Source organism: Panicum virgatum, chromosome 8N, assembly GCF_016808335.1.
Source record: "Panicum virgatum strain AP13 chromosome 8N, P.virgatum_v5, whole genome shotgun sequence".
NCBI lineage: Eukaryota > Viridiplantae > Streptophyta > Magnoliopsida > Poales > Poaceae > Panicum > Panicum virgatum.
Window position 1 is genome coordinate 20,430,932 of NC_053152.1, and position 72,089 is coordinate 20,503,020.

Sequence of the window (72,089 nt, forward strand, 5' to 3'; positions counted from 1 at the left end):
TGGGTGATCGCCACCACCGAAGCCAACGAGCGCCTCGCCTTGCCAACTGAGGGACCCGCCACCGACCGAGCATCTGGAGGGCCAAGCCATCCCTGCAGCCGGAATTCGGCTCCGTGCTGGGCAAAATCAGGTCGCTGGCAGAGAGCGGCCTCACTCGTGGCACGTGCTCGGAGATTTCCTGAAGCGCCGGATCGCCCCCCTGAAGCAGCGGCCGCGCCCTGCTTGGAGCTTCACCGGCCTCAATGACTGCAGCAGGACCCACCGCGGAGAGGGGAGTGCCATGACCCAGGAAGCCTTGGAGGTCCTAGTGCAGGCGGTGATAGGGGACGCCTTCATCCGGAGAACCTGATCCTTCCCCAGGGTATTGTCCCCCTCTGCGAGGACTCTGCGAGGGTGGCTGTGCTGGCTACCCTGCCAACTCTTAACGACGGGGGGCTGGCCCCACGCCAGACCGGAGGCGACCCGAACCGTGGGCTCCGGATCCCTGGCACGTCCAGGGATCAAGCTACGCCGAGCTCCGCAGGGGTCGGGCCCACTATGAAGGGTAAGCAGGCCGTGGCCAGTAGCGCCGCCACAGTCGGTCCCAGCCAGGTACGAAGCAGCTCCGGTGTGTCGGGGGATGCGAGCCGACGCAGGTTGTAGCGGGGCGACGGGACCCTAGTTGGGGAGCCCGCCGCGAAGCGCCAGAGGACCGCTGAGGGCGCGGGCCAGGGCAGTTCCGGCCCACCGGCCCTCGCGGGTCCTCCGGGGCGACCGCGCCGCCACCTCACCGCCGAGAGACAGCTCCCGTCGGCAGCAGCAGCGACGCGACAGCCACAGGAGCAACTGCAGCAGCAACAACAGGAGCAGCAACAGGAGCAGCAGCAGCAGGACCAGTCCCGGGTTGCGCCTCCGTCGCCATCACGGGAACAACGGCAGCAACAGAAGCAGTCTTCGGGCCTCCGTGGTCGCTGGATACCTGGTGCTCCTGGGTTAGTGCCATTCTGCTCACTCCGCTTGTTCTGGGTGCTCTGTTCTTTACTGAAGGCTTCTCTTCTTTGTTGCCCGGGCTCGACGCCCAAGCAGTTCTTCCACCGCCACTGGTCCGTCAGCGGGGGTCCAGGCGTCAGTTGCCTCGGCGGCGACGGTGGGTGCGACGACAGGTGCAGTGTGCGCAGGTGCAGCGGCTTCCGCAAGACTGGTGGCGCCCGACACGATGACGGCTGGTGCGCCGACGTCAAGCGCTGCTGCGCCCGACGCGGTGGCAGCTGAGATGCTGGTGCCGGGCACTGCCACACCTGATGCAGCGGCGGAGGTGCCGGTGCTGGGCGCAGCCGCACCGTTGCGGCGGCGGCGGAGGCGCCGGTGCTGGGCGCAGCCGCACCCGACGCGGTGGCGGCGGAGGCGCCGGTGCTGGGCACAGCCGCACCCGACACGGCGGCGGTGGAGGCGCCGGAGACAAGCGCTGCAGCAGCGAGCGCAACGGCTACTGAGGCTCCGATGTCTACACCGGAAGCTCCCACCTCCAGCTCCGGTCCTGTTGCAGAGGAGGAGTTGGGGGTGGTTTTTGGCAGGCAACTCCTGCAGCTTCAACCCCCGGAGGAGGAAGCGACTCCCTCCCCCAGGTGCTAGTCCAGGTCCGGCGGTCGATAGAGGAGGCAACCTCCTCGCCGAGGCGGCCTTCTGGCGGGAGTGGGCTACTCTGGAGAGCGAGCGCCAGCGCCTCTCCGACTGGCACACCCGCCTGGAAGCGCACACAAAGGCAGAAGCCTCCCATGCTGCGGAAGTCCGGTCCAAACTCAAGGACAACCAAGAGGCCAACCGGGTCAACCTTCGGAAGGTTCTTGACCGGGAGTTCGCTGTATCGAGCCGGGAGAAAAACGTGGCGCAGCGGGAGGAAACCTTCGCCCTGGAGGTTGTTAGCTTCGCGGCTCAGCGGTCCGACCTGCAGACTCGCAGCCATGGTCTCGAGGCCAGGAAGCAGGAGCTCGACGATCTCTCTACGACTCTGCAGGGATGGTGCGAGCAACTGCAGGAGAGAGCCAGCAAGCTGGCTGTTGCCGAGGCGGATCTGGAGGAGGACCGTAAGTCCCTCGATAAGCGGGAGTCCCACGCCTCCAACATGGAGAAGGAACTCTGGCGCCAGCGGGACTCCCTCAAGAAGCTGAAAGAGTGGGCGGAGAAGAGGAAGGCCGAGCTCGAGGAGAGGTCCGCGAGGTGGAGGTGGCCAAGGCGGCTCTAGACACCCGGGTACAGGAGGCAGTCCAGGAGACGGTCCGGAAGCTCCAGGAGGACTAGTGCGCGGTGGCCCAGCGAATCGCTGACTGGGCGACCGAAGCGAGCTTAGCACTGGTGCCGCTTGGAATGAGCCCAATCCAAGTGGCGGAGCCGCCAGCTTTGATAGCTGACGCCCTCCCAGTGCTGAACTCCGCCTCGGATAGGCTCTGGCGTCTGGAGCCGGTCCTTGCTGGCCAGCTTGAAGCCGAGGGCCGGGAGCTGATCCGGATGGTGGCAGAGCACATCCTGACCTGCCTCCATAGCCACGACCCGGCTATCTCACTTACGCCCGTGGTCGATGGTCCTATAGCGGAGACGGAGGCCGCCGCTCGGGACAGCGTGCGGGAGGTCGTTGACTTCATCGCCACCTACTTCAAGCGGGAGCCTGCAGAGCCTTGAGCTGGGCATTGTACCTTTGTATCTTTTGCGTTATGTAACAAACATTGTACTAGTTGAAATTTTGGAATAGAAGAAACTTCAACTTAGCTTTTTGTCAATTGCTGGTTTGCGGTATACAGCACCCCGGCGCCCTGGCCCCCTGGTGGATAGGTTCTGGTGTTTGGACCTATCTGCCACTCGAGCCGTAGAAGACACTCCGGACCCCCATATGAGGTTGGGCAAGCGTCCTTGGGCATAGTTTGCAAGCCGAGTGAGCGTGTTATTCTGTTCCCTGTGTAGCAGAAAGAACTACAGACAGAAGAATCAAACTCGCTTGTATGAAAGCAATGATACTGCAACTTAGCTGTTTGATGCATGCAGGATCAATCTGGTTTGTGGCTCAAACAAATGCCCCGGGCCCCCTGGGAGACAGACTCAGTTGTTTTAAGTCTGTCTACCATCGAAACTGGACCTCGATCTGCATGAAACCTTAAAGCAGGGGACCCCCTGGTAGGTAGGCTCAATGGTTTGAGACTGGCTACCACCAGTCAAGGCTTAACCTGTGTACCACTTCAAAGTTACAACTTAGTAGCAGGCCCGCGGGACCTATTCTGGACCGGCCCCCAGGCTACTATGAGGTCCGGAGCTCCAGATGCATAGGTCCAGGTAGTTCAGTGTTTGTTACGGAGCGGTGGAGTGTGTAGGCTTAGGGTGCGGAACCAGGATAAGGCGTTACACATGGCTCCGGACCACTCCAGGAAACAACACGACTTTCCTGGACCAGGCTCTAACGCTCCAGACCCTTCCTAGCAGTGGGTGAGGTCACTCTGCCGCAGCCGCTCCTTTGAGACATGGAGCTGGACCTGCCGTATAGGACTTAGGAAGCCAATTCTTTAGCTAGAAAAGGTTCGAGCCCCTAATTACCCGGCTCCAGGTACTAGAGCACTTGTTACAGGGCGGTGGAGTGTGTAGGCTTTGGGTACGGAACCGGCTGAGCGGCTACACAGTACTCCGAACCACCCCAGGAAACAAGCACCCCCTCTCCAGAGCAGGTCCTTAGGGGCCCGACCCCTCTCTAGCAGCAAGAGGATTCGGATCAGTACGACAGTCCAGCAAATCAATACAGATCTTAGTTGTAGCGACAGAGTGGAAGTCCGCGCGGGGGTTAGAATGATCGAGAAACAGAATGCGAAATTAAATTTTGACTCAAAGACAGAACTGGGAAAATCTTTCCTTTGCAACTTGATGTACATGGCTTGCGCGATGGATGCCAGAGGCCGGGTTTACAAGGTCGGACCTCTACTGCTCTGAGCCGCGCGTTAGTCGACGGTGCGATGGATGCCAGAGGTCGGGTTTATGAGGGTGGACCCCAACCGCTCTGGGCCGCACGCTAACTCTATCTTATTACAAAGGAAAAGTTTATTTCCCTGCTCTGCCTAGGTGTAAAACTTACGCATATGCTCTATGTTCCATGGGTTGGGCAGTGGCACTCCATCTTCTGTGGCGAGGTGAACACATCCGGGCCGGCATACCTCTGTGACCTTGAAGGGCCCCTCCCAGCGTGCATTTCGGATTGCTGCTCGCCACCTTCGTTCGTCAACGAAGTCCATGTCGTCACGCCGCAGCTGCTCCTGCATGGATTCGTCAAAAGCCTGGACCCTTGGTGAGCCCAGGTGAATTTCTGGGGGAAGGCACGCTTCAGTCCCGTAGACCAGGAAGAATGGAGTCTCCCCGGTGGCACGGCTGGGTGTGGTCCGGTTGCCCCATAGCACGCACGGAAGCTCATCGACCCATTTGGCACCATGCTTCTTCAAGCAGTTGTAGGTGCGGGTCTTGAGTCCCCTGAGGATCTCTGCATTCGCTCTCTCAACCTGTCCATTGCTGCAGGGATGTGCCGGACGCAAAGCATAGCTGGATGCCGATGTCCTCGCAGTACTCTTGGAAGAGTCTGCTTATGAATTGGGTCCCGTTGTCCGCGATGATGCGGTTTGGGACGCCAAATCTGCACACAATGGACTTGAGGAATGCGACTGCTAACTTTTTAGTGATATTCACCACAGGGGTAACCTCCGGCCACTTCGTGAACTTGTCGATGGCGACGTAGAGGAAACGGTACCCACCGGCGGCCCGGGGGAAAGGCCCCAGGATATCCACACCCCACACGACAAATGGCCATGAGGGCGAAATCATTTGCAGAGCTTGAGCCAGTGTGTGTACTTGCTTTGCATGGAACTGGCATGCTTTGCAGGACATTACCAGCTCAACCGCATCTTGGAGTGCTGTTGGCCAGTAGAAACCATGCCGAAAGGCCTTGCCAACAAGCGTGCGAGATGAGGAATGACTTCCACACTCGCCTCCATGGATCTCCGCGAGCAACTCGCGGCCCTCTTCCTGGGAAATGCATAGCATGAGGACACCATTGGCGCCATGGAGGTAGAGATCCCCTTCTACCACCGCGTAGCGTTTAGCCAATCGGACTATGTGCTCAGCGGACACATCATCATCAGGGAGATGTTATCTTTTAGGTAGCCCCGGATCTCGGAGATCCATGGATCGGGAGCTCCCTGAGCAGGTGGGGGGTAGGCTTATGAGGTCTCCGAGGATCCTCAATAGAGCACACAGCCCAGGTCGGGCACCATAGGTGGAATGCACACCGGGACGCTAGCTTCGAGGTGCTAGCTTGATCCCCTTCACCCAGCTCGGCAGGCTGGACGGGTAGGTCTCCGCAGCCGTCTTTCGAAGACGCCCTCGGGCATGGATGCCCAGGTAGATGCTCTCGCGAAGAGATCATCTGCTGCTGAGTTGAGTTCGTGGGGGAACATGTTGCAGTTCCAAGGCGTCGAAGTCCCTCTCGAGCTTCCTCACGTGGATGAGTATGCCGCGAGCTGGGGATTGTTGCAGCTACAATCCCCCTCGGACCTGCTTGATGATTAGCTAAGAATCCCCCTTCACCAGAAGCTAACCGGACCCCCAGAGAGAGGCTTGTGTCAGACCAAAGATCAGGGCTTCGTATTCCGCCATGTTGTTGGTGGCCTTGAATTCACGGTGCACCATGTACTTCAGTTGATCTCTGTTGGGTCGATGAGGACCACACCAACTCCGGCCCACATCTCCGCGGGCGGACCCATCGAAGAGAAGAGTGTCCAGTGGGGCTCGGTGAAGACTGGTGTCTTGATTTCTGGCTCCGGGGGTCCGGCACTGCAGTCCGGACCCCCAGAATTGCTTGGGGAAGGAGTCCACTCTGCTATAAAATCAGCCAGGGTCCTGGCTCTGATTGCATGGCGAGGCTGGAAGTCCAGCTGGAACTCAGCCAGCTCTGCTGCCTACACTTGGCGATGTTGCCCGTGGCGGTTGGAGTTTGTGTAAGATCGCTCTTAGTGGGTAAGAGGTCACTACGGACAACTCGATGTGCCTGAAAGTAGTGGCGTAGTTTCCTAGACGCAATAAGTATCGCATAGATAAGCTTATGCGTCTCAAGATACCTGGCCTTTACCCATCGTGAAGGACTTCGCTGACGTAGTAGAACTGGCTTTTGGACGGTCCGGACCCTGGTGACCGGGTCCGGCTCGCCCGTGTCCGCTTTGTCAGGTCCTTGGGCCCCCAGCGGTTCTGGGTTCCCACTGGAACGAGGCTCCTCCGGAACCTCCTTGGCCGGGTTCCGGAGCTTCAGGCAGAGGTGAGGCTGACGGGCCCCTGTGTCCGGGGTCCGGCTCACCATCCTTGGCTGGGGAGACCCTGGTGTCCCCCTGGCGAGCTTGCTCCGTCCTCTCGGCGACCAAGCACCATGCTGACCGCCTCCGCAGACGTAGAAAGATACAGAAACAACGTCTCACTCCCGGCTCCGGAGCCACCAATACTGGCAGTGAGGTGAGATGCTGCTTCAGTTCCTAGAAGGCTTGTTCAGCCTCTTCGGTCCAAGAAAATGGACCCGACCTCCTCAATAGTTTGAAGAAGGGGAGGGCCCTCTCAGCTAGCCTCGATATGAAGCGGCTGAGAGTGGCGAGAGATCCAGTAAGCTTCTGGACATCCTTGACGCAGTCAGGAGGCCTCATTGCTTCGATCCGCCTTGATCTTGGCTGGGTTTGCCTCGATGCCTCGATGTGAGACCAGGAAACCCAGCAGCTTCCCCGCCGAGACGCCGAAGATACACTTCTCGGGATTCAGCTTCGTGCGCGTGGCGCGTAGCTGGTCGAAGACGAGGGACATGGCCCTCAACTAGTGTTGACCCCTACCTTAGTCTTGACCACAATGTCATCGATATACACCTCAACAATATCTCTAATTAGATTACAGAAAGTTTTGTTCATAGCTCGTACAAACCATAAACGGTATGACAATGTAGCAATAAGCCCATCCACTGTTACAAAGTAGTATGCTTCTATCCTCTCTAGACATCTGAATCTGGTGGAAACGACAACCGGATTGGCCAACACTCGGGGTGGTGGACCTCCTCGATGAACCCAGCATGTAGGAGCTTGCGGACCTCTTCACAGATGAAGTTCTGCCGCTCCGCGGACTGCTTCCGAGGCTTCTGGCGCACCTGCGTGGCGTCAGGGTAGATCCTCAGATTGTGCTCAATCACTTTCCTGGGGGATCCCGGGCATCTGTGACGGTTCTCAGGCGAACACGTCCATATTTGCCCGGAGGAAAGCGATGAGCGCGTCTTCCTATTTCTCCTCCAGGTTCCCCCGCGATGCGGGTGGTCCTGGTGGAGTCTGCTCCGATCTACACACCATCTTCATGGGAACATCGTCCGGATCAGACGGCTGAACCCTAGGTGCCTTTGCAGGTGCCCTGGGTTGCGAGGGGGATGGGTCCTCCTCGGAACGTGCAGCCTCTGCCGCCAGAGCATGTAGCCTCTCAACTGTAGCGACGGCAGCGGTGCGGTCACCCCGCACGGTGAGGACACCAGCAGGGGAAGGCATCTTGAAGACCAAGTATCCGTAATGGGCAATGGCCATGAAGCGATAGAGAGCCGGCCGACCAATGATGGCGTTGAACGGGTGGTTCACCTCCGCAACATCGAACTGAACGCTCTCTGTGCGGAAGTTCTCCTCGGTCCCCGAACGTGACCGGCAGTGTGATGCTCCCTAGAGGGAACACCGGGTGTGGGCCCACTCTGGAGAATGGGCGAGAGGGAGTGAGCTTGGACTCCGGGATCTGTAGCTGCTTGAATGATACATAGCTGATGACGTTGAGGCCGGCTCCACCATCGATCAGCACATGGTAAAGCCTCACGTTGGATATGACAGGGGCGGTGACTAGAGGTAGTACGCCGGCCCCAGCCATATTCTCCGGGCAGTCGGATGGCCCAAAAGAGATGGTGGTGTTCATCCACCTCTGGTGCGGCGCCGCCTTCGGGACCCCCGGCTTCGCCGAAAGGACTTCTCGGCGAAGAATCTTCACGTCCCGCCGAGAGACAAGCTCCCAGCTTCCACTGTACATTACATACAGCTTCTTGCGTCATCGCCGCTGTCGGAGTCGGAGTTGTCATCGTGGTACACGCCCTTCAGCTCCCGAGCGGGGGATTGGTACCCCAGCTCCTTCTCCGCGGCCGCAGCCCCGCTGTCGGAGGCCTTCTCCTTGCCGGGCCACTGGCGAGGAGGAGGGTGAGCCGTCCTTGGAGGACTGCTCATATCGCCCACTGACCCGCTTCGCGAGCTTCTGGATCTCGCGGCTGTCAGCGGCAATGTGGCGAGCGGTGGGATGCACCGGGCATGATCCTCCACTGCCACCCCTGCGGGCGTGGACGCTTGCCATGCGCGTTCTGGCCCCCAGCTGCTGCCGCTTGCAGCTGGTGCCCGCAATAGCAGGTGCCTCTATGGCGACGGCTGGTCCGCTAGGCTGCGACTCCCCGCGACTCCGGTTCTTATTCTTCTTCTTCTTGCCACCGCCCTGAGCGGTAGCCGCGGAGCCACCAGCCTTGGCATCTCCATCTTGAGGGCTGAGTGCCAAGCGCGGCCCTCAGCGGCCCTGGCACACTTGTCTGCCAGGGAGAAAAGCATGGTAACGCTTTCCACCTCGTGCGTCGCGAGCTTCTCGAGCATCTTCTCGTCACGTACCCCCTGTCGGAAAGCAGTGATATTAGATGCATCGGAGATACGAGGAATGGTACCCGGAGCGTCTCCCCGGGTTTTCTACCTCACAGCATGGAGGTGAGCCTCCACACCATGCTGCTGGTATGCACTGGCGAAGTTTTGCAGTGAACCTCGCACAGAGCTCCTCCCAGGACTGGATCATCCCTGAAGTAAGGTTCATGAGCCAAGTCCGGGCTGGCCCAGTCAAGGCTACATGAAAGTAGCTCGCCATGACGGCGCCGTTACCACCAGCTGTCGTGATGGCGGTAACGTACACCTGCAGGAATTCCGATGGGTTAGTGGTACCGTCGTACTTCTCCGGCAGGTGCGGGCGGAACTTGGATGGCCATGCCACTGCGCGGAGGTGATCTGCAAGCACTGCGCAGCCCACTCCAGCCACCGGAGCACCCGACTGTATCCGGGTGTTCACCGGAGGCTTGGGTGCCACCACGTCCAAGTCGGGGTTGAGGTTGCGGCCCTCAATGTTGAGACGGCGCTCTCGCGCCCTCTCGACGGAGATGCGGGTTGTCCTCTCCCGCATGCCTGCGGTTAAGCTCCGCCCGCAGGTCTTCTGTCCGTGCACCCCTTACTGTGGGGGAGCGCACGGACGCCGACGCACCGCCTTGGCGCCGGTGGTAGGGCACCACCGCATTGCCAGGCGGAGGTTGTTGCCCAGTCCTTGGGGAACTGGGGGAGGCCTGAGCCAGATGGAGGACACAGTCAACGTCATCCCGCCACTGCCTCAGGGCGTCTAGCGAGGCTGCAGTAGCCGGAGGGTTGCGAAGCAACTCCCTAGCCGCCGCCAGCGCTCCGCCGCTCGCAGCTTGTGAGGGGGCCCTTGACGGGCGCCCTGACTCCTGCCGACGAGCAGCGCGCGCCGCCGCCGATGGTGGCTGTTCCACAGGCACGGTTGCCCCTGGAGCAGGAACGCGAGAGGCATGTGGCGTGGAGGACGCCACAACCCTCTGTCATCTCCATGTCGTCCACCCGAACCATGGAGACGAGCAAGAGATGAACCGAAACCAGCTAATGCCCCCACTTGGCGCGCCAAATGTCGTGGTGTGGCAAACCACAACCGGGTGGCAGAATGAACCCGCCTAAGCCCAGAGGGTGTGTACTCGGGGGTTAGCTAGCGACCAGTTCGATCTCGCTCAAGAACACGAAGAACACCAAGGGTTTTGAGTGTTCGGGCCACCGGAGCGTAATACCCTACGTCCACTATGTGTTGTATTGCCTTGCCTCGAGAGAGTCTGTGAGAGCTTGGGCGAGCCTGAGTGTGTGATCTAGAGAGCTTGTCCTGTACAGTGAGCGCTTCCCTTTTATATCTCAAGAGAGGCGTATACATGGCTGCTTGGGTCCCCGACAGGTGGGTCCAACAATGTAGTATAAAATAACGTACTGTTCATAAATTATGGCATCGCAGGCAAAGGAGATCTTTCTCCCGGATATCCTTGCCTGCTCCTCGAGTCCCCCGTTTAGCATGTCCAGGCACCGTCTTGTCAGAACGGCGCCAAGCGTAGCTAGCGGCATCGCCTGCCACATAGCTGAATAGGCTGCATAGCTTGCGGCGTAGGCGGCATGATGGAAAAGCGTCGTGCCGTTGTTTCCAATTAATGCAGCAGACGGCTCTGCGCGGGTGCGGCGCAGGCGGTTGCAATGTGTACCTTGGTAATACGCGGTGCACAGTGAGGTCTGGCAAAGGCTGCCCCGCGTGCCGTGGTGGCAGAGCACGCCTCATCCCACCGCATTGAATGCGGTGGGTGGGCGAGTCTTCCAGCGGAAAGTGCGCGTTCGAGCCCGCGCTACGTGCCCCAGGGACACGTGTCCGGGGCCTCGGCTGTCAGCTTCAGAGCTTCCCTTCCTCAGGGACACATGGCGTCTCCGGACCTACCCCAAGCGGGGAACAGGTCCGGGGCCGTTGGCCTGGTGAGGTAAGAGCCTGACTGTAGCGAAAATGGCCTCTCATGCCATATTTCAATATAATGTTTTGGCGATTGATGACACACACAACACTTGGACTAATGTGATTGTTAAGATGACTATTCTCAGGCTTTTAGGTTCAAGTGATGACAAAGAGAAGAGAGGCGTAGCAAGGCCCACCCCTACGGGGGTTCCGCGCCCTGAAACCTCTTCGGTCCAAAGGACAAGAATCGAAGAGACTGTGAAGAAAAATTCCAAGAGCTCAACCACCTATCGTCCTCGGAGATTATCACCACCTCCCATGTGTCTCATGGCACTAGGTAATAACGATGTAAGTGATGACTCCTCCTCAAATGATGAATCCGATGTTGAAACCAATGAAATGTGTGAGATGATGACTCTTCTCCATAATCAACAAGAATATCTCATTAAACAAAATAAAGAAATCAAAGCTCTCAAGGCTAACGAAAAACTTCATGCTTCATTTGTCTCAAGATATGAGAACTTGCTAAACAAATTCAATTTGTTAGACAATGAGCATAAAGAACTTAAAATGAAATATGAGAGTCTTGAGTCTAAAAGTGAATCATCATCGGATAAATCATTTCCTTGCAATATTCCTTGTGCTATCTCTTTTGACAAGGTAGATGCGTCTACCTCTTGTGATCTAACCCCTTGCAATGAGAATGTGATTATAGAAACTTGTGATGATCTCATTGCTAAGGAAAATGATGAGCTTAAACAAGAGATAGAAAGGCTAATGATGGACTTGAGGCGGCTCAAAGGAAAGAACACTCAAGAGCAAGTCCAACCTTCTCAAGATAACACCTCCGCGGGCGTGAAGAAGCTTGAGAAGGGAGAAACCGTGACTTGTTTCAAGTGTCACAAAGAAGGCCACAAGTCCTACCAATGCAAGGAGAAAGAGGGCAAAGCAAAGGGCAAAGAAAATAGCAAGCCCAAGAACTTGAACAAGAACAAGAAGGCTAAGGAGATCAAGAAAAACACATCTCCATACTTGAAGGCGTCCTACATGTACACCAAGCCCACCCACAAGAACAAGCAAAAGAGCAACCACTACATACTTGAAAAGAAGAAGAATGGCAAGGTGGTGGCTCATGTCATGGGGTGGAGAACATATGGATGGAACCAACCTATTTGGGTGCCCAAGGATATTATTCATACCATGGATGGCTCTCAAAAGGTTTGGGTTCCTAAGACTTAGGCACCAAACGTGTGAAGAAATTCAATACACCAAACGTGTGAAGAGACTGTGAAGAAATTCAATACACCGGTTGAACCGACGTTAAGGAAAATACACACGCCGGTGTAATTGTCCAGAAGCTGGAAACTGAAGGTACACTCACCGGATTAACCGACGTTGAAGAAAATGCATACGTCGGTGCATTGCCAAACGAAGACCGATGAAAATACATACACCGGTTGAACCGACGATGCATCGGTCAATTGCATCGGTTCAGTTGTCCAGAGAGGTGGTTTTTGGAGGAACGTGAAGAAGTTACAATCACCGGTTAAACCGACGCTAATTTTACATACACCGGTTGATTGCATCGGTTAAACCGGCGATACACCGGTTAATTGCTAACGGCTAGTTTTTCAAGTAGCAGTTTACATACACCGGTTAAACCGACGATGGCTTTGGAGGTACGTCGGATTAACCGGCGTTAAGCATTTTTCTGGCAGCTTTTCTCCAACGGCTATATTTGCTTGTGCTGCCTATATATACCCCCAAGGCCGGGTCATTTGTGAGTGCTGGAGTTCAAGGAAGTATACAAGAGCTAAAGATCATCTCCAACCACCATAGAGCTTCATTGTACATCATATAGGCTTAAGCACACTTGTGAGAGTGCTTAGTGCTTGTTTAGGCTTAGTTCTTGAGAGAACTAGCTTGAGAGAAAGTCTTGCTGCGGCAAGCAACTTGTGTACTCGTCGTGTGACCCTCCGACTTGGTGTGGAGTGGCAACGACACTTTGTGCGGGGAAGGAGGCCCCTACTTGGTGTTAAAGCTCCAAGATAGTGAAGACGGTGCCGTGGTGACGCTTCGAGATAGACGGTGGCGGTGACCTCGTCTTTGTGACTTGGCGTCACTTAGCCTTTGCTTGTTAGGAGCCTTGGAGGCGTGGCAAGACGGTGATCAAGCGAAGAGACTCGGCATCCCACTTGTTCTTTGTGAGCAAGTGGCCGTGGACGTAGGGAGGGACTTTGGTGTCCTAACCGAACCACGTTAAATCGTGTGTCTTGGTGTCTTCACGGGAGTTTGCATATCCTCTCCCTTACCGCTTTACTTACCGCATTACGTTTCCGCATTTACTCTTTCTTGCTTACCTTTACTTTCCTAGTTAGTTTGATTAGGATTGGCTATAGGTTGCAAGTCTTTTGGGGTAAGTAGAGGGTAGCATAGATAAACCTTAGTCATAACTAGCATGTGTAGGACGTGTTAGGTTTATCTTATGCAATTAGATTGAGCCCTAGGATAGAAAAGCGATTAGCGACCCTATTCACCCCCTCCCCCTCTAGGGTCGGACACCCCGGTGATCCTTACACTGACCCGTGGGGCCTAGCAGCTCCGTCCTTTGGGAGTAGTTACGGATAACTACGCAAGCCCTGCCTCGCTGCAGTAGGAGTGGGTATCCCTGCTACAGGGTACCGACAATACTATTGCCTAGAGAGCATGTCAAGCGCACAGGAGTCAAGCCTTCAGCATCGGTTGAACCGACGAGCGTCGGAATGCATCGGTGCAATGACGTCAGCGCTGCAGAGAAGGGGAGGAAGACTTCTTCAGCACCGGTTGAACCGATAAGGCATCGGTGCATATCATCGGTTTAACCGATGGTTCTGCAGACATGTCAGGAGTGCGCAACGTCTAGTTTGAAGTTGTGAGTGACCGGTTTAAACCGACGGTCTAGTATCGAAAGAGCCGACGCCTACGCAAAAAATTGGATAACGGCTACAAATGGCTAGTTCAAATTGGTGGCCTATATATATGGGTTTCCCCTGCCATTTTGGAGTTGCTGGAGTCCAAGTGAAGTCCTAGACACATTGAAGAAGTTCTAAAACCACCCAAGTGCTTAGTGATCAAATCTTTAGTCCTTAGCATACATTTGAAAGTGTTAGTGCTAGGTTAGTTCTTAAGTGAGTGAGAGGGCAAGGTGTTGTTGCCTTGTGAGTGGTTCTAGAGTGAACCAATAAGTGTACCTTGGTGCGCCGGTCTCCTTGGAGTCGCTCGCCGGCACGTCTTCGACCCTCCGGCTTGGTGTGGAGCGACGCCAACGACATTGTACGGGGGACGTGGAGACCCCCTCCTTTGTGTTCAAGTTCCTTAGTGGAAAACATGATCAAGATAACTGTGATTGTGTTCGCGGAAGAGACTTGATTGCCGAAAAGCAATACTCTTGATTGAGTGTTTTAACAACGTGGATGTAGGGGCAACTTAGTGTCAAACCGAACCACGGGATAAATCCTCGTGTCGAGAGTTTACTTTCTCTCATCTCTCCTTTATGTTTCTGCACTTCATACTAGCATTCTTTGTGTGCCTTTACTTTTATATAGTAGTATCTTGATAGAATTGGCTTTGGGTTGCTAAACTCTTTTGGGATGAGAGTTTCACACTAGAAGAACCATAGTTGCACATCTAGATAGTATGTTTTAGATTAAGTTTTTGTGCAAACAAGTTGGAGCCATAGGTTAAGGTTCTAGATTGACTAATTCACCCCTCCCTCTCTTTCATAGGTTAGAAACTAGGAACGTTTAGAGCTGTTTTTTTGGGAGAAGGGAAGTTTTATTGATCTTAAACAATTACATCAAGATGATACAATCATGTAAGATCGAACCCGGCCTCTGCATAACTAAGATGCACACAGCCTATGAAAAAGAAACAAAAAAGAGAACGACATGGCCCAAATGATCATGCCGCAGCAAACTACCATAAGTGACTTCTCTTTCATTCGCTTTGCAAACCAACACAGCTCTTGGACTATGAAGTAGGCTCCCGAAGCAACGCCTCCAACGAGGGAACGGCACGCGCACGCGCCGACATTGCAGTGACCCAACCAATTATGACCAGATCAAAGATTTTCACCCGAGGGAGTAATTCATCTTGATCCAAACAATGCCTCCAACAAGATCATTGCTAGGTACAACCAATTAAGGTCAGACCTGAAAATTTCTTCCCGGAACCTGTGAATTAGTAACAAGTACCACCACAACAAAGTCACACCGTGCTACTTCCCCCTTCTTACCAGGCCAATATTTCCATATAGACCAGACATGACCCACTTCGAACGGCCACGAACTCCAAGTCCAGCACACCATCTGATCTCGTTACCTGAGATACCATGCTGCAAAGTAGCCACTAGATACCCATGCATAATCCACCGAAACAAAGTGCAGATGAAATCCGTCTTCGAGTAAGAGAATCCGCGAATTGAAGCCAAGGTGACTCTGGTCTCTTAGTCTAAATGAAAATAAAGGCGAAATTGAAGATGTCATCACCAGAAGTAGTTGCCGGAGCTAGTCCTTCCAACACCAAAGCCAAAGACGTGTGTGCCAGAGACAAGTCATCACTGGAGGCCAAGCTGGCGTCCGAACTGCACCCGGGAGCCCCGAAGCCACCCATTGTGAATCCACACGGAACTACCGAAGGGGCCTGGCACTGGGAAGAACGAGACTGCTATGCTACATCGGAAACGCCGGTGAGATCACCCAAGAGATCACCACCAAGTCCAGCAAGCCAGCGCCACCACGCTTCAATGCCTTCCGAGCAAGCCCCCCACCGAGGTCCTCGCCCCTGCCACCTGGCTGCCCGACAAGCGGGCTAGCGCCGCCGTATCACCCGCAGCACCGCAGATCCGGGCGCTGGAAGCCCGGATCCACCGCCTGGCCGCCCACCTGGGCAGCCAATGTCGCCGACGAAACCCTCCGCGGATCAGCAGCCGCACCACATCCGGCCACGGAAAGACCATATCCGGATGCCGGAGGCCCGGCTCCGTCTCCTAGAGGGGTTGTAGGCGCGTCGCTGGAGGTGAATTGGAAAGGAAGGGGGCGGAGGCGCGCCACCAGAGCGGCGCCTACCCGGCCGCAGAGCACAAGCCCGCACGCATGCGTTCACAACCTTCCGGGCGAGATCCCACCGCCACCGTCCTGGGGGGCCGCGCGGGCTTCCCGGCGGCTCCCTCCTGCAGCGGCGAGGGGGAGGGTTGGTGGGGCTTGCCGGCCGCTGCGCTAGACGGCGTCGCCGCCCGCGGCGCTCGTGCGGGAGGGCGACGCGAGGGCCTCGCGAGCCTCGAACGTTTAGAGCTGTGGCTATAATAAAACTTGTTCAGATATGATCGCTCTACAATTTTGGTACTGATCATTTCGGCAAGCTATACACTATTTCTCGGAGTTTTACCCAGTCAAACTTGGTCTCTTTGTGCGTTGAAGATCTTGATTGAATCGGCCGATTCGACCTTGTGTCTGGTTGATCACTGTGCGGCATGTCAGGCAGCCACCGGCACACGGCGATGTCGTTCCGCAGCAGCTCTCCGGCCCCGCCACGACAACCCCCATGCGATCGAGCACAGGCTGCCCGGCTCCTCAAACTGACCGGACGCCGGTCACTTCTTCCTTCGTCTCCTAGTTCGTCCATTCTTCTTTCTTTTTCAGCAATTGAACTGCCTGACCGCCGGTGCTCCTCCAGCCAAATCCGACATACTCACGCTGCCAAGACTAAATCTCTACCATCCATACAACCACCGAACCACCACCCTCCCCAACCCCCCCCCCCCCCCATTGCCGTGCGCCGTGACCTCCCTCTGTGGAGATTCCAGCCATCAGACCACCATTATCCCTGCCCTTAACGCTACTATAAAAATGATTCATAGAGGCGGGTGAAAACACATTAGAATGAGTATGGTACCTGCTTCTGCTTCTTGCAGCTACAAATACTGTTTGCATCACCCACACTAGAAATCCATTTCCAGCAGCGGGAGAGCTGATGGCTCGCCCCTAGAAATACTACTTGAAGCTACAATTGAGTATATGTTCCAATACATATTAGTAAACTAATGGTTATTTATGTTGCTGTAAAGACAACATGAGAAAGGGTAAAAGGGGAGGAGTGAAGATGGTCTAAGGTGTTGGGGGAAGATATTGCAATATTTTTATTGATATTAAGTTTTATAAGTGCATGCATTCCTAGTAGAGGTTTCCTGAGAGTTTGATTCTTATTTATTGATGTGACACATTAGCAATTTTGATGATATGAAATGATAATTCTTATGACATGGTATTAGAACTCGGGTCCACGAAACAAGTGCATACATTCATCCATGACACATAAGCAAATCCCATGTTCATCCTTAGCATTATATTATTCATCCAGCAGATCGCCCTAAACACCTGCCTGCTGTCTCGTTTCGATGTGTATAAGAAGACTGAGTTGTGCTTATTCAACCTGCTTACAGCTTTAAACAAAGCATTACTAAAGGAGTCTTATAGTTATAGGGAATTGCTCAAGCAGCTAGCTTACGAGAAAAAGAGATGAAGGTTCGTGGGTGGAGTGTGTGTACATCACCATGTGGATATGCCTTTCGCACGCACGGAGTGGAGACGAAGACGTGGATGTTTTGCGCAGGTGCAGGGCATCTCATGAATCATAATCATCGATATTAAGTCGAACCATAATAATACGCAGACATACATCCGAAAAACTACAACCAGGTTAATTGTTAAGCATACTTTTCAGACAACTAACGATTCCATATATGTGGGTGAATAAAAGAATGTGGATAATTAACAGCATGCAACTAGAAAATAGTAGCAACAAAACTCTGAAACGATGGATTGCAGCCCACACGTCTCTTGGGCTGCCAATATGGGCCGCGTAGCAGAAATCCCAAGCCTACACGGCCATCACTAAAAAGAGGGAAGGAAAGTTTCCTAAAAAAAAAAGGAAAGCAAAGACTCAATAGGAGGCAATTCAGATGATTGCCAAGGATCTTTTCAGAAAAAAAAAAGATGATAGCCGAGGCCGTATCATACCCGTAGGCTGTTCGTGTTTGGCGCTAGCCACCGTATACCGAAGGACCACGACGGTGGCCTCAAGCATCCATATCCAAAACCCCGGCCCCCGGCTCTGAAGCAACAGCCGGCGAGATGCAGATCTTCGTGAAGACGCTGACAGGGAAGACGATCACACTGGAGGTCGAGAGCAGGGACACGTTGGACAACGTCAAGAGTAAGATCCAGGACAAAGAAGGTATTCACGCCCAGCCTAGAGCCCTAGACTAAGTGTCAAGGTAGGCTTCGAGTTGGAAAACTATCCTGTACTTGTTTTAGTAGCTCCCTACTGATGTTGCTTTAATTTTCTTGGACTGCAACCTTGCAGGTATCTCGCCGGAGCAGCAGCGCCTCATCTTTGCCGGGAAGCAGCTGGAGGACGGCCGCACCCTGGCCGACTACAACATCCAGAAGGAGTCCACGCTCCACCTGGTTCTGCTCCTGCGTGGCGGCCGCGGTGGGAACGGCTGCTACCCCCGTAGCGTTGATCTCAATCTTCGGAACCTGGCGCTGCAGCACAACGAGAAGAAGATGATCTGCCGCAAGTAAGCATGATGAAGCAGGTTGCGCAGCGTATTTTGGTAACAATTCGTGCCCCCTGTTTTTAGTGTTTTATGTGGCGCCTTTTCTCCTTGTAGGTGCTACGCAAGGCTTCCGACGAGGGCTACAAACTGCCGGAAGAAGAAGTGTGGCCACAGCAATCAGGTGAGCCGTGTTTACCTCGTCAGAGTTCGTTGTTTTCATATATGTGATAATATTGAGATATAAATGTTGATGCATTGGCTTTAGATACCAGAGCAACGGCCATCCAACTTTTTCTATACATGCCTGCAGTCTTATTAAGATTGGCGTTAACTTTAAAATTTTTATATAAATTTGACAATGCCAAATCTTGTACCTGTTGTCACAGACCATCTTTGTTTCGGTCCTATTCATATACTCTGCGATGAACTTTTTTTTATATGGGATTTGATAAGAAATTTTCATGCTGAATTTTTGTTAATTGTTGAATTGATTATGCTTTTCTTGGATTCCGTTCAGCTGAGGCCCAAGAAAAAGCTATCCCGGTGGCGATATTTACCAGTAGAATCAGATGCCGCAGCGTCACATCAGAGTATTTGACTGTTTCATTATAGAATTTTAACTTCCTGCTCGATTTTGAAATATCATTCATACTACTTGGTGTTGTGTTACGCATGACAGCATGTGGCACGCAAGATAAATGGCTGTAAAGTTTCCTGCTGATTGTTGCACATTATTGTAATTAGCTTCTTCTATAAATGCCATATATATATTTAAAAATACAGTAATAATCAAATGCCAGTGCTCCTCGAAATTAATAGAATGAAATCCTCCCGTGCCACCTGTCACCATCCTCAAGAAGGCTGCATTTTTTTTTGAGAAACCGGGAATATATATTACATAAACTTCTTAATGTTTACATTAAATCTTACAAAGACCCTCTTAAGGAAAATGAAACTACAACCCAGGCTTTGCAAGATCAAGGTCCTCCCGGTTGAACTCGTCGCCGGCGATCAGAGCAACATGCAGCATGAAGCCGATCCCCTTCCGGACGATAACTCTTCACAATTTTTCGATGCCACCATGAGTCGCATATCAAGAGCATCAACATGCTATAAGATCGATGAACGCCCTGGCTGAAGAAGATGGCCACTGACCATCACATCGCCGGTAAAGCAAGGAATCTGGCACCTCAAAGGCCACCGGCAGCTCTGACTCACTGGAGAAAGATACAACCCGAAGGGAAGCAAAACCACCACTAAAGGTGGGAACCAAACCCAACCCGGTTTCTCTACGAGTTGGTAATTAAACCTTTGAAAATTTCTCCACATATGTATCGCTGTGTTCTGGATTACAGATCCAACACTGTCGCTGGCACCATAGGCACCAACAGCACCAAGAAAAACACGAGGAAATTCAACACCGCGCAGAAGATAGAAACAATAACATACTCGTCGATGTTGAAAACCACACAAAAGATATGACCATCAAGCACCACAAGCACCTCAGACAGCACTAGGACTAGCTCCGCAGACCACAGGCAATACTAGAGAAAATCTGAAAGGGACAAAAGCTTACCGACGAGATCTTCACCGGTAAGAAATCCAACCTTATTCTAGGTAAAACTACTCTATTAGAAGAGGATATGTACACCACCCGCCGGAAGCAGCGAATCCGGCGGGGAGTTGAGAAATCACCGGTTCATATACCCTGCGATAAACTTTTTTTTTTCTATGGGATTTGATAAGAATTTTCATGCTGAATTTTTGTTAATTGTTGAATTGATTATGCTTTTCTTGGATTCCGTTCAGCTGAGGCCCAAGAAAAAGCTATCCCGGTGGTGATATTTACCAGTAGAATCAGATGCCGTAGCGTCACATCGGAGTATTTTCATTGTTTCGTTATAGAATTTTAACTTCCTGCTCGATTTTGAAAATATCATTGTTACTACTTGGTGTTGTGTTACGCATGGCCGCATGCGGCACGCAATGGCTGTAAAGTTTCCTGCTGATTGTTGCACATTATTGTAATTAGCTTCTCCTAAACGCCATATATATATTTAAAAATAGAGTAATAATCAAACGTCAGTGCTCCTCGAAATTAACAGAATGAAATCCTTCCGTGCCACCTGTCACCATTCTCAAGAAGGCTGCATCATCAAGGGAAGCTAACGAAGAAGAGATCAAGGCGGCCTAACAGCAGGGTCGGCCCAAGAGAACCGCCAAGCCCAACCAAAAGTATCAGGGGCCCATGTGGGTTAATCGCATCTAGCTGTAGAGGAGACGTATTTATCTCGCGAATTCTATACATCTTCCGAAAAAAATTTCCCCACCTTTCAGTATTTGAAATTCGTGAAAATAATCATATTGGTTGGATCCGCATCTAAACTCTAGGTTTCTCTCTTGGAAAAATCTAACAAACGATCAGTCGCGCTGGCTACTTATTGCGCGACCCGCGCGATGTCGGGCTGGCCCAGCAAATTAATTGGCTACGGACTGATGTGCATGCAGCCCACGCGTCCCATGCCTCCCACCTCCTCTGGCATGCCTTCCTCTCTCCCCTTGCATGCTTCTTTTTTTTAATATTACTTGTCCAATAAATGTTCTATCTCCTTCATATTATATCTATTTTGATAATTGATTGCACTATTGTGTTCTACATGACGAGATGAACAAAACTAGACCCCCACTTGCATATATTTTGACGATATTTTGCATTAATAGCAACTTATGTGATTACATCCTCTCTTTCTCGTAGCAACTTTTGTGTATATTGTTTTCCTATGGTGACAACTTATGCGCATAGAAATTTTTGCTTTGTGTCAACTTATGTTTATGAGTGTATGATAGATTTTATTGTAGTAACTAATATCTTATATGTGTAGCAACTTATGTGTATAATAGATTCTGTTTTATATGTGTGACAACTTGTATATAAACTTATGTGTATGACAGCTTAGTCATTCTTTACTACTGACGTGTGTGACATTTTGTGCTTGTGACAACTTATGTGTATAACATATTTTATTTTTGTGACAACTTATGTTTATAACAAATTATTATTTTGTGGTAAGTTTTTTCTATGACAATTTATAAATATATTTTCATGAAAACATTTATCTTATATGTGTGTCAACTTATATTTTATATATGTGACAACTCATATGTATAATAGATTCTGTTTTATCGCAATTTTTTGTTATACATATGTGTCAATTTTTATTTTAGAAATATTTTTATATGACTTATGAGTATGGAAACTGACTTATTTTTCTGGCAACTTTTATCTTATATGTGTAGCAATTTATGTGTATAAAAGTTTTCGTTTTATGACAACTTATGTAAATAACAAATAGCAACTTACTACCAGCGCAAAACCTCTTCAAAATATATGCTAGTGAGATCTAGTTTTGTTCGTCTCGTTATGTAGAACACAACGGTATAATCGGTATTCAAAACGGAGATAGTACGGTGGAGATAAAATATTTTTTATGAAGAAAGTTCATGATAAAAAAACCTATGCAAGCCAGCTGTACGATATGAAGCAAAGGGGAAAGGGGTAGGGGTCGCGTGTTTATCGCGCTTTATCCCGGTCCTTCTCTCTTCCTAGCCTTCCTCTCTCGCCCTCTCCCGTCCGCCGCTTGTGCCGCCGTCGTTGGTGTGCCACCCGCTGCCGACGCCACGCCGTCCGCCTCCTTCGGAGGCCGCACGCCGTGCCCTCCGCTGCCTTCCCACGCCGCCCGCCGCCGCCTTGTCGGCTCCCTGCGCCCACGGGCGGCGCCTGCCGCCCGCCTCACTCCGCTGCGCACCTAGCTCATCCGAGAAGAAGGTGCCCACCTCGTAGAAGAAAAAGAGCCTATTCAACATTTCAATTTCAATATTTTCAACATTTTATGTTTCTAATTTCAATATTTTATCTTTATTACAATTTCAACATTTTGAAAGTTAACCCGCCATGGATGCCGCCACGGCACCGCGCGTCTTGCACCGGCCTGCTCGCGCACGCTACCACGCACCAGCATCAATCCGACACGTCGGCGCCGTCAAAGCTCGCTGATCACAGCAGCTCTCCAGCCTCCCACGCTGCTAGCTAGTTAGCTCGCCGTCGCTAGCCCTACTCAACACCAACACCCCAGCGCTGGTTGCTCACACTTGCGAATCACGACATGAGTCCGTTAGTCTGCAGCTTGGACGTTGTAGCACTTCTCAAAAGGCCAAGATACCGGTGGACTTGCTCTTTGGACCGATTCTTATGGGCCCACCCGATCCATCCTTTAGATCCGCCCCCGCTCTCCCTCCCTCTCGAGGTACTTACCATTGTTTTTATGATATCTAGATTCATTCCGCTACCATGTAAAATATACTTTGTTTATGATACTATGTACCGGTCTAGTGATCCAAAACCTACAACCTTTGACAATAAAATTAGAATTGTAGTGGCATAAACCAAACAAAAATGTTGGTACTGAAATTTCAGAGCCTAGCTAGGAGGGAAGCTTTAAAAGTAATTAAGTTATACATTATTTATCATATATATTTCTCGAGGATAATGAGCCAACGAATAGCTCATAATATAAGTGGGGATCATAAGATGGCACATATGGTGGCTCCACGTGTTTGAATAGACAAGCCGAGTGTTGCCCATTCCTAGTTGGCAGTTCTTGATAAGGCCTTGTTCGGCAAGGCCCGGAACAGCCCGGAATGAGTCCCATTCTGGGCGGATTGGAGCGGCCCGGTTTGAAACTAGATCTGGGCCATAATCGTCGTTCTTTTGCACGGCCCGGATTTAAAACAGGCCCGGTTCGCCCTCCTTTCCCATGTTTCAGCCCGGGTTGAATCCCCACCTCCCACCCTCCGCATCCAATCCGGGCGCTTCGTGAGGCCACGAGGGTGAGGGCATCGGCTCTGGCGGCGCACGAAGCCGAGGGAGATCGAGGCCGACGGCGGCGGCGGCAGGAGGTGACGGCGCACACGGCCAGCACCGCGGCGGCAACGGCGACGACGCCCACCTCCCCTCCGACGGTCACGCTCCTCACCTCCTTCTCGCCGGTAGGCTGCGCCCTCCTCGTTCTTTCCCTCTCCTCATCGATTTCTTGGTTCTTCGGTTCATGAGGTTCTTGCCTGAGGTAGTTGAGGTGCGTGGCACGTTTATAAAGAATCTGATTCGATTTCTTCTAGATCATCCTGAGCTTGAGGTCGATCTGTTTTTGAGGTTCTTTCCCTAGGTCGTATGTTATTGTGGTAGATCCCTTTTGGTTCTGAGCTTCTTCTCGATCGTCCTGAGCTCCAGCTCCTCCGTCGATTGATACTGGGTAAGTCAGTACCCTGTGCGTTCTGAGCTCCTTGGATGTATTGCATGCTGAAGCTCTGATCTATATAGCTAGCCAGCTATGGCTGCTGGTCGTCAGGTCTCACTACGAGCTCGTGCCTGTGATGTTTGCGAACTTAATTTGCAAGCATTTCGTCACAAGATTATTAATATATAGTAAACCCCATCATGCTGTTACAGCAACAGCAGCAGGCTGCAGTATCAGGTAGGTATAGTCCCTGATAGTCGATCTTGGAGTTGAACGACAGTTGTTGGATCAATGGCATGGGCTGTTGGAGTTGATCTCCAGGGCCGACGGTCTGTGCCTCCTACTCACCCCTCTCTCCCTCAGTCTCTCTCTCTCTTGTAGTAGATCAGGGATGAACTACTTGTATTTTCTACTCAGAATGTAAAGCCGATACCCGATTTGTATGCCTAGAATAGATCTTGTACAGAAACTCAGAAATGTTGAATCTAACAATGGTATCACGCCGATCTAGTGCATCGATCGGGTTCAGTTTTGTGGAAGAATCAAAGAATCGATCACGAATCAAAGAACCAGAGAAGTGAGAAACTCAGAATCGACAAAGAAAGCCAAGAACCCTAACCCTAGAACCAAGAACCCTAACCCTAGCCAAGAAAAAATGGCGGCGGGGCTCACCAGGGCCTCTAGCCGGCGTGCACGCCAGCCACCGCCACGCGCGCAAGAACACAGACCGGTGGCGCACAGAGCAGATTGAGCCGCCGCTCACCGGGATCCATCGCGGATCCGGTGTGCGGGCTCGAACATCGCTGTCAGGCCGCTCGACAATGGCACGCTCCCGCTCGGGGGGAGCGCGCACGCCAGCAAGGGGGCCGGTGGCAGCGCCGCCACTCCTCCTCCCGCCCGGTCACTGACCGGACGCCACTCAGATGCGAAAGAAGGAAGGGAGGAAAAAAATGGTGCTTAGGGTTTGAGGGGTGCGCCGGCGCTGGCAGTTTTTGATCCGCCGATTTCGACGCCCAGCCGTCGGATCCAATCCGACGGTCAGGGGAAGCCGCCAGCCAGGCCAGCCACTTACAGCCCAAGAGGGAGCAGTGGTCAAGCCACTTCCCCGGCCCAGGCCCAGGCCCAGGTTGTGGCCTGGGCGCGGGGGCACGCCATCGCGCACGCGTCGGCCGCGAGTCATTTTCGGCTGCTAGGCCAAGGGCCCAGGTGCCGGGGGGGGAGGGGCTAGCAGGCCTCGGGCTGAAACGACTGTTGGGCCGAATGAACAGTCAAGAAATGAGATTTTCTTTTATTTTTTCAAAATCCATTTGAATATGTGTTTTTGAAGAATATGTTTAGAATTTATTTTCTGCAAATAAATGCACCAACGTGTATTATTTTCAGAGAAGAAAATTATAGAATTGTGCTTCTGAATATTTAGATTTTTTATATGTTTCCACTGCGAAGAATTGTGAATTTTCTCTGTGTTAATTTGAACCAACGAGATAATTAATACAGAGGAATATAGAATTTTTGACTTGAATACAGAATTGTGTGAATTATGATATTGTAATTTCTGACCAAAATTGATATTACAATATTATAATCTTGTCCAGAATTTTCTATGCATTTTCTCTATCTCTGCCCAAAGGTGATTTAGACTTAATGCACAGAATATTGTATGTTTGAATTTTGACCAAAGTTAAATTTAAACATGCCATTATTATTATCTTGAATTTGTACTCAAATTTTCAAATTTTGGGATCCAACATTATGTCAAATATGAATGCCATTCCAGAATTAAATGGGCTGAGCTATGGGAAATGATTTTCAAAAATCACAAATTGCTCTAGGAATGGCTATTATAGATTTGGCCATCATAATGCCGGCACCAGAAGAACTAGAAAATCCCGTGAGGGCTCAGAACGATGTATGCTGAATTTGTGGCATGTTATGAGGCCTCCGGGTAGGTCACATGGCTAAAAAATTTCGTACCCGGATTGAAAGTGGTCGACAGTATAGAAAGGCTACTGAAATTATACTGCGACAATGAGACAGCAGTATTTTATGCTCATAACAACAAGTTGAGTGGTGCTGCCAAACACATCGACATAAAGTTTTATGTTCTTAAGGAGCAAGTCCAGGATCAAATAATTTGTCTAGAACATATTAGAACGAACAAGATGTTAGCGGATCCGCTTACAAAAGGCCTACCACCCAATGTGTTTAGAGAACACTTAGCCGGCATGGGTTTAAGGGAAAGCCTATGATTCCTGGGCAAAGAGGACCCTAGAATAAGACTCCATTTCAGACCGGAAAGGTGATTGTGGCTGTTAATCTGACGGTAATAACTGTCATGACGAGCCACGCCCTATACACTGATCTGCAATGAGATGGACCAAACTCAGATACAAAACAAGAATAAGAACAATGAGAGATCAAGGGGGAGAATGTTGGAGTTGATCTCCAGGGCCCGATCCAAAGATCGGGCAGTGTCTCTTGAATGCACCCTGATCGGGGGTGTCCAGCCCATATGGGTGGTGGGCCCCTGTCGCCCGCGCTATAAAGAACAAGCGAGGGGCCGGGGCACGAACACCCAAGTTGACCGCCGCCACTTCCCTCTCCAACATCCCGATCCGATCTTGGGAAGTGCGAGGCCGACGGGAAGCTCTGCCAGCGACGCGACGTCCACCACGACGATCATGTCCGGTACTCCCGTCCCCGGCCAATCCCGCAAGAAGCCCGAAGGCGACCGCTACCCGCGTCGCCCATCGCCGCCGACGGTCTACGCCTCCTACTCACCCCTCTCTCCCTCAGTCTCTCTCCCTCTTGTAGTAGATCAGGGATGAACTACTTGTATTTTCTACTCAGAATTACATGCTGACTAATAGTAAAAGTAGTATGAGCTATCCATATATCCAGTTATTAGTAGTCGTCAGTACAATGATGATCATATATATTGGAGTCGGTTGCGTTTGGTCTTCTACTGCCAAGCTTCTAGTTGCCTTCTTCACAGGGACTGCTTTTATTCTTGCCAAAAGGGGAAAAAAGGCGTACGCTTAGTGTAATCCAAAATATATAAACTGGATGAGTTTCTTCATGGTCTTTTGAATCTTGAGTCTATTCACTAACATACTGTGTGCAGTTTGCCACTTTTGTACACCATTTACTTTTGCCATTTGTAGACTGGCCTTTTCTTCCGCTTGTGCTTTGGTTATGAATTACTTTAGGTAAAACAATCAACTGACATAAATTAAGAATTGAGTTAAGCCAAGATGCCAGTTATCTTAAGCAACTAGAATGCCTCTTTCCAACTGGTGCTGTAGTTTCAGTGGTGCACAAAAACATGGATTTGTCCAGATAATGAGATAGAAGTATATGCTGTAGCAATCACTCCTATAAGTACAAGTTTTTTCACGGCCTGTCTGAATTATTGGGCTTTTATACTTGTATACTTGTATAGATCTCATTTTTCTAATATATAGTTACTCTGTGTTCCTCTCTATTCTTGTGCAGCTCAAGAACACATCTGACAAGAGGTTTCAAGGTCTAAGTTATACCTTATCCATGTCACCTATATAGTGGGCTAAATAATGGAGCTTGTTTCGGCCGAGGAGTTCAATGTTACTATGTTTGCAGTTTTGGATCAGTGACTTCTCTAGCATATTATTGTCACCTCGTTGAGATCTAGTTCTATGTTGTCAGAACGTGCTCTTTCTATCTTTATATCTTATATGGTAGTCAAAGGTTTTCATTCTGACAACTAATGCTTGAATCATTTGTTGACTAGTGCTTTGATAGTGCTTGCTCCAGGCTCAAATAGTGCTTGCTCCAACATGTGCTTGTGTGTATTATATATTTTGTGATCGCTCCAGAATGTGCTTGCTCCATCGTGTGTTTGCTCCAGAATGCACTACAGAATGTGAAAGTTTGTATTATATAGTGCTTGCTGCAAGCGCCCAGCCGGGATGAATCCTTGTGGACCGAACAATAATTTTATAGGGGTGGATTGAAACCAGTTGTAACTAAACCAGACCATAATTAGTGAAGCCAGGAGGATTCACTCGATCCAAGCCTGGCTTGAAAACAGGCCTGGTTTGAAAACAGGGCTGCCAAACGTGGCCTAAATGGGAATCACAGGGCTGGCCCCAGCAGCGGGCGTCGTGGCACCGTACTCGTGTCTCATTTGGGAACGAGGAGTGCTCGAGCATTCATGTTTGGACATGTTTTACATTCTCTCTCTTATGTACTTAGTAGCGGTGCAAACCTCTACTGTTTCAAAAAAATGTCGTGTGGCATGACGAATAGACCTATCTAACAGACAGTTTGCCTGTGTCTAGGTATGTGGGTTGTATATGGTGCGGGTCCTATTTGGGACGAGTCTCCCCACAGGCCACAGCCCAGCCGCTAGAAGTGCAGGTCGCCTACTTCCTGCTGCCCGCTAAAATCACAATGCGGTCCAATAGTGCGTTTCCAAGACGCCGTATTGATTTGAGGCGTTCGGTGGGATTTTTCACTTCTTCCGACTGCCACCACAGAAAATAAGGCTGATAACAGGGACATGTACAATCATATACTTGACGGGGACCATCGGGCCTGGAAACAAGTTTGACATACTAGCAGTACCGTGGGGCTAAATTGATATTAGAAAATTGTTTAAATAAGTTTTCTAAATTACCATGGCCTCTAAACAAGTTTTACATATGTTGGCGCGGATTTAGGGCCAACACATGATTGCACTAGCGCGTACAGCGAATAGAGGCGCACGTTGCAGCGCCGCTGCCGGTCAGACTGGTTAGGGTAGCCGGTCAGACCGGTCTTCGTCGAGAGACCGGTGAAGATCCGACAAACACTCGCCCGGAAGGGACCCAGTTAGGGCAAGCGCACGCAGTTTTGTTGTAGGGTCGGCAGGCCATCTAGAACACCTTCAAAACATCGTCGAGACGAGAAAAGAACAACAGATACAAGGGTTGGAAGAGTTAGGGTTTGGAGAAAACAAGATTAATGACAAATAATAGATTGATATGTTTTTTTATCGATTAGATGTTTTCAATCGGCCATGACTCTTTATATTTATAGCATGGGGAGGTCTTGTTCCGCAAAGAATCATTTTACAAATCTAAATTTATGGATTTCATTAATTACACACAGACTCTAGGTGGACCGGTCTGACCGCCTAGACCCACCGGTCGAAACCGGTCGGCCTCTGCCGGATCGGCTACAACACTCAGACCGGCCAGACCGCTTATCATTACCTGTGTGATCGCTTGGCCTAGCCTGATCGGCTTGCTGCTAATTTTGATCGTCAACATATGCCCCTTGTTTTATTGGCAAAGCTTGCATGACAAAAAATAATTTTGTAGACCAAAATTTTCTAAGAATGATGATTAACAATACACCATCCATTTATTTGTGCTAAGGGCGATAAAAATTATCGTCCATGACTTGCTTTAATTCAAGTTGATGATGAAACAACTTGCTTCGTCCGCTATACCTTCTTCGTAGTCGCTGATCTTACTGGCACAATCTCTGCTTTTTGCTCCACTGATTCTTTCTTGCACATCTGTTGTAATCTTCTTTTTTTGGGTGTGAGATAAACTTGAGGGACACCACCTCGGCAACAAGTACTTGTTATATTGTGCTTTAGTGTTCTCAATCCCTTCAGCATTGGTAAGCATATTTTTGACTAGATTATTTTTAGCAACAATGGGTGTTTGTGATGACAAAACCCATGGAGCAACCAGCTCACCAAATAAATATGGTGCACTAGTATGATTAACATGACGTGATCGAGAATCCGGTTCCTCACGATGTCCTGGCGATGGCTTCGTATGGTTAGTTTTATTTGGTCGCTTCTTCTGCTCTTGAGTGGCTCCTTTCCTCTTGTAGCTGGCCAGGATTTTTTCAAGACTCGACCTTATTTTATTTTTTGGCCTTGGAGGAATATCCAACCTTGCTCGATACACCGGTCAAACCGACGGTCTAGTATCGAAAGAGCCGACGCCTACGCAAAAAATTGGATAACGGCTACAAATGGCTAGTTCAAATTGGTGGCCTATATATATGGGTTTCCCCTGCCATTTTGGAGTTGCTGGAGTCCAAGTGAAGTCCTAGACACATTGAAGAAGTTCTAAAACCACCCAAGTGCTTAGTGATCAAATCTTTAGTCCTTAGCATACATTTGAAAGTGTTAGTGCTAGGTTAGTTCTTAAGTGAGTGAGAGGGCAAGGTGTTGTTGCCTTGTGAGTGGTTCTAGAGTGAACCAATAAGTGTACCTTGGTGCGCCGGTCTCCTTGGAGTCGCTCGCCGGCACGTCTTCGACCCTCCGGCTTGGTGTGGAGCGACGCCAACGACATTGTACGGGGGACGTGGAGACCCCCTCCTTTGTGTTCAAGCTCCTTAGTGGAAAACATGATCAAGATAACTGTGATTGTGTTCGCGGAAGAGACTTGATTGCCGAAAAGCAATACTCTTGATTGAGTGTTTTAACAACGTGGATGTAGGGGCAACTTAGTGTCAAACCGAACCACGGGATAAATCCTCGTGTCGAGAGTTTACTTTCTCTCATCTCTCCTTTATGTTTCTGCACTTCATACTAGCATTCTTTGTGTGCCTTTACTTTTATATAGTAGTATCTTGATAGAATTGGCTTTGGGTTGCTAAACTCTTTTGGGATGAGAGTTTCACACTAGAAGAACCATAGTTGCACATCTAGATAGTATGTTTTAGATTAAGTTTTTGTGCAAACAAGTTGGAGCCATAGGTTAAGGTTCTAGATTGACTAATTCACCCCTCCCTCTCTTTCATAGGTTAGAAACTAGGAACGTTTAGAGCTGTTTTTTTGGGAGAAGGGAAGTTTTATTGATCTTAAACAATTACATCAAGATGATACAATCATGTAAGATCGAACCCGGCCTCTGCATAACTAAGATGCACACAGCCTATGAAAAAGAAACAAAAAAGAGAACGACATGGCCCAAATGATCATGCCGCAGCAAACTACCATAAGTGACTTCTCTTTCATTCGCTTTGCAAACCAACACAGCTCTTGGACTATGAAGTAGGCTCCCGAAGCAACGCCTCCAACGAGGGAACGGCACGCGCACGCGCCGACATTGCAGTGACCCAACCAATTATGACCAGATCAAAGATTTTCACCCGAGGGAGTAATTCATCTTGATCCAAACAATGCCTCCAACAAGATCATTGCTAGGTACAACCAATTAAGGTCAGACCTGAAAATTTCTTCCCGGAACCTGTGAATTAGTAACAAGTACCACCACAACAAAGTCACACCGTGCTACTTCCCCCTTCTTACCAGGCCAATATTTCCATATAGACCAGACATGACCCACTTCGAACGGCCACGAACTCCAAGTCCAGCACACCATCTGATCTCGTTACCTGAGATACCATGCTGCAAAGTAGCCACTAGATACCCATGCATAATCCACCGAAACAAAGTGCAGATGAAATCCGTCTTCGAGTAAGAGAATCCGCGAATTGAAGCCAAGGTGACTCTGGTCTCTTAGTCTAAATGAAAATAAAGGCGAAATTGAAGATGTCATCACCAGAAGTAGTTGCCGGAGCTAGTCCTTCCAACACCAAAGCCAAAGACGTGTGTGCCAGAGACAAGTCATCACTGGAGGCCAAGCTGGCGTCCGAACTGCACCCGGGAGCCCCGAAGCCACCCATTGTGAATCCACACGGAACTACCGAAGGGGCCTGGCACTGGGAAGAACGAGACTGCTATGCTACATCGGAAACGCCGGTGAGATCACCCAAGAGATCACCACCAAGTCCAGCAAGCCAGCGCCACCACGCTTCAATGCCTTCCGAGCAAGCCCCCCACCGAGGTCCTCGCCCCTGCCACCTGGCTGCCCGACAAGCGGGCTAGCGCCGCCGTATCACCCGCAGCACCGCAGATCCGGGCGCTGGAAGCCCGGATCCACCGCCTGGCCGCCCACCTGGGCAGCCAATGTCGCCGACGAAACCCTCCGCGGATCAGCAGCCGCACCACATCCGGCCACGGAAAGACCATATCCGGATGCCGGAGGCCCGGCTCCGTCTCCTAGAGGGGTTGTAGGCGCGTCGCTGGAGGTGAATTGGAAAGGAAGGGGGCGGAGGCGCGCCACCAGAGCGGCGCCTACCCGGCCGCAGAGCACAAGCCCGCACGCATGCGTTCACAACCTTCCGGGCGAGATCCCACCGCCACCGTCCTGGGGGGCCGCGCGGGCTTCCCGGCGGCTCCCTCCTGCAGCGGCGAGGGGGAGGGTTGGTGGGGCTTGCCGGCCGCTGCGCTAGACGGCGTCGCCGCCCGCGGCGCTCGTGCGGGAGGGCGACGCGAGGGCCTCGCGAGCCTCGAACGTTTAGAGCTGTGGCTATAATAAAACTTGTTCAGATATGATCGCTCTACAATTTTGGTACTGATCATTTCGGCAAGCTATACACTATTTCTCGGAGTTTTACCCAGTCAAACTTGGTCTCTTTGTGCGTTGAAGATCTTGATTGAATCGGCCGATTCGACCTTGTGTCTGGTTGATCACTGTGCGGCATGTCAGGCAGCCACCGGCACACGGCGATGTCGTTCCGCAGCAGCTCTCCGGCCCCGCCACGACAACCCCCATGCGATCGAGCACAGGCTGCCCGGCTCCTCAAACTGACCGGACGCCGGTCACTTCTTCCTTCGTCTCCTAGTTCGTCCATTCTTCTTTCTTTTTCAGCAATTGAACTGCCTGACCGCCGGTGCTCCTCCAGCCAAATCCGACATACTCACGCTGCCAAGACTAAATCTCTACCATCCATACAACCACCGAACCACCACCCTCCCCAACCCCCCCCCCCCCCATTGCCGTGCGCCGTGACCTCCCTCTGTGGAGATTCCAGCCATCAGACCACCATTATCCCTGCCCTTAACGCTACTATAAAAATGATTCATAGAGGCGGGTGAAAACACATTAGAATGAGTATGGTACCTGCTTCTGCTTCTTGCAGCTACAAATACTGTTTGCATCACCCACACTAGAAATCCATTTCCAGCAGCGGGAGAGCTGATGGCTCGCCCCTAGAAATACTACTTGAAGCTACAATTGAGTATATGTTCCAATACATATTAGTAAACTAATGGTTATTTATGTTGCTGTAAAGACAACATGAGAAAGGGTAAAAGGGGAGGAGTGAAGATGGTCTAAGGTGTTGGGGGAAGATATTGCAATATTTTTATTGATATTAAGTTTTATAAGTGCATGCATTCCTAGTAGAGGTTTCCTGAGAGTTTGATTCTTATTTATTGATGTGACACATTAGCAATTTTGATGATATGAAATGATAATTCTTATGACATGGTATTAGAACTCGGGTCCACGAAACAAGTGCATACATTCATCCATGACACATAAGCAAATCCCATGTTCATCCTTAGCATTATATTATTCATCCAGCAGATCGCCCTAAACACCTGCCTGCTGTCTCGTTTCGATGTGTATAAGAAGACTGAGTTGTGCTTATTCAACCTGCTTACAGCTTTAAACAAAGCATTACTAAAGGAGTCTTATAGTTATAGGGAATTGCTCAAGCAGCTAGCTTACGAGAAAAAGAGATGAAGGTTCGTGGGTGGAGTGTGTGTACATCACCATGTGGATATGCCTTTCGCACGCACGGAGTGGAGACGAAGACGTGGATGTTTTGCGCAGGTGCAGGGCATCTCATGAATCATAATCATCGATATTAAGTCGAACCATAATAATACGCAGACATACATCCGAAAAACTACAACCAGGTTAATTGTTAAGCATACTTTTCAGACAACTAACGATTCCATATATGTGGGTGAATAAAAGAATGTGGATAATTAACAGCATGCAACTAGAAAATAGTAGCAACAAAACTCTGAAACGATGGATTGCAGCCCACACGTCTCTTGGGCTGCCAATATGGGCCGCGTAGCAGAAATCCCAAGCCTACACGGCCATCACTAAAAAGAGGGAAGGAAAGTTTCCTAAAAAAAAAAGGAAAGCAAAGACTCAATAGGAGGCAATTCAGATGATTGCCAAGGATCTTTTCAGAAAAAAAAAAGATGATAGCCGAGGCCGTATCATACCCGTAGGCTGTTCGTGTTTGGCGCTAGCCACCGTATACCGAAGGACCACGACGGTGGCCTCAAGCATCCATATCCAAAACCCCGGCCCCCGGCTCTGAAGCAACAGCCGGCGAGATGCAGATCTTCGTGAAGACGCTGACAGGGAAGACGATCACACTGGAGGTCGAGAGCAGGGACACGTTGGACAACGTCAAGAGTAAGATCCAGGACAAAGAAGGTATTCACGCCCAGCCTAGAGCCCTAGACTAAGTGTCAAGGTAGGCTTCGAGTTGGAAAACTATCCTGTACTTGTTTTAGTAGCTCCCTACTGATGTTGCTTTAATTTTCTTGGACTGCAACCTTGCAGGTATCTCGCCGGAGCAGCAGCGCCTCATCTTTGCCGGGAAGCAGCTGGAGGACGGCCGCACCCTGGCCGACTACAACATCCAGAAGGAGTCCACGCTCCACCTGGTTCTGCTCCTGCGTGGCGGCCGCGGTGGGAACGGCTGCTACCCCCGTAGCGTTGATCTCAATCTTCGGAACCTGGCGCTGCAGCACAACGAGAAGAAGATGATCTGCCGCAAGTAAGCATGATGAAGCAGGTTGCGCAGCGTATTTTGGTAACAATTCGTGCCCCCTGTTTTTAGTGTTTTATGTGGCGCCTTTTCTCCTTGTAGGTGCTACGCAAGGCTTCCGACGAGGGCTACAAACTGCCGGAAGAAGAAGTGTGGCCACAGCAATCAGGTGAGCCGTGTTTACCTCGTCAGAGTTCGTTGTTTTCATATATGTGATAATATTGAGATATAAATGTTGATGCATTGGCTTTAGATACCAGAGCAACGGCCATCCAACTTTTTCTATACATGCCTGCAGTCTTATTAAGATTGGCGTTAACTTTAAAATTTTTATATAAATTTGACAATGCCAAATCTTGTACCTGTTGTCACAGACCATCTTTGTTTCGGTCCTATTCATATACTCTGCGATGAACTTTTTTTTATATGGGATTTGATAAGAAATTTTCATGCTGAATTTTTGTTAATTGTTGAATTGATTATGCTTTTCTTGGATTCCGTTCAGCTGAGGCCCAAGAAAAAGCTATCCCGGTGGCGATATTTACCAGTAGAATCAGATGCCGCAGCGTCACATCAGAGTATTTGACTGTTTCATTATAGAATTTTAACTTCCTGCTCGATTTTGAAATATCATTCATACTACTTGGTGTTGTGTTACGCATGACAGCATGTGGCACGCAAGATAAATGGCTGTAAAGTTTCCTGCTGATTGTTGCACATTATTGTAATTAGCTTCTTCTATAAATGCCATATATATATTTAAAAATACAGTAATAATCAAATGCCAGTGCTCCTCGAAATTAATAGAATGAAATCCTCCCGTGCCACCTGTCACCATCCTCAAGAAGGCTGCATTTTTTTTTGAGAAACCGGGAATATATATTACATAAACTTCTTAATGTTTACATTAAATCTTACAAAGACCCTCTTAAGGAAAATGAAACTACAACCCAGGCTTTGCAAGATCAAGGTCCTCCCGGTTGAACTCGTCGCCGGCGATCAGAGCAACATGCAGCATGAAGCCGATCCCCTTCCGGACGATAACTCTTCACAATTTTTCGATGCCACCATGAGTCGCATATCAAGAGCATCAACATGCTATAAGATCGATGAACGCCCTGGCTGAAGAAGATGGCCACTGACCATCACATCGCCGGTAAAGCAAGGAATCTGGCGCCTCAAAGGCCACCGGCAGCTCTGACTCACTGGAGAAAGATACAACCCGAAGGGAAGCAAAACCACCACTAAAGGTGGGAACCAAACCCAACCCGGTTTCTCTACGAGTTGGTAATTAAACCTTTGAAAATTTCTCCACATATGTATCGCTGTGTTCTGGATTACAGATCCAACACTGTCGCTGGCACCATAGGCACCAACAGCACCAAGAAAAACACGAGGAAATTCAACACCGCGCAGAAGATAGAAACAATAACATACTCGTCGATGTTGAAAACCACACAAAAGATATGACCATCAAGCACCACAAGCACCTCAGACAGCACTAGGACTAGCTCCGCAGACCACAGGCAATACTAGAGAAAATCTGAAAGGGACAAAAGCTTACCGACGAGATCTTCACCGGTAAGAAATCCAACCTTATTCTAGGTAAAACTACTCTATTAGAAGAGGATATGTACACCACCCGCCGGAAGCAGCGAATCCGGCGGGGAGTTGAGAAATCACCGGTTCATATACCCTGCGATAAACTTTTTTTTTTCTATGGGATTTGATAAGAATTTTCATGCTGAATTTTTGTTAATTGTTGAATTGATTATGCTTTTCTTGGATTCCGTTCAGCTGAGGCCCAAGAAAAAGCTATCCCGGTGGTGATATTTACCAGTAGAATCAGATGCCGTAGCGTCACATCGGAGTATTTTCATTGTTTCGTTATAGAATTTTAACTTCCTGCTCGATTTTGAAAATATCATTGTTACTACTTGGTGTTGTGTTACGCATGGCCGCATGCGGCACGCAATGGCTGTAAAGTTTCCTGCTGATTGTTGCACATTATTGTAATTAGCTTCTCCTAAACGCCATATATATATTTAAAAATAGAGTAATAATCAAACGTCAGTGCTCCTCGAAATTAACAGAATGAAATCCTTCCGTGCCACCTGTCACCATTCTCAAGAAGGCTGCATCATCAAGGGAAGCTAACGAAGAAGAGATCAAGGCGGCCTAACAGCAGGGTCGGCCCAAGAGAACCGCCAAGCCCAACCAAAAGTATCAGGGGCCCATGTGGGTTAATCGCATCTAGCTGTAGAGGAGACGTATTTATCTCGCGAATTCTATACATCTTCCGAAAAAAATTTCCCCACCTTTCAGTATTTGAAATTCGTGAAAATAATCATATTGGTTGGATCCGCATCTAAACTCTAGGTTTCTCTCTTGGAAAAATCTAACAAACGATCAGTCGCGCTGGCTACTTATTGCGCGACCCGCGCGATGTCGGGCTGGCCCAGCAAATTAATTGGCTACGGACTGATGTGCATGCAGCCCACGCGTCCCATGCCTCCCACCTCCTCTGGCATGCCTTCCTCTCTCCCCTTGCATGCTTCTTTTTTTTAATATTACTTGTCCAATAAATGTTCTATCTCCTTCATATTATATCTATTTTGATAATTGATTGCACTATTGTGTTCTACATGACGAGATGAACAAAACTAGACCCCCACTTGCATATATTTTGACGATATTTTGCATTAATAGCAACTTATGTGATTACATCCTCTCTTTCTCGTAGCAACTTTTGTGTATATTGTTTTCCTATGGTGACAACTTATGCGCATAGAAATTTTTGCTTTGTGTCAACTTATGTTTATGAGTGTATGATAGATTTTATTGTAGTAACTAATATCTTATATGTGTAGCAACTTATGTGTATAATAGATTCTGTTTTATATGTGTGACAACTTGTATATAAACTTATGTGTATGACAGCTTAGTCATTCTTTACTACTGACGTGTGTGACATTTTGTGCTTGTGACAACTTATGTGTATAACATATTTTATTTTTGTGACAACTTATGTTTATAACAAATTATTATTTTGTGGTAAGTTTTTTCTATGACAATTTATAAATATATTTTCATGAAAACATTTATCTTATATGTGTGTCAACTTATATTTTATATATGTGACAACTCATATGTATAATAGATTCTGTTTTATCGCAATTTTTTGTTATACATATGTGTCAATTTTTATTTTAGAAATATTTTTATATGACTTATGAGTATGGAAACTGACTTATTTTTCTGGCAACTTTTATCTTATATGTGTAGCAATTTATGTGTATAAAAGTTTTCGTTTTATGACAACTTATGTAAATAACAAATAGCAACTTACTACCAGCGCAAAACCTCTTCAAAATATATGCTAGTGAGATCTAGTTTTGTTCGTCTCGTTATGTAGAACACAACGGTATAATCGGTATTCAAAACGGAGATAGTACGGTGGAGATAAAATATTTTTTATGAAGAAAGTTCATGATAAAAAAACCTATGCAAGCCAGCTGTACGATATGAAGCAAAGGGGAAAGGGGTAGGGGTCGCGTGTTTATCGCGCTTTATCCCGGTCCTTCTCTCTTCCTAGCCTTCCTCTCTCGCCCTCTCCCGTCCGCCGCTTGTGCCGCCGTCGTTGGTGTGCCACCCGCTGCCGACGCCACGCCGTCCGCCTCCTTCGGAGGCCGCACGCCGTGCCCTCCGCTGCCTTCCCACGCCGCCCGCCGCCGCCTTGTCGGCTCCCTGCGCCCACGGGCGGCGCCTGCCGCCCGCCTCACTCCGCTGCGCACCTAGCTCATCCGAGAAGAAGGTGCCCACCTCGTAGAAGAAAAAGAGCCTATTCAACATTTCAATTTCAATATTTTCAACATTTTATGTTTCTAATTTCAATATTTTATCTTTATTACAATTTCAACATTTTGAAAGTTAACCCGCCATGGATGCCGCCACGGCACCGCGCGTCTTGCACCGGCCTGCTCGCGCACGCTACCACGCACCAGCATCAATCCGACACGTCGGCGCCGTCAAAGCTCGCTGATCACAGCAGCTCTCCAGCCTCCCACGCTGCTAGCTAGTTAGCTCGCCGTCGCTAGCCCTACTCAACACCAACACCCCAGCGCTGGTTGCTCACACTTGCGAATCACGACATGAGTCCGTTAGTCTGCAGCTTGGACGTTGTAGCACTTCTCAAAAGGCCAAGATACCGGTGGACTTGCTCTTTGGACCGATTCTTATGGGCCCACCCGATCCATCCTTTAGATCCGCCCCCGCTCTCCCTCCCTCTCGAGGTACTTACCATTGTTTTTATGATATCTAGATTCATTCCGCTACCATGTAAAATATACTTTGTTTATGATACTATGTACCGGTCTAGTGATCCAAAACCTACAACCTTTGACAATAAAATTAGAATTGTAGTGGCATAAACCAAACAAAAATGTTGGTACTGAAATTTCAGAGCCTAGCTAGGAGGGAAGCTTTAAAAGTAATTAAGTTATACATTATTTATCATATATATTTCTCGAGGATAATGAGCCAACGAATAGCTCATAATATAAGTGGGGATCATAAGATGGCACATATGGTGGCTCCACGTGTTTGAATAGACAAGCCGAGTGTTGCCCATTCCTAGTTGGCAGTTCTTGATAAGGCCTTGTTCGGCAAGGCCCGGAACAGCCCGGAATGAGTCCCATTCTGGGCGGATTGGAGCGGCCCGGTTTGAAACTAGATCTGGGCCATAATCGTCGTTCTTTTGCACGGCCCGGATTTAAAACAGGCCCGGTTCGCCCTCCTTTCCCATGTTTCAGCCCGGGTTGAATCCCCACCTCCCACCCTCCGCATCCAATCCGGGCGCTTCGTGAGGCCACGAGGGTGAGGGCATCGGCTCTGGCGGCGCACGAAGCCGAGGGAGATCGAGGCCGACGGCGGCGGCGGCAGGAGGTGACGGCGCACACGGCCAGCACCGCGGCGGCAACGGCGACGACGCCCACCTCCCCTCCGACGGTCACGCTCCTCACCTCCTTCTCGCCGGTAGGCTGCGCCCTCCTCGTTCTTTCCCTCTCCTCATCGATTTCTTGGTTCTTCGGTTCATGAGGTTCTTGCCTGAGGTAGTTGAGGTGCGTGGCACGTTTATAAAGAATCTGATTCGATTTCTTCTAGATCATCCTGAGCTTGAGGTCGATCTGTTTTTGAGGTTCTTTCCCTAGGTCGTATGTTATTGTGGTAGATCCCTTTTGGTTCTGAGCTTCTTCTCGATCGTCCTGAGCTCCAGCTCCTCCGTCGATTGATACTGGGTAAGTCAGTACCCTGTGCGTTCTGAGCTCCTTGGATGTATTGCATGCTGAAGCTCTGATCTATATAGCTAGCCAGCTATGGCTGCTGGTCGTCAGGTCTCACTACGAGCTCGTGCCTGTGATGTTTGCGAACTTAATTTGCAAGCATTTCGTCACAAGATTATTAATATATAGTAAACCCCATCATGCTGTTACAGCAACAGCAGCAGGCTGCAGTATCAGGTAGGTATAGTCCCTGATAGTCGATCTTGGAGTTGAACGACAGTTGTTGGATCAATGGCATGGGCTGTTGGAGTTGATCTCCAGGGCCGACGGTCTGTGCCTCCTACTCACCCCTCTCTCCCTCAGTCTCTCTCTCTCTTGTAGTAGATCAGGGATGAACTACTTGTATTTTCTACTCAGAATGTAAAGCCGATACCCGATTTGTATGCCTAGAATAGATCTTGTACAGAAACTCAGAAATGTTGAATCTAACAATGGTATCACGCCGATCTAGTGCATCGATCGGGTTCAGTTTTGTGGAAGAATCAAAGAATCGATCACGAATCAAAGAACCAGAGAAGTGAGAAACTCAGAATCGACAAAGAAAGCCAAGAACCCTAACCCTAGAACCAAGAACCCTAACCCTAGCCAAGAAAAAATGGCGGCGGGGCTCACCAGGGCCTCTAGCCGGCGTGCACGCCAGCCACCGCCATGCGCGCAAGAACACAGACCGGTGGCGCACAGAGCAGATTGAGCCGCCGCTCACCGGGATCCATCGCGGATCCGGTGTGCGGGCTCGAACATCGCTGTCAGGCCGCTCGACAATGGCACGCTCCCGCTCGGGGGGAGCGCGCACGCCAGCAAGGGGGCCGGTGGCAGCGCCGCCACTCCTCCTCCCGCCCGGTCACTGACCGGACGCCACTCAGATGCGAAAGAAGGAAGGGAGGAAAAAAATGGTGCTTAGGGTTTGAGGGGTGCGCCGGCGCTGGCAGTTTTTGATCCGCCGATTTCGACGCCCAGCCGTCGGATCCAATCCGACGGTCAGGGGAAGCCGCCAGCCAGGCCAGCCACTTACAGCCCAAGAGGGAGCAGTGGTCAAGCCACTTCCCCGGCCCAGGCCCAGGCCCAGGTTGTGGCCTGGGCGCGGGGGCACGCCATCGCGCACGCGTCGGCCGCGAGTCATTTTCGGCTGCTAGGCCAAGGGCCCAGGTGCCGGGGGGGGAGGGGCTAGCAGGCCTCGGGCTGAAACGACTGTTGGGCCGAATGAACAGTCAAGAAATGAGATTTTCTTTTATTTTTTCAAAATCCATTTGAATATGTGTTTTTGAAGAATATGTTTAGAATTTATTTTCTGCAAATAAATGCACCAACGTGTATTATTTTCAGAGAAGAAAATTATAGAATTGTGCTTCTGAATATTTAGATTTTTTATATGTTTCCACTGCGAAGAATTGTGAATTTTCTCTGTGTTAATTTGAACCAACGAGATAATTAATACAGAGGAATATAGAATTTTTGACTTGAATACAGAATTGTGTGAATTATGATATTGTAATTTCTGACCAAAATTGATATTACAATATTATAATCTTGTCCAGAATTTTCTATGCATTTTCTCTATCTCTGCCCAAAGGTGATTTAGACTTAATGCACAGAATATTGTATGTTTGAATTTTGACCAAAGTTAAATTTAAACATGCCATTATTATTATCTTGAATTTGTACTCAAATTTTCAAATTTTGGGATCCAACATTATGTCAAATATGAATGCCATTCCAGAATTAAATGGGCTGAGCTATGGGAAATGATTTTCAAAAATCACAAATTGCTCTAGGAATGGCTATTATAGATTTGGCCATCATAATGCCGGCACCAGAAGAACTAGAAAATCCCGTGAGGGCTCAGAACGATGTATGCTGAATTTGTGGCATGTTATGAGGCCTCCGGGTAGGTCACATGGCTAAAAAATTTCGTACCCGGATTGAAAGTGGTCGACAGTATAGAAAGGCTACTGAAATTATACTGCGACAATGAGACAGCAGTATTTTATGCTCATAACAACAAGTTGAGTGGTGCTGCCAAACACATCGACATAAAGTTTTATGTTCTTAAGGAGCAAGTCCAGGATCAAATAATTTGTCTAGAACATATTAGAACGAACAAGATGTTAGCGGATCCGCTTACAAAAGGCCTACCACCCAATGTGTTTAGAGAACACTTAGCCGGCATGGGTTTAAGGGAAAGCCTATGATTCCTGGGCAAAGAGGACCCTAGAATAAGACTCCATTTCAGACCGGAAAGGTGATTGTGGCTGTTAATCTGACGGTAATAACTGTCATGACGAGCCACGCCCTATACACTGATCTGCAATGAGATGGACCAAACTCAGATACAAAACAAGAATAAGAACAATGAGAGATCAAGGGGGAGAATGTTGGAGTTGATCTCCAGGGCCCGATCCAAAGATCGGGCAGTGTCTCTTGAATGCACCCTGATCGGGGGTGTCCAGCCCATATGGGTGGTGGGCCCCTGTCGCCCGCGCTATAAAGAACAAGCGAGGGGCCGGGGCACGAACACCCAAGTTGACCGCCGCCACTTCCCTCTCCAACATCCCGATCCGATCTTGGGAAGTGCGAGGCCGACGGGAAGCTCTGCCAGCGACGCGACGTCCACCACGACGATCATGTCCGGTACTCCCGTCCCCGGCCAATCCCGCAAGAAGCCCGAAGGCGACCGCTACCCGCGTCGCCCATCGCCGCCGACGGTCTACGCCTCCTACTCACCCCTCTCTCCCTCAGTCTCTCTCCCTCTTGTAGTAGATCAGGGATGAACTACTTGTATTTTCTACTCAGAATTACATGCTGACTAATAGTAAAAGTAGTATGAGCTATCCATATATCCAGTTATTAGTAGTCGTCAGTACAATGATGATCATATATATTGGAGTCGGTTGCGTTTGGTCTTCTACTGCCAAGCTTCTAGTTGCCTTCTTCACAGGGACTGCTTTTATTCTTGCCAAAAGGGGAAAAAAGGCGTACGCTTAGTGTAATCCAAAATATATAAACTGGATGAGTTTCTTCATGGTCTTTTGAATCTTGAGTCTATTCACTAACATACTGTGTGCAGTTTGCCACTTTTGTACACCATTTACTTTTGCCATTTGTAGACTGGCCTTTTCTTCCGCTTGTGCTTTGGTTATGAATTACTTTAGGTAAAACAATCAACTGACATAAATTAAGAATTGAGTTAAGCCAAGATGCCAGTTATCTTAAGCAACTAGAATGCCTCTTTCCAACTGGTGCTGTAGTTTCAGTGGTGCACAAAAACATGGATTTGTCCAGATAATGAGATAGAAGTATATGCTGTAGCAATCACTCCTATAAGTACAAGTTTTTTCACGGCCTGTCTGAATTATTGGGCTTTTATACTTGTATACTTGTATAGATCTCATTTTTCTAATATATAGTTACTCTGTGTTCCTCTCTATTCTTGTGCAGCTCAAGAACACATCTGACAAGAGGTTTCAAGGTCTAAGTTATACCTTATCCATGTCACCTATATAGTGGGCTAAATAATGGAGCTTGTTTCGGCCGAGGAGTTCAATGTTACTATGTTTGCAGTTTTGGATCAGTGACTTCTCTAGCATATTATTGTCACCTCGTTGAGATCTAGTTCTATGTTGTCAGAACGTGCTCTTTCTATCTTTATATCTTATATGGTAGTCAAAGGTTTTCATTCTGACAACTAATGCTTGAATCATTTGTTGACTAGTGCTTTGATAGTGCTTGCTCCAGGCTCAAATAGTGCTTGCTCCAACATGTGCTTGTGTGTATTATATATTTTGTGATCGCTCCAGAATGTGCTTGCTCCATCGTGTGTTTGCTCCAGAATGCACTACAGAATGTGAAAGTTTGTATTATATAGTGCTTGCTGCAAGCGCCCAGCCGGGATGAATCCTTGTGGACCGAACAATAATTTTATAGGGGTGGATTGAAACCAGTTGTAACTAAACCAGACCATAATTAGTGAAGCCAGGAGGATTCACTCGATCCAAGCCTGGCTTGAAAACAGGCCTGGTTTGAAAACAGGGCTGCCAAACGTGGCCTAAATGGGAATCACAGGGCTGGCCCCAGCAGCGGGCGTCGTGGCACCGTACTCGTGTCTCATTTGGGAACGAGGAGTGCTCGAGCATTCATGTTTGGACATGTTTTACATTCTCTCTCTTATGTACTTAGTAGCGGTGCAAACCTCTACTGTTTCAAAAAAATGTCGTGTGGCATGACGAATAGACCTATCTAACAGACAGTTTGCCTGTGTCTAGGTATGTGGGTTGTATATGGTGCGGGTCCTATTTGGGACGAGTCTCCCCACAGGCCACAGCCCAGCCGCTAGAAGTGCAGGTCGCCTACTTCCTGCTGCCCGCTAAAATCACAATGCGGTCCAATAGTGCGTTTCCAAGACGCCGTATTGATTTGAGGCGTTCGGTGGGATTTTTCACTTCTTCCGACTGCCACCACAGAAAATAAGGCTGATAACAGGGACATGTACAATCATATACTTGACGGGGACCATCGGGCCTGGAAACAAGTTTGACATACTAGCAGTACCGTGGGGCTAAATTGATATTAGAAAATTGTTTAAATAAGTTTTCTAAATTACCATGGCCTCTAAACAAGTTTTACATATGTTGGCGCGGATTTAGGGCCAACACATGATTGCACTAGCGCGTACAGCGAATAGAGGCGCACGTTGCAGCGCCGCTGCCGGTCAGACTGGTTAGGGTAGCCGGTCAGACCGGTCTTCGTCGAGAGACCGGTGAAGATCCGACAAACACTCGCCCGGAAGGGACCCAGTTAGGGCAAGCGCACGCAGTTTTGTTGTAGGGTCGGCAGGCCATCTAGAACACCTTCAAAACATCGTCGAGACGAGAAAAGAACAACAGATACAAGGGTTGGAAGAGTTAGGGTTTGGAGAAAACAAGATTAATGACAAATAATAGATTGATATGTTTTTTTATCGATTAGATGTTTTCAATCGGCCATGACTCTTTATATTTATAGCATGGGGAGGTCTTGTTCCGCAAAGAATCATTTTACAAATCTAAATTTATGGATTTCATTAATTACACACAGACTCTAGGTGGACCGGTCTGACCGCCTAGACCCACCGGTCGAAACCGGTCGGCCTCTGCCGGATCGGCTACAACACTCAGACCGGCCAGACCGCTTATCATTACCTGTGTGATCGCTTGGCCTAGCCTGATCGGCTTGCTGCTAATTTTGATCGTCAACATATGCCCCTTGTTTTATTGGCAAAGCTTGCATGACAAAAAATAATTTTGTAGACCAAAATTTTCTAAGAATGATGATTAACAATACACCATCCATTTATTTGTGCTAAGGGCGATAAAAATTATCGTCCATGACTTGCTTTAATTCAAGTTGATGATGAAACAACTTGCTTCGTCCGCTATACCTTCTTCGTAGTCGCTGATCTTACTGGCACAATCTCTGCTTTTTGCTCCACTGATTCTTTCTTGCACATCTGTTGTAATCTTCTTTTTTTGGGTGTGAGATAAACTTGAGGGACACCACCTCGGCAACAAGTACTTGTTATATTGTGCTTTAGTGTTCTCAATCCCTTCAGCATTGGTAAGCATATTTTTGACTAGATTATTTTTAGCAACAATGGGTGTTTGTGATGACAAAACCCATGGAGCAACCAGCTCACCAAATAAATATGGTGCACTAGTATGATTAACATGACGTGATCGAGAATCCGGTTCCTCACGATGTCCTGGCGATGGCTTCGTATGGTTAGTTTTATTTGGTCGCTTCTTCTGCTCTTGAGTGGCTCCTTTCCTCTTGTAGCTGGCCAGGATTTTTTCAAGACTCGACCTTATTTTATTTTTTGGCCTTGGAGGAATATCCAACCTTGCTCGATACACCGGTCAAACCGATAGACGTACTGCCTGTCTTTTTTTTCTTGCCTTGCCCCCCGGCGTCAAAGCCTTTGCTGCAACTTGAGGGGTCTTATTCTGTGGCACCTTCTTCTCATACCTTTCTTCACCAATGATTATATTTTTCCTTTTATTGTTTTTGGGCTTGATTTGGCCAAATTAACACTTTGGGATTTCTCAGTTCAAAAACATGTACGGGAAAATGATCTTTGTCAACTTGCATTGTAGGGACAACCAATCGTTCTTCATTTATGGCCGATTGTATTTATCTACGAAGAATATTGCAATAGTTGGTAGCATGAGAAAAGGTATTATGAAATTTACAATAAGGATGACGCTTCAACTGATCCATTGATGGAATCATATGAGAAAATTTAGTCTTCCCAATCCTTGCTAACTCATCAAAGATTGTGGCACTTAGACACATCAAATATAAATTTAATTTCATCATGCCTATTTTTGGTAACCGGTTTTAGAGGGAAGCGCAAGTGCTTGGTTTATCATTAGATGACCATATAAATTCAGTGGCATAAACCTCTTTAGATTCATCGTCTGAATAAATCTGAATTGCACTCAAGAGCACACATATTATTAGGATGATGGTGCTTATGACTTTCTTGGGACTCTTAACTTTGGCTTTCTATAGTCAAAGCTCTTTGATACACCTGAGTAACAGTAATGAAGTCATAGCAATCTAATCTTTCTTTAATGTGAGAGCGCAAACCGCTAAAAGCCAAATCTGCTAAATCTTTTTCAGCAGTGTTCACACTAAAGCATCGGTTCTTTTGTATCATGGAATCTTCTAATATAATCATTAATAGATTCATCACGCATCTGCTTAACTGATGTTAAGTGGGACAACTTAAGCTCATTATTTTCACAAAAGAAATGATCACAAAATTTCTGCTTTAAATGTTCCCATGAGCTAATAGAATTATGTGCCAATGAAGGAAACCATGAAAAAGCAGTTCCAGTTAAAGATAAGGAAAATAAGCACATTTTCATTTCGCTTATGGAATCAGTTTCTCCTAATTGGGCAAGATATTGACTAGTATGCTCAAAAATACTCTTACTATCTTTCCCACTAAATTTATTAAAATCAGGCAACCTAAAACCAGCAGGATACTTAACCGAATCAAAGGAAATAGGATACAGTTTTTGATAAGTATGAGTTTTACCTCTAACATCTACTCTAAGATTTTCTTTAAGAATGTTAGCCAAATTATTTGAAGAATTTAGCTGTGCGGAAGTAGATGTAGTGTGCTGGTTTGGAACCATATAGCTGGGAGAACCGGTCTGACCGGTTACTGTGACTGATCGGACCGATTGGGCTGCACCGGCCTGACCCTGCCACTGCCAGAAAAACGCACATTCGTCCGCGGCCGTTAGTACCGGTCACGGTTTCGGCCGGTACTAACATGCAAATTTAGTACCGGGTCAAAGAAATAGTGCCCATGGGAGCCGTTTAGTACCGGCTGGTGGCTCCAGCCGGCACTAAAGTGCGCCACCGACAGCCCCCGACAACCACTGTGACAATTTAGTACCGGCTGGAGCCACCAGTCGGTACTAAATTGGCGCCAGGAAATTTAGTACCAGCTGGTGGCTCCAGCCGGTACTAAATGGGGAGCTTTAGTACCGGCTGTAGCCACCAGCCGGTACTAATGCTCCCACTATAGATTGGGGCTTCTTCCTCCCCGAGCCAAGCCAGCGCCCATTTCACCAGAGATCTAGCTCGAGCTCGGTTTCTTGTCTCATATTAGAGTTGCGCCGCCATTATTTGATCCATTTTTTGTGTGATTTGGGCTCATTCAAGTGCGCCAAAGGTTTGCAACTTCATCCTCTCTTCATTGATAGTCTTTATTCTTCGTTTTATGCTCTATAGTTAGAGAAATTTGTGACTTTTAGAAATAGTGAGGATGAGTATGATTTCTTTGATTTATGCAATGATTTGAGATATATAGAACCGATGACTTGAATGTGGGAGTAGGTTTATTGGCTAGGTTGAATATGAAAAATTTATAGACATATTTTTCAATCATTTTCTATATATTATAAATGACCGTAGCACATTTTTTATTTTTAGACTCAGATGAGCATGTGGATAGTAGAAATTTTTAGAATGAGTGTAGACAAAACATGTGATTGTAGTAGATATAACCATAATGTGGATAGTTAATTTTTTTATAATGAACTAATGAAAGAATTATAATAGATTTTTTTATTATGAATTGATTATTTTGACACTCTAGTGATAAATTTATTCAGGCTCACATTGAAACTATGTATAAGCTTAAAAAATCTTTATTTCGAAACAAGTATACATCGTTAATCTCCATCCAATAGTGATGACACTACCTTTCGGGGAAACACTATGCGCTATATGGATGTCTCGAATCGGTTGGTCGCATCACCAGCACTTCCGATTGATACGAAGACAGCATTTGACGCAGTCAGCGTGGCCGTTGTTACACTGAGAGCATATCAACGAGCACGCTGCCTGTGCCTAGTGTTGTGTTCCTATTAACCGGAAATGTTGGTGCTGCGACTGACCGATTGGTGACATCCTTGTACCGCACCGTGTCCCCCCGAAAGGCATTGTCATCACCGCAGGGTCGAGGTTACCGACATATACATTTTCCGAAATAAAGTTTTTTTTCTTCTAGATGGTTTCTGGATATTGAAAAGAGTGTTCTTCTAGAACTGAAGGGTGTCAAAATAATTAGGAGTTATAGAGATTTATTTCAATTAATTAGAGATTTCTCTCAATTAATTTATTTAGGTTTTTTTGATTGAGAATTAATGTGATTTTGCATTATTCAAGTGGCATGGTTAATTAGTTTGGTATTTGTTATGTATTTAGTTGCATTATTTTGGCACTCTAATGATGTATTTATTCGGGCTCATATGGAAACCATCGAGAAGTTTAAAAAATATATATTTCGGATCATGAATATGCCGTTAACCTTGATCCTGCAGTGAAAACACTGCTATTCGGGGCTAGCATCGATATGCACGATACGGTGCGGTATATTTGAGGACGCGATGAAGGAGTACGGTCTTGGTCTCAATTATGAAATCCACACCTTTTGAGCCAGTTAAGAATGAAATTATCCGGACCAAAGCCGTACTCCTTCATCTGGTCCTATTGTACCGCACTGTGTCGTGGATGTGAATAGTAGCCCCGAATGTCAGTGTTATCACTGCAGGGTCAAGGTTGACGACATAGACATGTTTCGAAACAAATATTTTTTCTTCGCGATGGTTTTAGAGAAAGTGAGCCTGAAACAAAGCCGCGAACATTGATTGCGCATCCCTTATGGTGTGGAACGACGTGTTCGCGTTGAACTGAAGAGTGTCAAAATAATTATAGTTTATAATTTATGTTTTCATTTTAAGAAAGCTTGAGTTCCACCCTGCAGAGTGTGTTGGTCTTGTTAACGGTTGTATTCGTCGTTTGATTAAGAAAGCTTTTTATATATTCTCCCTTGGCAAAGAAAGTTGTAAATTTTGTCGTGAATTTAATGTCGAGTTGCATGGTACTGATGATGATCGTTAGTTGATGGCTCTATATAATGCAAGACGTGAAGAGTCAGGGCTAGCGGAATATGACCGTTTCGTGTCAAGACTTCGCGAGGTAGTTCACGAGGTATTGGTCCAAAGATCTCATGATGAGTAGTTTGTATTAGGTAGCTAGCATGTAGTGTAATGTATATATTAATTTGGACTTCTATTTATCATGTTATATAATTTAAGCATGTAGTGTAATATATCTGTTAATTTGGACTTCTATTAATTTTGTATTTCATTATGTTATGTGCCAATTTAAATGATATGAAAACAAGTAAAATAATGTTGTTACTTAATTCAAAAATGTAGATCGATGGACCGACAATGGATGTATGGCGACCGGTGCACCATGGCGTGGATTAATGGTCTAAAGTCTTTTCTCGATGCGGCGAGGCCCACAAGTCATCGAAAGGTTTTATGTGTTATCCGTGCCGCGTTTGCCAAAATAAAAAGGAATACTCTAAGAGGAGCACTCTACACGCCCACATTTATGAAAAGGGTTTCATGGATAACTATACTTTTTGGACCAAGCACGGTGAACTTGAAGTTGTGATGCAAGATGGTGAAGAAGATGATGATCATAATATTGCATACTGAGCTCATCTATTTGAAGCGGGAGCCTTTGAAGATGAACCCATGGACGATGCTGAAGAAATGGACGAGGCTGGAGAAAATGCAGCAGAAGACCAACCACCTGATGAATTAGGTCAGGTTCTAGTGGATTCACAAAGAGACTGTGAAATTTTAAAGGAGTCAAAGAAGTTTGAGAAGATGTTGGAGGATCACAAAAAATTATTGTATCCAGACTTCAAGCAGGGGCTTAAAAAGTTGGGTATCACACTTGAAATGCTGCAGTGGAAGGCAGCTAATGGTGTTACCGATAAGGGATTTGAGGAGCTACTTGGAATCGTAAAGAACATGCTTCCAGAGGGAAATGAACTGCCCTCTACAACATATGAAGCAAAGAAGGTTGTTTGCCCTCTTGGATTGGAGGTACAGAAAATTCACGCATGTCCTAATGATTGTATTCTCTATCGAGGCGAAGAATATGAGAAACTGGATGCTTGTCCTGTCTGTGATGCAAAACGGTACAAGATCAGGCAAAATAATCCTGGTGAGGTCGACGGGGAGCCCGTCAAGAAAAAAGTTCCCACTAAGGTGATGTGGTATTTCCCAGTAATACCACGTTTGAAGTGCTTTTTCAGAAATAAATCTAATGCTAAATTGATGCGGTGGCACAAAGAAGAGCGTAAGCAAGATCAGATGCTGAGACGCCCTGCGGATGGGTCCCAGTGGAGAAATGTGGATAGAGATTTCCCAGATTTTGATAACGACCCAAGGAACATAAGGTTCGGTTTAAGTACGGACGGAATGAATCCATTCGGCGAGTGGGGTAGCAGTCACAGTACATGGCATGTGACCCTCTATATGTTCAATCTTCCTTCTTGGCTATGCATGAAGCGGAAGTACATGATGATGCCGGTGCTTATCCAAGGCCCAAACCGGGCAATGATATTGACGTGTACCTAAGACCGTTGGTTGATGAACTTTTGCTGCTGTGGAAGGAGGAAGGTGTACGTGTTTGGGACGAGTAAAAATAGGAGAATTTTGACCTTCGAGCATTACTTTTTGTTACCATCAACGATTGGCATGCACTTAGCAATCTGTCCGGACAGTCGAATAAGGGATACCAGGCATGCACTCATTGTCTAGAAGAAACCGACAGCTTGTATCTAAAAAATTATAGGAAGGTCGTATACATGGGTCATCGTCGATTCCTTCCCCTCAACCACCCCTTAAGAAGAAAAGGAAAACATTTCAAAAGGGAACCAGAAACTCGTGCTAAGCCTATATTCCGAAATGGGAAGCGTGTTTTCTCGACGGTGAAGGATGTCCATGTCGTGTTTGGAAAGGGCCGTGGAAGCAAACAAGTTCCGAATGATGAAAACGGCCATGCCCCAATGTGGAAGAAGAAGTCCATACTATGGGAGCTCCCATATTGGGATGTCCTAGAGGTCCGCAACACAATTGATGTGATGCACTTGATGAAGAATCTTTGCGTGAACCTGTTAGGATTCCTTGGTACGTATGGGCAGTCAAAAGATACACTAGAAGCAAGACGTGATTTAAAAGAAACAAAACAACGAGAAGACCTACGTCCTGAGAAGAGAGAAAATGGACAGCACTACTTACGTCCTGCTAGCTACACTCTCAGCAAAGAGGAGAAGGAAAGCATGTTTCATTGCTTGAACAGTATGAAGGTACCGTCCGGTTACTCCTCGAATATGCAGGGAAGAATTAATATGAAAGAGAAAAAGTTCACAAACCTAAAGTCTCATGATTGCCACATTTTGATGACAAAATTGCTTGCAGTCGCGTTGAGGGGTATTCTACCAGAAAATGTATGATTAGCAGTGGTGAAGCTATGTGCCTTTCTTAATGAAATTTCACAGAAGGCAATCGATCCAAATAAGCTCACAAGGCTACAGAATGATGTGGTCCAATGTCTTGTCAGTTTTGAGATGGTCTTTCCACCTTCGTTCTTTAATATTATGACCCACGTCCTGGTTCATATTGTGAAAGAGATAAACATTTTAGGCCCTGTATTCCTACACAATATGTTCCCTTTCGAGAGATACATGGCAGTCTTAAAGAAGTACGTTCGGAATCGTTCTCGGCCAGAAGGATGTATCGCCAAGGGCTATGGAACAGAGGAGGTCATTGAGTTTTGTGTTGATTTCATTGATGAACTTAGTCCGATTGGGGTCCCCATGTCACGCTATGATGGGCAATTGGAAGGAAAGGGCACACTAGGTAAGAAATCTAATATGCACATCCCTGAAAGTGAAATCCGCAAAGCAAATTTCACCGTTCTACAGAATTCATCCCTCGTGGCCCCATATATGGATGAGCACATCAATATTGTTCGATATGAAAACATAGGGAAGTCTGAGGCATGGATTACACATCATCACATAGATAGTTTTGCAGTTTGGCTGAGAAGAAAACTCATAGGTGACAGCACGATTGATGTACAACTACAATGGCTTGCTAGGGGACCATCGGCCACAATCATGCAATACCAAGGATACGAGATCAATGGATATACGTTTTACACAAGAGCCCAAGATGAAAAGAGCACGAACCAAAATAGTGGTGTGCGTATTGATGCAATAGGCCATGATGGAAATAAGGACAGCTACTTTGGTGTCATAGAGGAAATATGGGAGCTTGACTATGGCCCCTTGAAAATTCCTTTGTTTCGATGCCAATGGGTGAACCGAGCAGGTGGCGGCGTAACGATAGACCGGCATGGAATGACAATAGTGGACTTCAAAAAGATTGGATATAAAGACGAACCATTCGTCCTCGCCAAGGATGTGACGCAGGTTTTCTATGTGAAGGACATGGCAAGCAAACCTAAGAAAAATCAAGGCAAGTCCGACGACGAGCCAAAACATCACATAGTTCTTCCAGGAAAACAAAAAATCATTGGAGTTGAAGACATTTCGGACAAGTCAGAAGATTTTGATCAACTTGATGACCGTCCTCCATTCTCTGTCGATGTCGACACCAGCATCATGTTATCCAAAGAGGACGCTCCTTATCTACGCCGCGATCACGATCAAGGGACGTTCGTAAAAAGAAAGGTTGTCAACGTTCCATTAAACAATGATGTGTAATCATTATATGTTATACTATTGAATATCAATGTGATGAAGTGATGTATGTAATATATTTGAAACACTTTTGATTTGGCAATATAAAATTGCATGTGACATTTTATATAAAGAAATGTTATTTCATATAAAGACATTTTAAATAATGAGACATTCTATATAAAATTGCATGATTTTATTACACACGAAACACATTTAGTGCAGAAACTGTAATGCCATAATTTTTCATGCTAAAAATAGTAAATGTATATATTTTTTATCTCTTTATTTACTTTATTTAAACAAAAAAATGAATTTTTTATCACTAATTTAGTCTAATTACTTTGAATTTTGAGTACAAACAAATATTAGAGTAATAAAGTAATTTTGCATGCTCAAAATAGTAGATTTATCCATTTTTAAACCTTTTATTTAATTTATTACACATAAAACACATTTAAAAGAATTGTAGTCTCAATACTTCGACATTAGTGCAGAAACCAATATATCATAAAATTAAAGTATGTAAAGAAATTTTGCATGGTAAAAATAGTAAACATATACATTTTTAAATTTTTTTTAATTTTATTACATAAAAGACCCATTTACCACAATTATAAAACAACTATAAAAAAGAATATAAAATTGCCACAGTCTTGAAGTTTAGTACCGGCTCAGTATATGGCTAGGTACTAAACTGTCCCCAAAAAATTTCCCGCCAGATGGGACACTTTAGTACCGGGCCAGGTTTCTGCCCGGTACAAAATGTCGCTGTTTAGTACCGGGCCGTGTTCTGAGCCGGTACTAATGTGCCTGACTCCAGTTTAGTACCGGGCGCAGCCACAGCCCGGTACTAAACTGTGTTGCATATAGGGGGGATCTGGGACTTGGCCGTTTCCATCCCCCTTTCTTCCTATCGCGCACGTCGACGTCCATCGCCGCCGCCGCTGCCGTCCTCGCCCGCGCCGGCCCCTCCGCACTGCACCCGGCCAGTCCCCTCCGCGCCGTCGACTCCGGCCTGATCCGCACGGCTCCGTCGCCTCCGCGCCGCGCCATCGCCTCCGAGACGTCTCCACGCCGCGCTGTCGCATCCGAGCCGCCGCCTTCACGCCCGCCGGTCGACGCCGCCGCCTCTCGTGCCTCCTCCGCGCCGCCGCCCCCTCCGTCGCCCCCTCCTCCGCACCGCCGCTCTACTCTGCCGCCTGGTAAGCCGCGGGCACACGCCCGGCAGCGCTCCTCCCGGCGCCCACCCGCTGCGCCGACCACCGGGCCGGGCCGGCCAATTGTGCTGACGTCAGCATTTTATTTAATTGGATAGTTATAGGTGTTTTTTTAATTAGATAGTCAATTAAAAAATGTTAGAAAATGGTAGTTAATTAGATAGTTGATTAGAAAAATGTTAGATAGTTAATTAGAACATGTGAACATTAGTAAAAATTTATAGAAAATAGTACGAAATGTTACAATATTTTTCATGTACTTATTTTCCATTAAATAGGAAGAAATATTTTCATGTACTTATTTTCCATTAAATAGGAGGAAATGTTACAATATTTTTCATGTACTTATTTTTGTATCAATATCAATATGTTATAGAAATTGATGATATTTGTGAACACTTCTAGAAATTGATGAAAATAGTAGGAAAATTTGTATAAAATTTGTAGAAATTATGTCTAAATTGTAGATATTTGTACAAATAAAGAAAATAGTGGCCTAATGTTAAGAATTATGTCTAATTTTAGTTTGCTATACTATAAACAGGTGAAATTAGTAGAAAATAGTAGAAAATCTTTGAAATTGGTGAAAATAGTACAAAAATAGTAGAAAAATAATAGAAAATCTTGGAAATGTTAGGGCACATTGTATATAAGATGTATATGATGTAAATTTTAGAAATTTTGTCCATGTCAGTGTTGCACGGCTTTATTGAAGGTACACTTGTAATTTTTTATACATTGTTAACTCACATAGGAAACATATGTTGATTCACATAGGAAACGAAATGGAACCCTTTCGCCGTGATGACGACGAGGCCTTTCTTGCGGACATAATTGGTATGGGCACGCACCACAACGAATAGGATGCTGACGAGGACGATGGCAGCCAATACCTTAATGATACTGGCGATGGCGATGATAACCAGACAGAACAAACGACTGTGCAAGATGATAGCGCAGAGGTATATACAATTCGTGCTTATATATATAAACATACGCATTAATTCTGTATGTAAGTACAATGCGTACTAAATACATATTTTTTAGGCATCCGGATCGACTAGGAAACCAAAACGGAAACGAGGGTCGAAGAAAATCATGGAGGGGCACACTATTATCACTTCATTGCATCCTAACGGTGAACCAAAGTCTCCGAAGGGTGTGAAGACGACGGTGGTGAATCAATGTGGATGTTATGGCAGGGACCACATTCCCATTAGCTTCAAGCTATGGAAGAAAAGTAAAGCCACAGATATTGATGCTGACGTCGTTCCTGAGATAGAGAAAGAAATGTTATGGGCAGATGTCAAATGACACTCCACCTTTCCGGAGGACAAAGAACAACTATTTAAGGATTGGGTCATGAAGAAGATGGCTATTGCTTTTCAGACGTTCAAGAAAAATTTGAACAAAGATTATGTTAAAAAGGGACTCACGTCGGACTTTGAGAAAAACTTCAAGAATCAACGTCCTTATTGGGAGGCATTCGTGCAGTACAAGTCGTCCGAGGATAGCGAGAAGAAGACAGCCCAAGCCAAGGAGAATGCGAGCAAAAAGAAGCACTTCCATCATCTTGGGCAAGGAGGATATGCGTCGGCGATTCCGAAATGGCAGAAGATAGAAGATGATCTCGTTGCCAGAGGAATCGTACCGGCGACTTTCAACTGGCCGTTGCGAGCAAAATATTACTTCTATGCTCATGGAGGCTCATTGAATATGGAAGATGGGTCATTCATCACTAGCGATGCCATAAGGAAAGTGGCCGACAGGCTCGATGTGGCACTAAAGGCCATGTCCGAAGGCTGCTTCAAGTCAGACAAAGAGAAAGACGAACTGACGTACGCTCTTGGCACACCGGAACACACAGGATGTGTGCGAGGCATGGGCGTAGTTCCATGGAAGCATGGCTTCAGTGGCGACATAGAGACGTATTGAAGCCGACAGAGAAGAAAGGCTAAAGTAGCAGAGAAGGTGCGTACCCTAGAAGAACGGGTTGCTTTGATCGAAGGTGCACTTACAGCTAGCCAACAGCAGCCACCAGAAGCCAGATCAACAGCTCAGCTGGAGACTAGCCCCGTCAGCTCGCAGCGTCGTAGCAGTGTCGCTTCAACGGAACACCCAGCCATAGATCGAGAGGAAACAGTTGCGGAACACCTTAGCTTCTATTTCTGCTAAGGAAAAAACTGAAACTAGTCGCTCACGGGGTTGCTGAAGTCCCTGTTCAAGGCGGGACAATCCATGGCATGACGATTCCAGAAGGATATGCTAGAGTCATGGTTGACCGTGTCGAGAAAAGATGGGAAGACCTCGACCTCGAGATCCCTGGAGGCGATGGAGAAGAGGAACTAGGACAGGCCCTCCACACTTGGATCTGTTGGAAAAAAACAGTACATGAAAATTGCAGGAAGGGATCCTAGCCCGTCTCCGAGGTCACCGCCAGCTACTCAAGGGTCTCCGAGGCCCAGTGTGGATCCACCGTCACCGCCCGCAGCCCAAGACCCCAGCGTTAGTCCATCGCCGTCACCGGCCGCTTCCGGGGAGCCTAGTGTTAGTCCGCCTCTGCCATCTCCTCGCCCCGCAAAGAAGAAGAAATCAGCTTGGGTGCCGCCACCGCCACCTCCAAGATATAAGAAGACCCGAGAACGAAAGAAGAAAGAGAAGCCCGCGCCAGAGAAGTCAGGTTACGAAATGACTCCAGAGGAATTAGATGCTTGGGTGCAAGAAGACGTGCGCAAGCAGTTGAAGCCAAAGAAGCCTCCACCAAAGGAACCAGTGGATCCGGCACAAAGAAATTATATCTATCCATGATGTGCCAACCAAAGCCTCCACTGATGTCGGACTACGACTGCTCGATTACAAAATCAAGGGAGAAGAAGAGTAATCGGAGGTACAACCAAGTCCCCCAGCTCGGCGAACAACCCAAACAAAGCGTACAACCTCTAGTAGTGCTTTCAAAAGAGGATGAAGCTACTGCTGAGTTTGTCAAGGAAACGAACCTCACAAAATCTCAGCTCCTAGGTCAGGAAAAAATCCCGGTTCACCAAGGGGCAGGAAGAAAGCCAGTTGTACTGGGGGAACCTCTAATGTGACAAGAGTTGATTGACACCCTACCAACAAGAATGCGTGAGTTACATCAGTGGTACTTGAAAGCATGTGCAGAGGGGTATATAATGCTAGCTGCTCGAAGTAAACATACCCATTTCTATCGGGGAATGGATGACATTTGGATTGATTTTGACCATTTTTGGTTTCTATTCCATCAAGACGCCCTAGACAAGTCCCTCGTCAGTGTATGGTCTATGTAAGTGTTTTCTGTCAATTGTATACTCTGGCTCTACTAAGTCGTTTAGATTTCTCATTCCCTCCTTTTATTTGTAATCGTGCAGGATGAAAATGCAAGAATGCCGGAAGAGCGGGATTTACAACGTTGGCTTCATAGATCTGAATGTTGTACATGAGGAGTGTGTACGCAAATATCCTAATCGGACCGAGAATAATTTAGTCATGTCCTTGGAAGGGCAGCACGATCGCACATTCATTCTGTTGCTGTACAACTTCAAGTGAGTCCTTTCACTTTTTGAGTCACTTCAACTAGCCAATAAGTGTATATATCTAACATTTCTTGTATCCATATGTATGTATCAACAGTTTCCACTGGATCCTACTTGTGATCGAAATCGATCGGTCCCGAGTTACTGTGTGGGACTCCTTGAATAAGCCACCAGAATTATATCAAAATCTCGTAGACATCATGCAAAAGGGCATGGTCTCGGTTCCTCAAAACACAATTAGGAGTCGCGTCAACACCGACTGAGCTTGAATTCAACTATAACAAGCCGGTACGAATATCGCACATCTACTTTCATTTATTCAAACACCATGAATATTTCATAACATGTATATATGTATATATGTATATAGTGTTTGAGACAGCAACAAGGAACCAACCTCTGTGGATACTACGTATGTGAGCACATGCACTTTTTTTGCAGAGAAACCAAGAGGGTGACACAAGAAAACTTTGAAGTACGTATAACATTAGTAACAATTTCTTGTATCTAATTCCATACAGGTACTAAATTAAACTATTGGTGTTTATTTGTTGTTGACAGATTTGGAGACTGAAAGTGAACCTCATCGAACCAGAAAGAATCAGGGCAACTCAAGAAGCACTCTGTGGATTCCTGTTGGATGAGGTGATAAATCCAAAAGGTGAATTTTATTCCGATCCAATGATAAGTGTGGCTCGAGCTGATAAACTCAACAAATGCCGCAAGAAGGATGTCGGTGCCGATGACGATGCAGATGATTAGAATTATTGAAGAATTTGTCGGAAAAAACTTATGAGAATTCATACTTGTAAATATTATTGTCTTTTATCCATGTATGTATATAATTTCTAACATTTCTTTTATCCATGTATGTATATGTATATAATTTTTTTATTTGCTTTGCTCCATGTACAAATACGAATTCTAGATACGAGTACGAGTACGAGTACGAATACACAAACCGCTGCGAGTACGACTACTAATACTAGTTAATTGAAATTGAAAGGAAAAGAGAACAAATATAAAGCATCAAAAAGAAAAAAATCATTTAGTACCGTTTGGTATTACCAACCGGTACTAAACTGCTCGCCCTAGCTGCTGGCGTGGCTAGCAGTTTAGTACCGGTTGGTGTTACCAACCGGTACTAAACAGACCAGTTTAGTACCGGTTGTTACCAACTGGTACTAAATGGGTCGTTTAGTACCAGGCCACCTGACCGGTACTAAGTGCACGTGCACTTAGTACCGGAGGAGCGGTACCGGTTGGGAAACCGGTACTAATGAGAGATTTTCCAGCAGTGTGCAGTCACTGGTGCTTGGCTGCATACACATGAACTGCGCCCTGGGAACAATGATGGTCTAATGTGTAGCGAGAGTGCTTCTGAAAAATAGGTTAGCATTGGATTTTTTTCATAGATCTTGTACTTCTCCATGGATAATCCTAGCTTATTGATGATGTGTTTCTCTCTTTTTCAGAAAGGCACAATACTCAGAAGCAATGGAAACGAAGTATGGACCAAACTAGAAAGCTGAGCATCCCAATTTTGATGCAGCTACATTTATGATAATGTGGGGAGAATGCCCCATGGCAAGCTGGGACTTGGTGATGAGGCAATTAGTATTTCTGAGAAGGAAGCAATTAAAATAGGAAGAGGAGTGCACATCCAATTATTTCAGCTAGAGAGAAGTGACTTGAAAGGCACAATGAGAATCTGAGAAAGGAGAATAGTGGGAGAATAGTGTTCTCCGTAGAGTTGAGCATGATGAGCGGGTAATGGTACTCTTGTTGCAACTGTAAGTGCTAAAATAAATATATGTTACTGATATGAAACTATGGCAGATATTGGATGCTAAAGGAGGATTGGACTATGATGCATTAGCTAGTAACTTGGTAATTGTACCTCTGAACTTATCTGGTATTCAGAAAATGACTGCTACATGTAGCGGGGTAATGCAGTTCTTAGAACTGTGAAGGAGATATTATAAATATTTTTAATTTCTTATTTTGTATTCGTACATGCTACGTCTGAATCTGAAGTTGGCTGCTACTCCAAGCAGCATGAGAGAGACGGTCATGATGTAACTGAAGAGGTTTGTATTATTCACAAATCCAAAAAATATGTAAATATCATGAGAAAGCGGGTTAGCCGTGATAATTAATTACTATGAGTTGGCATGAGAGAGTTGGTTAACTAGAATACAATATGTATGAACAAACAATAGAACAGAATCAAACTATATCCAATTTAATATGATTGCTAGTACCTACTTTCTAGCTATTCATTAGTAACTAAAAAGTAATTAAATATATGCATGGCAACACTAGTGCAAGAGATGGTGGCCTTGAAGATGAAGAGTATGGCAACTCTGGTGATAAGCACTATGACCATGAAGATGACCAGGATTATGACAATGATCATGAAGATTATGATCGTGGAATACTTAACGATGATTATGAGTGGTGACAAGTAAGGTATATATTGTTCCCATTTGGCAATGGAGGGTGATCAAAGAAATGTGCAGTGCTCCAGATTTTGGTGGATAGAAGTTTATTTTGTTATGTGTTACAAAACAAGGGAAAATTCGATTCATGCCACCACAACTCCGTGAAATTGGGTTTCACGTTGAAAATCATGCCACTCAATGGCATCGATTTCAACATGAAATCAAAAATCGTGAAATTGTAGTGGCATGGATCCAACTGACCCAAACAAACAATAGGGTCTTGGTTATTTGCAATATTTGTAATGTCGGCTACTTTTGCATTGTTATTGAATTTGGATGAACTATGCGATATCAAAGTTCTCTTTACAGTTTCTTTTGAAAAAAAAAGTTCTGTTCACAGAAGACTAATGGAGTGTTCATTATATGCAACATGTGTATTATTTGGCCAATTTGTTCATATGAATTTCATGCGCCAATCATCTAAAATCTAGGTAGATTAAAAAACAGCCACTTTTTAGCATAGCCAATAGTTAGATGACCCGTTATAAAATTCTAAATATGACACTCAATATAAACTCTGGCTCGTACATATAGCCAATCGTGTTAAATTCCCAACAGTTATGAAATGACATAGGCAAATACATTTTCCAACGGGTTAAAGAAACTGTAAAGAAACAAATCCTCAACCAAACAACCGTTGGCAATTTATGTTGGGCCCACCTTGAAAACAGCCCCTCCCCATCTGTTTGGCAACCAAAAAACTGTTGGTAATATACCATAGGTGAAAGAAATTGCCAAGAGTACCCTTGGCAAAAGGGTGAATGACCGATAAAGGATGCCCAGCGGGAGGTTGCCAACGGTATATGCTCGGGAATTACTTTTGTTGATGGTTCAATGTAATGGCCAACGATTTAATAACTGTAATTCCTTAATTACTACGATGATAGGAATAGCCATCAGTTAGATCTATAAATGTAATTTAGATCTAAATTTATGAATTCCCTTAATTACACTCAGACTCTAGCTAGACTGGTTTGACCGCTGGACCCACCGATCGGACCGGTCGGCCTCTGCTGGATCGGGTACAGCACTCAGACCGGTCAGACCACTAGGCCTAGCCTGATTAGCTTGCTGCCAATTTTGGTCGTTAACAACATACTAACAAGTTTTACATACTGGAATAATTCCCCACATGCCATTGGTTAAATAATAAATTCCTTATGTGGCGCTGTCGGTGACTATAGGGGACCCACGTCATAGACACAATGATGGCATATGGGGTATTACAAGTTTTTCAGTGGCATATATGGAAATTGCCGAAAGCAATAATGGTAAATACAAAAATTGTAATTGGCACGGTCGCATAAGCATAATGAATTCTTCAAATTGGGGAGTATCAAATTATGAATCCCGTAACACTACACACCTCTACACTGTATGCTACTTTGCTAGTCGACTTGTCGAGATGAAAATAGAAAGTTAAAACCTTGAACAAGGCGTGTCTGTGCCATATAATTTCAAACAGAGGGATTATATTGGGATTACTGGTTAGCAGATGTAGGCCTCGATGCATCGTTAGCCGGCGCCGGCGCTGAATCGAGACCACCGCTGAACCTATAAAAGATATGGTATACATGCATACGTGAATTCTCAGAATGAACATATACGAGGTAGTACCTGAGTATCAAGGAGCAGGAGAGTACTTTCTGCGCATTAGATCTTCCGCGATGAGGCTGAATGGGCATGCATTAGCTACCGGGCGGCAGGCAGCTGCAGAGGCTAGTCATCAGTGCGTATGCGTGCCCTGCTTGTCCTATAGTACGTTAATTCATTTGATCCAATCAGCACGTAGGAGTACTTGGTACTAGCTCATTCATGTCGCGTCAGATACTGTCCCATGGATCTATATATGGAAAGGATTGACATGTAATAAATTTCCAAGTGTACTTAGCACTAGCTCATTCCGGACAGAACGAACAAATCGATCGAAATAGTAAGCGTACTAGTTTCGGGTGCTTCGAGATAATGCACCTCAATCCGCTGATTTTCGTGGAAATTAATATTAGTTAGACTAGACGATGGGACCAATAGTAAGGAATGGCCGCGCAGTTTATTATCATGCATGCATTGATGCACACTGCTACTTAACATCTACTCCATTCGTAGTCAAATATAAGGCATCCTGGAATTCAAAATTTGTCCTCAAATATAAGACATCCTAAGTTCGGAGTAGATCCAACCATCTCAGTTGCGCATCGTGTTCGGGTCTTTTTCAACAAAAATACGTGCATGTAGCCATGTACTAGAGATGTATCTAGGGGAGGTGCATGGGAAAGGGCATGTACTTTAATTAGCACATATTTCCAAATAGAGTCTCATTGTTTAATAATTAGGGTTAGGAGAGTCTTTTCTACACCGTCATAATCTGTCCTAAAAACTCCAGATATATACCTTATATTTGAGGACGTAAGGCGTAGGCCAGGAGATCGTCTATCCTTGGAAGCCATATTTTTTATGTCATTATTTACCAGAGACAAATTAAATTTGGATCAGTACACTTCTCTGCCTGGACAAAAGGCCCCTGCGTCCCCCGCTACTCGGCTAGCCATTGGACCAGGGACTAGAGCACTCTTTGGTTTCGGGCCCAAAGGCGGCCAGGACAATTGGTCTGGACCAATGGCCTGTTCTGTAGTGCACTATTACAAAATCGATTTGTAGCAATGCCATAATTTTTTTACAGAGGCGGACCAAAGTGTCATCCGTTGCTACAAATAGAGTGGAGTTACTGTAGCCGTCCGATGTAGATCTAACGGTATAGATTAGATCGAGCCTCGAGTCAAAAGCCAGGGTACTGGTCAACCGTGGCAGATTTGCAAAAGAACCCCTCGGTTTTATGCAAATTAACCCGCAGTCCATAGCAGTTCAAAAGTGTTAACAAATCAGTCCTTTCTTTTCTGTTTTAGCCCCTGTTATTCTTATTAATTGAACCCGACGTCCAGGAGCCCTGTTTTGCCTTCTAGCCCCTGTAGTTTAGGTTTAATTTTGTTTTAGTCCCTGGTTTCTTTAGAGCTAGCCCCTAGAAGTTTAAATCTATCGCAAACAAGTCCTTAGAACCTTGTTTTAGCCATATCTTTCACGTTTCAACTCCGTTATCATCGATTCTCACACTCACGTGATCCTTGCAACGTGTGCGATAGCTTTATGACCTTGTTATCCTCTGTGAGCATAGTTTTATGTGTCTTGCAAATCTTTTCCGCTAGCTCTTAACTCTATAGTTAATCGCGACTAGATCCCTGAAGCATCGTTTATCCCATAGAATCGTCGTTTTAGTTCCGTTTTCCGCGTTTCTTGCGCTCTCGTAACCGTAGCAGTGACCCCTACCCTTTAGTACGCCCTTTTAAAGTCTTTCTTTTGTTTTGGTGTATTGTTCTTAGATGTATCTTCTTGTTTGCTTTATATGTTTGCCCGATGATTGCTCCGAGTAGAAGGATCGTTGTTTGAAGATTGAAAAATCAAGAATTGCAAGTGAGCAAAATCTGAAGAGCAGTGAAGAGCAGTAAGAGTAGCTTTTCATTGGTGGAAGGCAAGTGACCCTAACCATACTTCTGTCTATACTTTATTTATAAGATTATATGATTAATTGGAATATGGAGAACCACCCAAGAAAACCGTACAACCACAATACTATATGGCTATGGTCTTGGCTGATTAATTAGAGACTCTAGCTTGTGACAATCTTACCGAAAGGGCAAGAGGGAATCCATCGACGGGGTATAGCTTGGTCCTCTTGGGGCAATTGGTATTATTTAATGGTCCTTTGGCAAGGTACCACCTCATTAGGACAGTGTTATGACCGCTTTGGCTTAAAACCTTAGCGGATTGTCACGGGTTAGGAATCTTTGTAAAGGCCTCGTAGCGTCACTATGCAATCACACCTCGGAAGTGTGCTATTGTGCCTAGCTAGCACATTGCGTGGTTGGGTTCAAAGTTCTTCGGAACTTTTACGTGAACTGTGGTGAAAGTGTACAACCTCTGCAGAGTGTAAAACTGATATATCAGCCGTGCTCACGGTCACGAGCGGCTTGGACCCTCACATGATTAATAAACTTAAAGATGGAATTAAATCATTTTCTAGTTATTTCTTGTGGCCTTGCTGAGTACCAACCATAAGTGTACTCACCCTTACTTACTGTTGCTCAGAAGGAGAAAGTTGTGGTGAAGTCTTTTGAAGATGATGCTGAGTTCTAGGCGTACGCAACCCCCAGTCGATTACCTGTGAAGTTTGGAGACATCGTTTCCAGGATAAGCTGTATAACTCTGATAGTCTTTTATTTGTTTTAGTTCTCTTTTTCGTGATACTGTTACTGATTATTCACTTATGATGTCTCTATATGTATGAAACTTGATCCTAGCATACATATAGATATGCATTCGGTTTTGTTCTTAAAACATGGTGTGACACAATCCTTCCCGCGCGCAAGGGATCCCCACCGCCGCCGGCTCCCCGCAGCGGCTGCTACAACGGGCGCCGAGTCGTCGCTCGGTCCTTGGAGCTCGTAGACGAGCGAGGCGATGACCAGGCCTGGGGGGCGGGGGCTTCTGCAAAACTTCCTTGCATGGTGACGGCAACCGACGGCGTGTTGTACGTGCCCTTAGTCAGCTTCTCAGCTAGCTTCTTGCTCGTTCTATGAATCAATTTATTTGCTCCAAACAACATGTACTTAGTACGAGCTCATTCATGTTGCATCAGACGATGTCCCATGCATGCATCTATACATGGAACGGATTTCAAAGCCTGCTGTGTCATGGTTTCTTAACTATTTAAAGAACTTACTCTCTCTCTATTATATATATATATATATATATATATATATATATATATATATATATATATATATATATATATATATATATACTGAAAGCGCATCACGGTCCAGGCTGGAGAGGACGTCCACGTCATCCAAAAATAGAAAGCCATAGGATCACACGCGGACGGCACGGATTGGCCATTAGAGGTCTGGCTATTTTACAAAAAAATCTCTCATATTTCATGAAAATCACACCCGCCCTCCAAAGACCTCTCTTAGAAATATTTTCATAAAACCCCCCGAACTTCATCAAAATAAGACCCGCCGCCCACCGGCCTCCCTCACAGGAAAGTTTTCATAAAACCCCCAAAATTTGTCAAAATTCGACCCGCCATCCACTAGCCTCTCTCACGCAACTTTTCAGAAAACCCACACATCTTTCATGAAATTACAAATGCATTCTGCCCATTTGTAAAATACAAAGAGTATGATATGATATTTAGTATATTTTATCAAATAGTTTGTTTACGCTTTTTTCTCCCACCTGTTGAAAGCTAAGAGAATTCAACCATCACGAACAATAACATATATTGACCTCTTAAATATAATACATTATCCACTTCCTTTTAAAAACACACTTCTCAATTCACTCTCAACTAAATGCGCCGATTGCGATCAATCAAGAGCAAAGTATGATATGCCAATAAATATATTTAGTCAAATAGTCTGTTTAAGATTTTTTTCTTCCCACGTATTGAAGCTTGAGAAAAGTCAACCACCGTGAATTGTAGAACATAGAGGACCAAAACATTCAGCTCTTATAATGATAAATAGATTTACATTATAACTCTCTTTTTAATAAATATTGTACAACACATTGCCTACTAAATATAAATACACATTCCTAAACTTCAGATTGTCACAAATTTTATCATAAATATATTTAACATTCAACAATACAACAACGAATAAAAAGGAGGGTCACTTTTGTGTGGCAACGCTGCGCATTGTTCTAGTATGATTAAAACGTCAAGTTTTTTCACTGATTAATTAACGGTTAATAACTAGTAAGACTGTATTAATTATAATTAGTTCCCGGTGGCTTTCAGACAATGAACCTAAATCTGCCAGGTGGCAATTAAGATTATTAGTTAGCTAGAGGATGGGACCAACCATAAGGAATGGCGACCGGGCATGTTGTCCTTGTCCTGCATGCATACATTGATGCTCACTGCAACTGGTTCGGGCGGCTAAAAACAGAATGGGGCGTCCTGAATGCGTGTCATGTTTTGTCCTATGAGGACGCGTGAGTCATGATAAGGACCCGACGCAAGCTAGGGATCCAAGCTAGGTCAACTGTGAGCCATTTTGTTTGCACAATTTCATTTCCTCCGTTAACAACTCATTACTAAAAAAATTGCATTTTTAGATGCAGATAAAAACGTGGTTTTAAGGACGAGTGCGATACCCGCCTCTAATACTCGCAGCTAAAAATCAATTTGTAGGGGTAGGTCATGGGCTCACCCGCCTGTACAATTGAGGAGCGGGTGAGTCCATGACACGTCACTACAAATTATTTTTCAGAATATCAAAAATTAAAAGAAAATCAAAAACAGCAAAAAAAAAAGAAAAAATATCTCTGCTAACCGGCCACCACCACAAGGCCCACTCCTATCGAGTTACAATATTTTTGAAAATATATACACATTTCTATAAACCGGGGTTGGAACCATTTACCTCAAGGCTCGCGCCTACTCTTCTCTCTTCTAAACCATACAGTCACTTGTGACTCACTGGGTTACGCTATTGTTTTATATTAACTCTGAACTTGATTTGTAGGGACAGATGACACCGTCTCCTGCCCCTAAAATTATTTTTTATTTTTATTGCAAAAATTCATTTAAATCTTTAAATACAGTAGAATAGTAAAACTTCTATATTATGGTTATTGTGAACTATACATACAGAAAAAATGCCAAATATATTTTAGTGCATATAAATGTTAAGATTGTGAAAATTTGAAAAATATAACTTGAGTTGTATGAGATACTATATAGTAATAGCCATATGTAGGGCACAACTAGCAGGTGTTCTTGTGATAATAAATGTTCTTTAAATGAATAATGTATAAACAATAAAATTTTAGATCTTACCACTAAAACATTGATATGGAACTACTCTACATTAATAAAAAATTATAGATTTTGAAACTAGACAACTTATAATAATTTGTGGACTACTAAATGACCTTAAATGAAAAAATTTCAACAAGAAAACTTTAGATATCGTCAACCTCTAAAGTTTTGGTATAAAGTTTGTCTTGATTCAAGATCATATGAAAAACTTACGATTATTTTTGCGTGAGAACATTTGTAGAGGCAGATCATGCCATCGCCCGCCTCTAGAAATAGTGGTCATTTCCAGGGGCGGGTGATGGCATCACCTATCCCTAAAAATGGTTGCTATTTACAGGGATGGGTGACACCATAATTTTTATGGGCGGGTCAACTGTTATAGTAGCTCCACTCAATTTGTAGGAGTGGGACACATTTTGACCCACCCCTAAAAAATCGGAGTGTTGCTATAAATCGTTTTTGTGGTAGTAATTTTTTTATGCGTATTATACTTTTACTGTATTTTGTTTCTACTTAGCCCATTGGTACTATTCTTTCCAAGATAGTAATAGGCTGCTCTCCTGCAGGTTGGTTTTACAAACAGCATCTTCATTTCTCTCACATATAAAATCTCCAAGAGCGACATCCACAGTGACATCCAACTTATGCTAAGAAACATGAAAAATACGAAACAATAAAAAATATCGAAGCATCGGGTCCTTCTCCAATTAAAGGACGCAAACGCATAAAACAGCACTGTTTTAGGAAAAGGATAAAACATTATTGTTGATGTTGTATTATCCAAATTTAGACAGTTAAAAAAAAAACACTACTAATCAAGGAAGCTGGAATGTTTACAGGAGGATCTATCCAATAAGACAAGTACATAAACGTTCGTAATTAGTTGGCTGGAGTCTAGCCTGCTGCTGGATTATTCAAGCCCTGGGTAACGTTCGGTCATTCACTGCTGTATATATTGTAAGGATATGCAGTTCACAGCCGGTGTCACCTTTTTTTTTATAAGGGATGGAGTGTGAATACGTGAAACCGTATTTTATAGGCCCAAATTAGAACATTAGAGTGATGATTATTTATCTCTGTACAGTCTATATATTGTTCTGTTATTTCTAAACCATCTCCAAATATATGCCTCATCTAACTCATATCCCAATACTATCCATGTCACACTTGTTGCATTGCACTAGAGAATGATTTCGCGTAAACTATGTTCTGTAACTAAAACTTTAATAAAACTCTTCTCCTACAATAATTTTTGATGCAACACTTCTCTTACAATAATTGCTGTAACTAATTAATAAGAACGAAGTTGGAGAGAGGCCGGGAGCCAAATGTCGAAACCTATATTATTGAAGCTGGAGTTTGACAGGAGCAAAGTTTTATTAGTATTATTTCATCAACAAACATATGGAGGTGAATGTTTCCTCATTTATAAAGCATAGGCATATAAAAACAAAACTCGGGGGGGGGGGGGGGGGGGGAGGTTAGGAAATTGGCGGGAGGCAATTTGCTGAACAAATGCACAGTATATCTTACTTGATGCGTATTAATTGAAACTATATTTACATGGTAATGAGTTGAAAAAAAAGAAATCATATATGTATATTAGATTTATATTAGGTATTTTTGACATGTGTAGCCGCGTCTCTCTGGTCCCATTTTATTTATCTGGCACTAGAAATAATAATAATGAAATGACTGCACCATTATAAGAGAAGATAAGTTTCTATTAATCATGAATGAGTCTGAATTTCTAATTATAGATCTTAGTTTTCAGACTTATTCATGATTTTCTCTATCTATTTTTCCATGTTTCAATATTTTCTTATATATATGTATCTTATTTTTCAACAAACTTGGAACAACTGTTTATGTTCTCATCAATTGCTAGCTTCGTCTGTAGGTGCACAAGAACAGGATAATGCATGTAATACACACACTAGCTAGATACTGCCTTTTGCGTTGGCTGCTGATGAGTGCCGGCCGGAACAAAGAGTAGTTAAAATAGAGTACGCACAACGCAAAACAAATACACACACAAGAAAGCTGATGATCATGTGCTAGTAGGCTACTGCTAGCTACTACTCCGTAGCTCTGGACTTCCTCTTCTGGCAATGTCAAGGCCAAACAGCATGACGACAGGGGAATCGACGGCGGCGATGGCGTCATCGGCCGTGACATCCTCCTGCTTCTTCTTCCAGTAGTCTATGTGCATCTGCTTGAACGGCCCAATCGCCGACCGGGAGAACGCCACCGTGTCACCGGCCTGGAGGCCCTTCTCCCGGACGAAGCGCCTCCAGCCCTTGGTGAGGATGTAGATCCGGCTGCTCCGGCAGTACAAGTACCGGAACCGCCACGTCTTCCCCTCGCCGTCCTGGACGTCGAGGAGCACGCCCATGCCGGCGGCCATCAACGGGTTGCGTTGTAAGGAAAATGGCCTCATTAAGCCATTACTTTGTGATTTTGGTGATTGGGTAACAACGCAATCAATGGGACTAATAAATTTTTCAAGTGAACAATGGACTAATAAATTTTTCAAGTGAACAATTATAGATCCCAGGGATGAAGCAAAAAGGCCAAGCAAAGCAAAACACGAAGAAAGAATTCAAAGAATGATTGAAATGGACGAGTTCTGCAAAAGTCAGTTGCACCGGATGAACCAGTGACCGGAGCACCGGTCTATCCAGTAGGGGTCGGATGCAACGGTGCCCTAGCACCAGAGCAATTTGCAGTCGTGGTGCCAGCAGACCATGTGGCACCAGATGCACTATTGGTGCCAAGCTGAAGCACCGGTGCAAGCACCATGCTTCTACTCAGAGAACATGTCAAGCAGCCAAGGCGCAGTCGTTCAGGATTGGATACACCGGTGCCCCCTCGGAACAACGCACCGGTGCAATGACGTGACAGTTACAAGGAAGATTAGTTGCACCGGATGAACCAGTGACTATGCACCGGTCTATCCGGTGACACCACGTCAGCTGTCAGAAGGCCAACGGCTAGTGCAGAAACTCAGTGTGACCGGATGCACCGGTGCCATGCCTTCGGATGTTCCGGTGCCCTCACAGAAAAGTGGCCAACGGCTCTAAATGGCTATTTCGACTTGGAGACCTATATATATGGCATCCCCCGGCCATTTGAAGTTTGCTGGAGTCAAGGAACAACTCACACACCTAAGAACATCTCCAAGCCATCCAAGATCTTAGCACTCATATCCTTAGCCCTTAGCACACTTTGAGAGTGTTGTGTAAAGGATTAGCTCTTAGTGAGTGAGATTGCAAGGCGTTGAGCCTTTGTGCTGTGGTTCTCTTGTGAACCAAAAGAAGATTTTGGTATGCCGGCACCTTGGAGCTTGAAGGCTCTCCGGCATCATCATCGACCCTCCGACTTGGTGTGGAGCGGCGACGACAACCTTTGTGCGGGGGACGTGGAGACCCCCATCCTTTGTGGAGAAGCTCCTTAGTGGAACCCGGGGCCAAGGTGACCGTGATTGTATTCACGGAAGAGACTTGGTGGCCGAGTAGCAATACTCTTAGTGAGTGCTACAATAACGTGGATGTAGGTGTGCCTTTGTGGCTAACCGAACCATGGGATAAACACCCGCGTCGAGAGTTTGCTTCTCCTATCCCGCTCTTTAAGCTTCCGTATTTCATACTAGCAATTTGTGTGCCTTTACTTTCATAGAGTAGTTTCTTGTTAGGAAAGGCTATAGGTTGCTAAACTCTTTTGGGATAGGGGTTTCACACTAGCAAAACTATAGTTGCACATCTAGATAGCATGTTTTAGTTTAATATAGTGCAAATAGTTGGAGCCATAGGTCTAAGTTTTTAGTTTGTCTAATTCACCCCCTCCCCCTCTTAGGCTAGAGCGTGCTACCGGTCCTTTCAATTGGTATCAGGGCCGGGACTCACTTCTCTCACAAAGAAAGCCAATTACATTGGCAGTTTGTGTTTACCAGCTCACTTGATCGGTTAGGCTTCACCGCCTAGTGAGTTAGCTCTTATAGGGGAAGGGATGGATTCTCTAGGACCTCCTCCACGGTTTGATGGCACGGGCTTCTAACGTTAGAAAGTCCTAATGGAAGCCCACCTCCAAGTAAAGGGCCTAAATGTTTGGAGGGTCACTAGTGAGGGAATGAAGGGCAAGAGTCAATAAGAGAGACAATATGATGCTATAGCCAAATGTGCTATTTTAAACTCTCTTGGTGACAACGTGTTCAACCGTGTTTTTGCTTGTGAAAATGCTAAGGACTTATGGAAAACTATTAGTGAGAACCATGAAGGAACTAAAGATGTTGCAAATGAAAGATATCATGTTCTCATTGATAAACTCAATAGCTTCAAGCAATTAGATAATGAAAATGCCGAATCTATGTACTCACGGTTGAATATTCTTGTGAATGAGATTAATTCTTTAGATGTCAAGAAGATTGATGATTTGGAGCTCATTCGCAAGATCCTTCATTCTCTACGAAGGCCAGACTATGATTTGGTGATCACAATTCTTTATGAGAAGGAAATCAACACATTGACACCAAACAAAGTCCTCAACAAGGTGATCGCCCATGAGCTACGCCATGACATCAAGCCAAGAGTGCCACCTTCTTCACCAACTCATAGCGCACTTGCATGCAAGCAAGTCAAGAAGTTGAAGAAGATGGCCATCAAGGGTAGCTTAAGTGAAGAGAAAGAAGAGGAGGCAAGCCAAAACTCCTCAAATGATGAAAAAGAGCTAATGCACCCCAACCTCTACATGCAAGTCAAGAAGATGAACAAGTGCTTGCAAGAAATCAACTCTATGGGGTATATGGTCTTCCTCAAAGATGGGCCTTATCACCAACAAATGAAGGTTGAAAGGAGATTCAAGAAGAAGAAAGAAAAGAAGGAGAAGAAGCCCAAGCATGAGTCATTTGCCATCTTTGGTGAATGGGTTAGTGGTGGTGAAGAATCAAGTGCAACCTCAAGTGATGAATCAAGCAAGAAATTCACCACCTGCACCAACTTTGGATCATCATCAAACACTTGCCTAATGGCCAAAGGTATGGAGAGCGATGTAAGTGATGATGACTCCGATGCTCCTTCATATGAAGAACTTGAATTAGTTCATGAGCACCAAAAAGTCATTAATAAGCAATTAAATAAAATTGAAAATCTTAATTCTATCTTCGCTACAAAATATGAAAGTTTATTATGCAAATTCAAATAGCTTAGTGAAGAGCATGAAGAGCTCAAGTTAAAAATTGAGAGCATTAATGACACTAACCATGCTTCAACTTCTTGCTTTGATAAACCTAACCCTTGCAATGAGAAATGCTTTGAAGATGTTGTTGTAGGAT

General features: G+C 46.2%; 2 protein-coding genes and 1 long non-coding RNA gene across 3 annotated transcripts; 2 read left to right on the forward strand and 1 right to left on the reverse strand.

The window, feature by feature from the left end:
• The first annotated feature begins 17,727 nt into the window (after positions 1 to 17,727).
• Positions 17,728 to 42,902, forward strand: LOC120686371 (polyubiquitin-like). Its single transcript, XM_039968569.1, has 6 exons — positions 17,728 to 17,886; positions 18,016 to 18,144; positions 33,690 to 33,800; positions 33,930 to 34,146; positions 34,264 to 34,310; positions 42,440 to 42,902. The coding sequence occupies exons 1-6, from the start codon at positions 17,784 to 17,786 to the stop codon at positions 42,478 to 42,480; spliced, it is 648 nt and encodes a 215-aa protein (XP_039824503.1). The 5' UTR covers positions 17,728 to 17,783; the 3' UTR covers positions 42,481 to 42,902.
• LOC120686372 lies at positions 23,048 to 27,374 on the forward strand. Its single transcript, XR_005680151.1, has 2 exons — positions 23,048 to 23,257; positions 27,001 to 27,374. It is a non-coding gene; the product is annotated as an uncharacterized LOC120686372 (long non-coding RNA).
• A 25,929-nt stretch (positions 42,903 to 68,831) lies between the features above and the next one.
• LOC120684878 (AP2/ERF and B3 domain-containing protein Os01g0141000-like) lies at positions 68,832 to 69,167 on the reverse strand. Its single transcript, XM_039966745.1, has one exon. The coding sequence runs from the start codon at positions 69,165 to 69,167 to the stop codon at positions 68,832 to 68,834; it is 336 nt and encodes a 111-aa protein (XP_039822679.1).
• Between the last annotated feature and the right edge of the window lie 2,922 nt (positions 69,168 to 72,089).

What these genes read in the sequence shown, in the direction of transcription:
- LOC120686371 (XM_039968569.1), top strand. Translation starts at nt 17,784, where the DNA reads ATGCAGATCTTCGTGAAGACGCTGACAGGGAAGACGATCACACTGGAG. An exon ending in AAGAAGATGATCTGCCGCAA is followed by an intron (nt 34,147 to 34,263) that starts GTAAGCATGATG and finishes GCTTCCGACGAG; the next exon opens with GGCTACAAACTGCCGGAAGA. An exon ending in TGGCCACAGCAATCAGGTGA is followed by an intron (nt 34,311 to 42,439) that starts GCCGTGTTTACC and finishes TCTTGCCAAAAG; the next exon opens with GGGAAAAAAGGCGTACGCTT.
- LOC120684878 (XM_039966745.1), bottom strand. Translation starts at nt 69,167, where the DNA reads ATGGCCGCCGGCATGGGCGTGCTCCTCGACGTCCAGGACGGCGAGGGG.